Source organism: Triticum aestivum, chromosome 3B, assembly GCF_018294505.1.
Source record: "Triticum aestivum cultivar Chinese Spring chromosome 3B, IWGSC CS RefSeq v2.1, whole genome shotgun sequence".
Taxonomy (NCBI): domain Eukaryota; kingdom Viridiplantae; phylum Streptophyta; class Magnoliopsida; order Poales; family Poaceae; genus Triticum; species Triticum aestivum.
In genome coordinates, this window is record NC_057801.1 from 707,271,834 (window position 1) to 707,343,922 (window position 72,089).

The following is a 72,089-nucleotide window of genomic DNA, read 5'->3' on the forward strand; positions in this document are numbered from 1 at the left end:
AAAAACATGAGAGTTTGGAGCGCGACTCAAAGACTCGAGAGTCCGAGCTTGCATCGGCTCTTGAGAGTGCCAAAGCCGCTAAGGCCGAAGCCTACAAGACCCTCTAGGAAATCGAGGCGTTGAAGAAAATAGCGGCGGGTAAGGCATTTTTCATGCAGAGTAAGCATGTGAGTGTGAATTACCTGTCACTTACCCGAATTCGGAGCTCTCCAGGAGCGTTCGCAGATCTGCCCCGCAGCGTTTCCGATGCTGCCGCTTTTTATAGGGCCGAGGACGGGAGCTCGACGGAGAAGGTTTTCTGGTCTCAGTATGCTGAGGCCGGACATCCGGTGCCCCTTAGCGACCAGCTGAAGCAGCTGGTCGAGCTCCACAAGGTGGCCGAACAGGCCATGAAGGGCCTCATAGTTCGGGTGTGGCCTAAGGAGGCCATGCCTGGGAGCTACTTCGGCCTGGTGCGGCGGCTGGTGGATGCGTGTCCATGGGTTGAAGTCATCAAGCACTCCGCCTGCATTGAAGGTGCCCGTCGGGCCCTTGCCCGCGCTAAGGTGCACTGGGGCAAGATGGATGCTCAGAAGCTTGTGACGGACGCGCCACCGCTGGGCAAGGAGTATCGCACGCCTGAGATGTATTATAAGAGTGTCCTGAAGGGTTCCCGCATTATTGCGGGTGAGTGCTCCAAAGATGTAATATTTGAGTAGACTTGCATTTTGTTATCCTGTGCGCTGAAAACTTTGTTCATATGCACGAAGCAACGCTTGTTAATTTAAAATATTACCTTCTGTGTGGCTGTTTATCAAATCTGAGAGATGGCAAGTCGTCGGCTTCAGCCCCCATGCCACGAGTGCTGGGGTGTTCGGGATAAATTTGAGCACTCTTGTTCCCATTTTTGGGTCCATCTAGGGAGGCGCTCAACACAACGAACAAGGCAACCGGACTTATAATGCTTGAACACTCTCACTTAGCCATAGAATTCTATAATTTTAAATTTCGGCGAAGCCCCTAGTGTCCGGAAGGCCAAATTTGGGGCGCTGTCCACGCCTGGGCCGGACAAAGCCGGCTCCTCGCTCTAAGCGGCATAAGTCTTTAGGGACTCGCAAAAAACCTCTCAAACAGCGACCTGCTCTCGCCTCATCATGACAGTCAGTTTTAGCTTTCTCCACTGAGGCGCTCGCCCAGCTCAACTGGGGCGCAATCGCAGTGGTTCTCCCAGTGCTACCTTAGCCGATACAACGGAACATAAGGTACCAAAACATGGGAGCCGGGCAAACCCAACTATTGACCCAAGACATGATTCGGAGCCGATGCATATAATGCTATAAGTTCGGGGTGCCGCACTGGTGAAAGTGTTCGGACTTATCACACCATGATGCGGGAAACATAAGCCCCTGGTGTATTTAGCCGTACCAAAGTGTACGGATGCAACATGTCATAAATGAACATATGTATAATAAAGAAATGCAATTGTAAGCAAAAAGGTGCTGCATTGTTTATTCAAGAGATACTGCTGTGAATGCAGAACGATACAAATGGTGTGGTAAGCAAGGGATGGGTCTATTAAACATGTCCCCCTCCAGGGGTAGGCTGCGGAATGGTGTATAAAACAGATTTAATGCTCATAATGGAGAGCACCTGGATATTCGCCGTAGCCTTTCTCCTTCCCTGGCTGTTGCATCGTGAGTTCGGTAGGTCTGCTGCCGGACAGGGCCTCTGATGAACGGAGTCCTGTGGGTAAAAATAAGAAAAAAAGAAAAAAAGAACGACACACTTGAGAGCCCCTGGAGTGGTTAAGCCGCATTCTGGGCCTATCGTGGTCGTGCCCCTCCCCCCATGCCCATGGTATCTCCAGAGCATTATGATGTACGCGAAGGACCTGTCTTGAAATTTTGCAGGGGCTGGGGTTGGGGCCGCACTGCTACGCATGCTCGAAACGTGCCAGGTGGTCTTGTTGTAGGTTACTCTGGGCACGTTTAGCTGTGTCCGGCCGCTTAACGGCCGGACTCAAGAATTTCCTTAAGAGGCTGCACTGTACTTCTGCCGTGAGAGCCACTATATGTTCCTCCGTTCGGAGAGAGCGTTCCGTGTTTCCGTTGACCGTGATGACTCCTCGAGGGCCTGACATCTTGAGCTTGAGGTATGCGTAGTGCGGCACCGTGTTGAACTTTGCAAACGCGGTACGTCCGAGCAGAGCATGATAGCCGCTGCGGAATGGAACTATGTCGAAGATTAACTCCTCGCTTCAGAAGTTATCCGGGGATCTGAAGACCACTTCCAGTGTAACTGAGCCTGTACAATTGGCCTCTACACCTGGTATGACGCCTTTAAAGGTGGGTTTAATCCTTGAGGGGTCTATGCCCATTTTGCGCACTGTATCCTGATAGAGCAGGTTCAGGCTGCTGCCGCCGTCCATCAGGACTCTGGTGAGCTGAAATCCATCAACGATTGGGTCTAGCACCAATGCGGCGAATCCGCCGTGGCGGATGCTGGTGGGGTGGTCCCTTCGTTCAAAAGTGATCGGGCAAGAGGACCATGGGTTGAACTTCGGGGTGACTGGCTCCATCGCGTATACATCCCTAAGTGCACGCTTCCGCTCCCTCTTGGGTATGTGGGTTGCATATATCATGTTCACCGTCCGCACTTGTGGGGGGAAACCCTTTTGTCCTCTATTGTTCGGTGGTCGGGTCTCTTCCTTGTCATCGCTATGCAGCCCCTTGTCATTGTTTTCGGCAATTAACTTGCCTGCCTGCTTGAATACCCAACAGTCCCTGTTGGTGTGGTTAGCTGGCTTGTCGGGGGTGCCATGTATCTGGCACGAGCGATCGAGTATTCGGTCCAAATTGGACGGACCCGGAGTAGTTCTTTTGAATGGATTTTTCCGCTGACCGGATTTAGAGCCTCTGAATCCGGCATTGACTGCCGTATCCTCATTATTGTCGCTGTTAATGCGGCGTTTGTTCTTGTTGTGACGCGACCTGCCATTGTGGTCCTTGATATCCGGACTACCAGAATTTTTGATGAGGTTGTTGCTGCGGGCTAGCCAGCTGTCTTCTCCCGCGCAGAAGTGGGTCATGAGTGATGTGAGGGCTGCCATGGATTTTGGCTTTTCCTGCCCCAGGTGCCGGGCAAGCCACTCGTCACGGATGTTATGTTTGAAGGCCGCGAGGGCCTCTGCATCCGGACAGTCGACGATTTGATTTTTCTTAGTTAAGAACCGTGTCCAGAATTGTCTGGCCGATTCGTCTGGCTGCTGAATTATGTGGCTTAGGTCGTCAACGTCTGGTGGTCGCACATACGCGCCCTGGAAGTTATCAAGGAATGCGGCTTCCAGGTCCTCCCAACTCCCAATTGATTCTGCTGGTAAGCTGTTAAGCCAATGCCGAGCTGGTCCTTTAAGCTTGAGTGGGAGGTATTTGATGGCGTGGAGATCATCACCACGGGCCATGTGGATATGAAGGAGATAGTCTTCGATCCAAACCGTGGGGTCCGTTGTGCCATCATAAGATTCAATATTCACGGGTTTAAACCCTTCGGGGATTTGATGATCCATTACTTTATCTGTGAAGCATAATGGGTGTGCGACGCCTATGTATTGGGCTATATCACGACGAAGCTCAAAAGAGTTTTGTCTACTGTGTTCGGCCCGGCCGGACTTGCTATGTCCGGCGCGACGGTTGTCGTCACGTATCATGGGGCGCCCTCGCGATCCATAGATCGATCTTGATTGTCTTGCCTTATCCTCCAATATGTCTCGCAAGTCCGGAGCGTTCCCCTGTGGTCTTGTGCTTTTCGAGCGACGCCGGGGTACGGTTCTAATGGAGGGCCTAGAGGCCTCTCTGTCGCGGCCACGGGGTGGCCGGTCAGCCGTATCATGCTCTGGTGATGCGGGTTTATATGCCTCCTCCACTAATCGGGGTAGCAGCTTGCGTTTGGGGTAGCTTTTGGAGGGGCATTCGAGCTCATGCTCTTCAGCCGCAAGGACTTCAGTCCATCTGTCGGCTAGCAGATCTTGATCAGCTCTAAGCTGTTGCTGCTTTTTCTTGAGGCTGTTTGCCGTGGCCATAAGCCTGCGTTTAAAATGCTCTTGTTCGGCGGGATCCTCAGGCACGACAAATTCGTCATCGTCGAGGCTTTCCTCGTCTCCGGAGGGAGGCATGTAATTATCATCCTCTACCTCTTCGTCTACCGCTCTCTCGTGAGGGCTGGCGTCTCCGTCCTCCTGTGCTGAATCTTGCTGCAGGGGGTTGTCTTCGGCACTGTCTGGGGTGTTATTATCTCCGGTGCCGGAATCTCCATTCTTGCTTTGGCGGGATTTAGAGCGGCGCCGCTGACGCCGGCGTTTGGGCTATTTCTTGGAGGGGTCATCCTCCTCTGTTCCTCCGCCGTTCCCATCCTATGGGATATCCACCATGTATATGTCATATGATGAGGTGGCTTTCTAGTGCCCGGTAGGCGCTGGTTCTTGTTTGTCTCCGGCATCGTCGTCCATACCGTTGATGTCTTCGGAGTCGAAGTCTAGCATGTCGGTTAGATCGTCGACAGTGGCTACTAAGTGGGTGGTGGGTGGGCTTTGAATTTCTTCGTCGTACGCATCCCAACCGTCCTGACTGCAGTCCGGCCAGGGCTCTCCTGATAACGAGAGATACTTTAGCGAACTCAAGATGTCGCGAAAAGGTGAGTGTTGAAAGATGTCCGCAGCGGTGAACTCCATGATCGGCTCCCAATCGGATTCCATTGGAGGGGGCGCGGGAGGTTCGGAGTCCGGCGAGGAGTCCGGCACCTCAGAGTCACGAGCTTCATGAGGGACAAGGTCAGTGTTCGGCTCTATCGCCATAGAGGTTGCAGCCCCCGAGGCGGTGTCTAGCCACCCGTCCTCGATCTGCGCAGCCGGCTCTGAATTGAAGATCGGAGCGGACTCGTGTGCGGCCTCCAGGGTACTGTCCGGCTGCAGAGCTAAATCATGCCCGTCGTGACAGTGCGGCGCGCTCGGCTGTGGCTCGAATCCATCGAAGATCAAGTCCCCGCGGATGTCAGCCGTGAAGTTCAAACTTCCAAACCTGACCTGACGGCCAGGGGCGTAGCTTTCGATCTGGTCCAGATGGCCAAGCGAATTGGCCCGCAGTGCAAAGCCGCCAAATACAAAGATCTGTCCGGGGAGAAAGGTCTCACCCTGGACTGCGTCATTGTTGATGATCGAAGAAGCCATCGAGCCTATCGGTGACGACACAGAGGAACTCTCAATGAAAGCACCAATGTCGGTGTCAAAACCGGCGGATCTCGGGTAGGGGGTCCCGAACTATGCGTCTAGGCAGATGGTAATAGGAGACAAGGGACACAATGTTTTACCCAGGTTTGGGCCCTCTTTATGGAGGTAAAACCCTACGTCCTGCTTGATTGATATTGATGATGTGGGTATTACAAGAGTAGATCTACCACGAGATCAAGGAGGCTAAACCCTAGAAGCTAGCCTATGGTATGATTGTTGTTCGTCCTATGGACTAAAGCCATCCGGTTTATATAGACACCGGAGAGGGATAGGGTTACACAGAGTCGGTTACAATGGTAGGAGATTTACATATCCGTATCGCCAAGCTTGCCTTCCACGCCAAGGAAAGTCCCATCCGGACACGGGACGAAGTCTTCAATCTTGTATCTTCATAGTCTTGTTGTCCGGCCGACGATGATAGTTCGGCTGTCCGGACACCCCCTAGTCCGGGACTCCCTCAATGACTAAGAATGAAGTTTGCTAGTTTTTAAGAAAGTGTATGGTCTATGCATTGACATGTGAATAGCTTGTTACTTGATCTTAAGAAGTTTTATGAGATGAACTACTATTATGACATATAACCATGCTAGAAAAGGTGATTGAAATTATCTTTGATCATACATGTGCACCTTATAGCATTCACACTTCATAAATTCTTTCTTTATCATTTACCTACTCGAGGATGAGTAGGAATTAAGCTTGGGGATGCGGATACGTCTCCAATGTATCTATAATTTATGAAGCATTCATGCTATTATCCTATCTGTTTTGAATGATTATGGGCTTTATTTTACACTTTTATATTACTTTTGGGACTAACCTTTTAACCGGAGGCCCAGCCCATATTGCTGTTTTATTGCCTATTTCAGTATTTTGAAGAAAAGGAATATCAAACGGAGTCCAAACGGAATGAAACCTCCGGGAGCATGATTTTTAGGAAGAATATGATCTGGGAGACTTGGAGTTCACGTCAGAAGAGCGTCGAGGAGGCCAGGAGATAGGAGGGCGTGCCCCCCCTACTAGGCGCGCCCCTGTCTCCTGGGCCCCTCGAGCACCCCCCGACCGACTTCTTTCGCCTATATAAGTCCACGTACCCTAAAAACATCGATACAAAAGATAGATCGGGAGTTCCGCCACCGCAAGCCTCTGTAGCCACCAAAAACCCCTCAGGAGCCCGTTCCGGCACCCTGCCGGAGGGGGAACCCATCATCAATGGCCATCTTCATCATCCCGGCGCTCTCCCTGACGAGGAGGGAGTAGTTCACCCTCGGGGCCAAGGGTATGTACCAGTAGCTATGTGTTTGATCTCTCTCTCTCTCTCTCTCATGTTCTCTCTATGGCACGATCTTGATGTATCGCGAGCTTTGCTATTATAGTTGGATCTTATGATGCTTCTCCCCCTCTACTCTCTTGTGATGAATTGAGTTTTCCTCTTGAAGCTATCTTATCGGATTGAGTCTTTAAGGATTTGAGAACACTTGATGTATGTCTTGCCGTGTTTATCTGTGGTGACAATGGGATATCATGTGCCAGTTGATGTATGTTTTGGTGACCAACTTGCGGGTTCCGCCCATGAACCTATGCATAGGGGTTGGCACACGTTTTCGTCTTGACTCTCCGGTAGAAACTTTGGGGCACTCTTTGAAGTACTTTGTGTTGGTTGAATAGATGAATCCGAGATTGTGTGATGCATATCGTATAATCATGCCCACGGATACTTGAGGTGACAATGGAGTATCTAGGTGACATTAGGGTTTTGGTTGATTTGTGTCGTAAGGTGTTATTCTAGTACGAACTCTTGAATAGATTGATCCGAAAGAATAACTTTGAGGTGGTTTCATACCCTACCATAATCTCTTCATTTGTTCTCCGCAGTTAGTGGCTTTGGAGTGACTCTTTGTTGCATGTTAAGGGATTGTTATATGATCTATCTATGTTATTATTGTTGAGAGAACTTGCACTAGTGAAAGTATGAACCCTATGCCTTGTTTCCTATCATTGCAATACCATTTACACTTACTTTTATCATTAGTTACCTTGCTGTTTTTATTATTTCAGATTACAAATACCTTTATCTACCATCCATATTGCACTTGTATCACCATCTCTTCGCTGAACTAGTGCACCTATACAATTTACCATTGTATTGGGTGTGTTGGGGACACAATAGACTCTTTGTTATTTGGTTGCAGGGTTGTTTGAGAGAGACCATCTTCATCCTATGCCTCCCACGGATTGATAAACCTTAGGTCATCCACTTGAGGGAAATTTGCTACTGTCCTACAAACCTTTGCACTTGGAGGCCCAACAACGTCTACAAGAAGAAGGTTATGTAGTAGACATCAGTGCCCACCTTCTAATGAGAGTAACTCTTCAGCTCATACATTATTTGATTTCCCTTCATGCTTACCGAAGGGTGAGTGCTATGATGATTGTTATGATCCCGTTGATTCTCTTGAAATACCCCTTTTTGATGATGCTTGCTATGCCTGTGGCCATGATGCCAATATGAATGTTTCTTATAGAGATGAACTTGTTATAGTTCCTTATGTTAAAAATGAAATTGTTTCTATTGCACCCACGCATGATAGTCCTATTATCCTTTTGAATTCTCCAAACTACACTATATCAGAGAAGTTTGCCCTTATTAAGGATTATATTGTTGGGTTGCATTTTACCACTACACATGAAGATTTTGATGGATATAATATGCATGTGCTTGCTGCTCCTACTTGCAATTATTATGAGAGAGAAACTATATCTCCACCTCTCTATGTTTCCCACATGATGAAATTGCAAGAAACTGTTTATACTATGCATTGGTCTTTACTTGGTGTGCATGAATTGTTTCTTTTATGACATGCTGATGCATAGGAAGAGAGTTAGACTTTGTTGTTGCATGATATATGTTACTTTGTGCTCACTACTAAATTACAAATCATTGTTAATTAAAATTGGCTTTGATATACCTTGGGATCCGGGTGGATCCATTACTTGAGCACTATATGCCTAGCGTAATGGCTTTAAAGAAAGCGCTGCCAGGGAGACAACCCGAAAGTTTTAGAGAGTCATTTATTTTTGTTGTGTGCTTTCATAAAGTTTAAATATGAAAAAAATAAAGAGGGGAACCCAAATATTTTTCAAAAAGAAAAGCGAAAGTGAGAAAGACGAGCATTGTTAAAGGGGAGCTAGCCTTGAACTTTGTTCATGCTCATGGAAACTTTGTGAATCTTGATTACAGAAACTGTTCAACAAAATAATTATCCCCTTGTACAATTCCCTTGTATTATAAAAATAATGTGCCAAGGTTTGCCTTTAGGATGTTTACAATGCTTGTTGGTTTGTGCGGTGCAGGACAGAAACTTTGGCTATAGTGCACGATTTTACATTTTTTACTGAAACGTCAAACAGTTATGAAATTTTTGTACTGTCTTTCGATACAAATTGTTTATTTTTCCAAATTTTGGCAGAATTTTTGGGGTACCATAAGTATGGTGAATATTCAGATTACTACTGACTGTCCTATTTAAGACAGATTCTGTTTTTGATGCATAGTTTGCTTGTTTTGATGAAACTATCAATTTCTATCAGTGGATTAAGCCATGGAAAAGTTATATTACAGTATCTACAATGCAAAAACAAAATACGAATTGGTTTGCAACAGTACTTAGAGTAGTGATTTGCTTTATTATACTAACGGATCTTACCAAGTTTTCTGTTGAAGTTTTGTGTGGATGAAGTGTTCGAAGATCGAGGAGGTCTCGATATGAGGAAAGTGAGGAGAGGCAAGAGCTCAAGCTTGGGGATTCCCAAGGCACCCCAAGTAAATATTCAAGGAGACTCAAGCATCTAAGCTTGGGGATGCCCCAGAAGGCATCCCATCTTTCTTCAACAAGTATCAGTATGTTTTTGGATTCGTTTCATTCATGTGATATATGCAAATCTTGGAGCGTCTTTTGCATTTAGTTTTCACTTTTCTTTTATGCACCATGATGGTATGAGATAGTCCTTGGTTGATTTATAGAATGCTAATTGCACTTCACTTAAATCTTTTGAGTATGGCTTTATAGAATGCTTCATTTGCTTCACTTATATCTTTTGGAGTTTGGATTGCCAGTTTCTCGTCACATAGAAAACCACCATTTGTAGAATGATCTTTTGCTTCTTATATTTGTTAGAGCATGGGCATATCTTTTGTAGAAAGAATTAAACTCTCTTGCTTCACTTATATCCATTTAGAGAGATGACAGGAATTGGTCATTCACATGGTTAGTCATAAAATCCTACATAAAACTTGTAGATCACTGAATATGATATGTTTGATTCCTTGCAATAGTTTTGCGATATAGAGATGATAATATGTGGGAGGTTCTCGTGGATGGTTGTGTTTAGTAAGAATATTGGTGTTAAGGTTTGTGATTCCCGAAGCATGCACGTATGGTCTCCTAACTATGTAACCACATTGGCGCGGTATTTTGATTGTTTATCTTTGCGTGAAGGTCGGGGGCGCGTGATGGTTAACTCCTACCAACCTCCCCCCTAGGAACATGTGTAATAGTACTTTGCTTCGAGGGCTAATAAAGTTTTGCAATAAGTATATGAGCTCTTTATGACTAATGTGAGTCCATGGATTATACACACTCTCACCCTTCCATCATTGCTAGCCTCTTTGGTACCGTGCATTGCCCTTGGTGCAAACTTCGCCGGTGCATCCAAACCCCGTGATACGAAACGCTCTATCACACATAAGCCTCCTTATATCTTCCTCAAAACAGCCACCATACCTACCTATTATGGCACTTCCATAGCCATTCCGAGATATATTGCCATGCAACTTCCATCATCATCATATACATGACTTGAACATTCATTGTCATATTGCTTTGCATGATCGTAAGACAGCTAGCATGATATTTTCATGGCTTGTCTGTTTTTTGATATCTTTGTATGCTAGATCATTGCACATCCTGGTACACTACCAGAGGCATGCATATAGTCATCATGTATTAGTTTTATCGTTGTAAGTAAATAAAGTGTGTTGATCATCATTATTAGAGCATTGCCCCAGTGAGGAAAGGATGATGGAGACTATGATTCCCCCACAAGTCAGGATGAGTCTCCGGACTTTATGAAAAATAAAAGAGGCCAAAGAAGCCCAAATAAAAAAAGAGGCCAAAGAAGCCCAAATAAAAAAGAGGCCAAAGAAGCCCACCAAAAAAAGAGAAAATAAAAAAATGAGAGAAAAAGAGAGAAGGGGTAATGCTATTATCCTTTTACCACACTTGTTCTTCAAAATAGCACCATGTTCTTCATATAAAGAGTCTCTTGAGTTATCACTTTCATATACTAGTGGGAATTTTCATTATAGAACTTGGCTTGTATATTCTGATGATGGGCTTCCTCAAATGCCCAAGGTCTTCATGAGCAAGCAAGTTGGATGTACACCCACTTAGTTTCAGTTTGAGCTTTCATACACTTATAGCTCCAGTGCATCCGTTGCATGGCAATCCCTAATCCTCGCATTGACATCAATTGATGGGCATCTCCATAGCCCGTTGATTAGCCGCGTCAATGTGAGACCTTCTCCCTTTTTGTCTTCTACACACAATCCCTATCATCATATTCTATTCCACCCATAGTGCTATATCCATGGCTTACACTCATGTATTGCGAGGGTTGAAAAAGCTGAAGCGCGTTAAAAGTATGAACCAATTGCTTGGCTGAAACAGGGGTTGTGCATGATGGGAGTATTTTGTGTGATGAAAATGAAGCATAGCCTCACTATATGATTTTGTAGGTATAAGCTTTCTTTGGCTATGTTATTTTGATAAGACATAATTACTTGTAAGTATGCTTGAAGTATTACTATTTTTATGTCAATATTAAACTTTTATCTTGAATCATTTGGATCTGAACATTCATACCACAATAAAAAAATTACATTGAGAAATATGCTAGGTAGCATTCCACATCAAAAATTCCATTTTTATCATTTACCTACTCGAGGATGACCAGGAATTAAGCTTGGGGATGCTTGATACGTCTCCAACGTATCTATAAGTTTTTATTGTTCCATGCTATTATATTACCCGTTCTGGATGTTTATGGGCTTTACTAAGAACTTTTATATTATTTTTGGGACTAACCTATTAACCGGAGGCCTAGCCCAAATTGCTGTTTTTGCCTATTTCCGTGTTTCGCAGAAAAGGAATATCAAACGGAGTCCAAACGGAATGAGACCTTCGGGAGAGTTATTTTTGGAACAAACACAATCAAGGTGACTTTGAGTGGACGTCAAGAAGCAATCGAGGAAGCCACGAGGCAGGGAGGCGCACCCTAGGGGGGTGGGCGCGCCTCCCACCCTCGTGGCTCCCCTGACCGACTTCCTTCGCCTATATATATTCACATACCCTGTAAACATCCAGGAGCACCACGAAACCCTATTTCCACCGCCGCAACCTTCTGTACCCGTGAGATCCCATCTTGGGGCCTTTTCTGGCGCTCCGCCGGAGGGGGAATCGATCACGGAGGGCTTCTACATCAAGATCATAGCCTCTCCGATGAGTTATGAGTAGTTTACCACAGACCTTCGGGTCCATAGTTATTAGCTAGATGGCTTCTTCTCTCTCTCTCTCTTTGATTCTCAATACAAAGTTCTCCTTGATCTTCTTGGAGATCTGTTTGATGTAACTCTTTTTGCGGTGTGTTTGTCGATATCCGATGAATTGTGGGTTTATGATCAAGTTTATCTATGAGAAATATTTGAATCTCCTCTGAATTGTTTTATGTATGATTGGTTATCTTTGCAAGTCTCTTCGAATTATCAGTTTGGTTTGGCCTACTAGATTGATCTTTCTTGCAATGGGAGAAGTGCTTAGCTTTGGGTTCAATCTTGCGATGTCCTTTCCCAGTGACAGCAGGGGCAGCAAGGCACGTATTGTATTGTTGCCATCGAGGATAAAAAGATGGGGTTTATATCATATTGCTTGAGTTTATCCCTCTACATCATGTCATCTTGCCTAATGCGTTACTCTGTTCTTATGAACTTAATACTCTAGATGCATGCTGGATAGTGGTCGATGTGTGGAGTAATAGTAGTAGATGTAGAATCGTTCCGATCTACTTGTCACTGACATGATGCCTATATACATGATCATGTCTAGATATTCTCATAACTATGCACTTTTCTATCAATTGCTCGACAGTAATTTGTTCACCCACCGTAATACTTATGCTATCTTGAGAAAAGCCACTAGTGAAACCTATGGCCCTCGGGTCTATTTTCCACCATATATGTTTCCGATCTACTTTATTTTGCAATCTTTACTTTCCAATCTATATCACAAAAATACCAAAAATATTTATCTTATTATTATCTCTATCAGATCTCACTTTCGCAAGTGGCCGTGAAGGGATTGACAACCCCTTTATCGTGTTGGTTGCGAGGTTCTTGTTTGTTTGTGTAAATACGAGGGATTTGCGTGTAGTCTCCTACTGGATTGATACCTTGGTTCTCAAAACCGAGGGAAATACTTATGCTACTTTGCTGCATCACCCTTTCCTCTTCAAGGGAAAGCCAACACAGTGCTCAGGAGGTAGCAACAAGCTGGGGAGATCGCGGCTGGTAAGCCCTTCTTAGTACAAATTAAATTCGGCGATCCGAAGTATGCCCCGCTTAATCAAATGTGGAGTTCTCCATATGCATTTTTGGACTTGCCGAAGAGTGTCTCCGATGCGACGCAGTTTTACCAAGTGCAAGGAGGACATGCGACAGAAAAGCTTTTCTTGTCGCAATTGAGCATGCCAAAGCGTTCACTGTTGCTGAACGAACAGATGGCCCAGTGGGCCGAGCTCCACCAGATATCCGAATCTGCCATGAAGGACATCGTGGTCCGGCTGTGGCCGATTGAGCCAATTCCGAATAGTTATTTTGTTTTGGTGCAGCGACTTGTTAATGTGGCGTCGCGTATCGACGCTGCTAAGCGGTCAACATGCATAGAAGGTGCACGGATGGCCCTTGCCCGCGTCAAGACGTACTGGGCGAAGATGAAGGCCACCGATGTTGCAATAAAAAGTCCACCTGAGGGCAAGGATCATCACACGCGAGAGCATTATTTTGAGGATGTCCTAGAGGGTGCCCGCTTGATAGAGGGTCAGTGCTCGAAAGAAATTATGTCCGAGTGAAGTGTACCGAAATTGTAAAAACAATATTATGATATATTAGGGCTATGTTTTATACTTTTGCCTAAAAAGTTTTTGGTGCCTCCCGTTCGACCATTTTTTGTATAATCTGAAAGTTTACCAGTCGTCGGCTTCAGCCCTCTCGCATATAATGTGGGGGTGTTCGGAAAAGCAATTGATCACTCTTGACCCAACGTCTTGGTCCATTAAGGAGGTGTCAATGTGGCGAACCAGGCAATCGGAATATAGGGCTTTAAAACTTTCACTTAGCCATAGGAGTTTGACGGTGGGTCTACGATATAGCCCCTGGTATGTACGCGGTTATCCGAATATGGTGCATTTACATACGTGACCAGAAGAATGGTCCTTTGTATAATATGGAAGGAATCGTGAAGATTCCAGTGAGTCATCGAGTGGTTGACCAGCTCTTGCTGCATCATGACAGTCAGTTTTCGGCTTTCTCTACTGAGGTGCTCATCCGGACGAACTAGGACACAATCGCAGTAGTTCTCCCTTTACTACCCTAGCCGATAGAGCGGAACGTAAGGTAGTAAGCACATCAGCCGGGCAACCCAACTATTGACCAAAGACATGATTCGGAGCTAATGCATATAAGGCCAAACTCGTGACGCCGAAGTGTGCTATAAAGCTGTTCGGACTTGTTGGCAACTCATATGTTGCCATATCGAGCCCCTGGAAATATATGCTGGGGGTCAAAAGCTGAGAAAAAGGGGCACTTTACAAGTTTAAAATAAAAAGCGCGGTCTACAGAAACATTTGGACCTCCTGTCGCATGTCTGCGCTACCTTGCCTTGGTTAAAGAACTTCTCAGCAAATATAGTCACCTCTGGTAAAAGATAAAAAATGGTTAGAAAAAGAAAAAGACTATGAGAGTGCGGATAGTGTTATAGGTCTGTCCGCATTGTGCCTCCGCCGATGACCAGGGTATTTTAAGTGTATAATTATGTGCGTGAGACAGACTTCGCGGCTATATGGGGAGGATGGAGGAGGCCGAACTGCTAATCCAGCTGTGAGATTGATTGGTCCTGTCTAATGAAGACCGGCGCTTGATGGCCGACGAAATGTGCGGCTTGATAAGGCCACTTTGTACTTCGGCCGCAATAGCCATAGTATGCTTCTCTGTACGGAGAGGGCATTCCGTATTTCCGTTTATGATGATGGTGCCGCGTGGACCAGACATCTTAAGTTGGAGATAGGTGTAATGTGCGACCACATTAAAGTGAGCAAAAGCAGTACGTCCGAGTAGTGCATGGCAGCTACTACAGAGTGGGACAATATCGAAGGCCAAGCCTTCACTACAAAAGTTGTTCGGCGAGCCAAAAATGACTTCCAATGTAATTGAGCCCGTGCAGTGAGATTCTATGCCGGATATTGTTCCCTTGAAGGTAGCTATGGTGGGCCTGATTCTTGAAGGATCAATGCCCATTTTGTGGACAGTGTCTTGGTAGAGTAGATTAAGGCTACTGCCACTGTCCATAAGGACTTCCATGAGATGGAACCCATCGATAATTGGATCGAGGATGAGAGCTGCCGGACTTTCGTGAAGGATACTGGCTGGGTGGTACTTGTGATCAAAAGTGATCGAGCAGGTTGCCCATTGGCTTAATTTTGGGGCGGCTGACTCTATGGCGCCGGCATCCCATAGCGCTTGCTTGCTGTCCCCTTTAGGGATGTGCATCACGTATATCATGTTCAGTGTTTTTTGGGGGGGGGGGGGATTGCTTCTGACCCCAAGTGTTCGGCTGGCGAGTTTCTTCGTCATCGCTGTCACTGGGCGGCCCCTTCACCTTGTGTTCGGCCTTAAGCTTGCCGACTTGTTTAAAAACCCAACAACTCCTTTTGGTGTGATTGGCTGGTTTAATGGGGGTGCCATGAATCTGGCAGGGCCAATCCAGTATCTTGTCTAAATTGGATGGTCCGTCTCTGTTTGCCTTGAATGGCTTTTTTCGTTGACCGGGTTTGGAACCACTGAATCCAGTATTGACCTCCGTGTCTTGCGTTCCTTCATTGTTATTGTGACGCTTGTGTTTATTGTGTCGTGGCTAGCCGTTGCCATCTCGAACTTCGGAAGTATCTGGATCATCAGTGTTGTTGCTTCTACGAGCGAGCTAGCTGTCTTCTCCCACGCAAAAATGGGTCATGAGAGTGGTAAGGGCAGCCATGGATCTTGGTTTTTCTTGACCAAGGTGGCGGGTGAGCCACTCATCTCAGACGCTATGTTTAAAGGCCGCGAGGGCTTCGGCGTCCAGATAATCAAAAATTTAGTTCTTTTTGATTAAGAACCTAGTCCAGAGCTTCCTAGCCGACTCCCCGGGCTGCTGGGTGATGTGACTTAGGTCATTGGCGTCCGAAGGCCGAATATATGTACCTTGGAAGTTATTGTGAAAGGCATCTTCCAAGTCTTCCCAGCTGCCGATGGAGTTCTCAGGGAGGCTGTTCAGCCAGTGCCGCGCTGGTCCCTTTAGTTTTAGTGGGAGGTGTTTGATGGCGTGGATGTCATCACCACGGGCCAAGTGGATATGGAGGAGGGAATCTTCAATCCATACTGTGGGGTCTGTTGTTCCATCGTATGATTCGATATTCATGGGTTTAAACCCTTCCGGGAATTCGTGTTCCGTTACTTCATCAGTGAAGCAAAGGGGGTGTGCGGTGCCTCTATGTCGGGTCACGTCGCGAAATAGCTCGGATGGAGTTCGTCGGTGGTGCTCGGCCCAGGCGTGGTTGTGTTTGTCACGTCCGGTAGATGGCCGTTGTTGCACGTCCGGGCACATCCCCGTGATCTGTAGATCGATCTTGTCTGACCTGCTCTATTGTCTAGGTCCTGCCGCAGGTCATATGTATGACCCCGAGCTATTATGTTTCTGCCCTTATCGCGAGGTACGAGCTTGTCTTCGGCTTGAGTTGCCGCTTTGTCCCGGCCATGTAGTAGTCGGTGAGGGAGTCCTGGATTAAGGGGTCCTCGGCCTTCCGGCCTATGTGAGGTGGGCTGGACTGATGGGCTATGAAGATACAAGACAGAAGACTTTGTCCCGTGTCCGGATGGGACTCTCCTTGGTGTGGAAGGCAAGATTGGCGCCCGGATATGAAGATTCATTTCTCTGTAACCGACTTTGTACAGCCCTAGTCCCCTCCGGTGTCTATATAAACCAGAGGTCTTAGTCTGCAGAGGCAATCATAATCATACATGCTAGACTTCTAGGGTTTTAGCCATTACGATCTTGTGGTAGATCAACTTTGTAATACTCATATTCATCAAGATCAATCAAGCAGGAAGTAGGGTATTACCTCCATAGAGAGTGCTCGAATCTGGGTAAACGTCGTGTCCCCCGCCTCCTGTTACCATCAACCTTAGACGCACAGTTTGGGACCTCACTACCCGAGATCCACCGGTTTTTACACCGACATTGGTGCTTTCATTGAGAGTTCCACTGTGACTTCGAAGATAGGATTGATGGCTGCTACCTCTTTAGCATTGCGTTGGTTTTCCCTTGAAGACGAAAGGGTGATGCAGCAAAGTAGCGTAAGTATTTCCCTCAGTTTTTGAGAACCAAGGTATCAATCCAGTAGGAGGCTCCACGCAAGTCCCTCATACCTACACAAACAAACAAGAACCTCACAACCAACACGATAAAGGGTTGTCAATCCCTTCATGGTAACTTGCAGAAGTGAGATCTGATAGAGATAATAAGATAAGTTAAATACATTTGGTATTTTTCTGATATAGATTGAGAAGTAAACATTTCAAATAAAGTAGATCGGAAAATTATATGATAAAATATAGACCCGGGGGCCATAGGTTTCACTAGTGGCTTCTCTCAAGATAGCATAAGTATTACGGTGGGTGAACAAATTACTATCGAGCAATTGATAGAAAAGTGCATATATATGAGAATATCTAAGCATGATCATGTATATAGGCATCACGTCCGTGACAAGTAGACCAAAACAATTCTGCATCTACTACTATTACTCCACACATCGACCGACTCCTGCCTGCATCTAGAGTATTAAGTTCATGAAGAACAGAGAAACACATTAGGAAAGATGACATGATGTAGAGGGATAAACTCAAGCAATATGATATAAACCCCATCTTTTTATCCTCGATGACAACAATACAATATGTGCCTTGATGCCCCTGCTGTCACTGGGAAAGGACACCGCAAGATTGAACCCAAAGCTAAGCACTTCTCCCATTGCAAGAAAGATCAATCTAGTAGGCCAAACCAAACTGATAATTCGAAGAGACTTGCAAAGATAACCAATCATACATAAAAGAATTCAGAGGAGATTCAAATATTTCTCGTAGATAAACTTGATCATAAACCCACAATTCATCGGGTCTCGACAAACACACCACAAAAAGAGTTACATCGAATAGATCTCCCAGAAGATTGAGGAGAACTTTGTATTGAGATTCAAAGAGAGAGAATAAGCCATCTAGCTAATAACTATGGACCTGAAGGTCTATAGTAAACTACTCACAACTCATCGGAGAGGCTATGGTGTTGATGTAGAAGCCCTCCATGGCCGATTCCCCCTTCGGTGGAGCGCTGGCGAAGGCTCCGAGATGGGATCTCGCGGATACAGAAGGTTGTGGCAGTGGAAATAGTTTTTCGTGGTGCTCCTGGATGTTTTCGGGGTACGTAGATATATATAGGCAAAGGAGGTAGGTCAGGGGAGCCACGAGGGGCCCACGAGGGTGGGGGCGCGCCCTCCTACCTCGTGGCCGCCTCGGCTGCTTCTTCACATCCACTCCAAGTGTCCTGGATTGCGTTTGTTCCAAAAAGATCGCTGCCGAAGGTTTCATTCCGTTTGGACTCCGTTTGATATTCCTTTTCTTTGAAACACTGAAATAGGCAAAAAACAGTAATTTGGGCTGGGCCTCCGGTTAGTAGGCTAGTCCCAAAAATGATATAAAAGTGTAAAGTAAAGCCCATAAACATCCAAAACGGGTAATATAATAGCATGGCACAATAAAAAATTATAGATACGTTGGAGACGTATCAAGCATCCCCAAGCTTAATTCATGCTCGTCCTCGAGTAGGTAAATGATAAAAATAGAATTTTTGATGTGGAATGCTACCTATCATATTTCTCAATGTAATTTTCTTTATTGTGGCATGAATGTTCAGATCCAAATGATTCAAGACAAAAGTTCATATTGACATAAGAAATAGTAATACTTCAAGCATACTAACAAGGCAATCATGTCTTCTCAAAATAACATGGCTAAAGAAAGTTTATCCCTACAAAATCATATAGTTAGGCTATGTTTCATCTTCATCACACAAAATACTCCCATCATGCACAACCCCGGTTTCAGCCAAGCAATTGGTTCATACTTTTTAACGCGCTTCATCTTTTTTCAACTCTCACGCAATACATGAGCGTGAGCCATGGATATACCACTATGGGTGGAATAGAATATGATGATGGAGGTTGTGTGGAGAAGACAAAAAAGGAGAAAGTCTCACATTGACGTGGCTAATAAACGGGCTATGGAGATGCCCATCAATTGATGTCAACATGAGGAGTACAGATTACCATGCAACAGATGCACTAGAGCTATAAATGTATGAAAGCTCAACAAAAGAAACTAAGTGGGTGTGCATCCAACTTGCTTTCTCACGAAGACCTAGGGCATTTGGACGAAGACCTAGGGCATTTGGAGGAAGCCCATCATTGGAATATACAAGCCAAGTTCTATAATGAAAAATTCCCACTAGTATATGAGAATGACAACATAAGAGACTATCTATCATGGAGATCATGGTGCTACTTTGAAGCACAAGTGTGGAAAAAGATAGTAACAATGTCCCCCTTTTTCTGGGCCTTTTTGTGGCCTTTATCTTTTTTTATTGGCCTTTATTTTTTTATTTGGCCTTTGTTTTTCTTTTTTTTATAAGGGACAATGCTCTAATAATGATGATCATCACACTTCTATTTATTTACAACTCAAGAATTACAACTCGATACTAGAACAAGATATGACTATATATGAATGCCTCCGGTGGTGTACCGGGATGGGCAATGAATCAAGAGCGACATGTATGAAAAATTATGCATGGTGGCTTTGCCACAAATACGATGTCAACTACATGATCATGCAAGGCAATATGACAATGATGATGCGTGTCATGATAAACGGAATGGTGGAAAGTTGCATGGCAATATATCTCGGAATGGCTATGGAAATGCTATAATAGGTAGGTATGGTGGCTGTTTTGAGGAAGATATAAGGAGGTTTATGTGTGATAGAGCGTATCTTATCATGGGGTTTGGATGCATCGGCGAAGTTTGCACCAAATCTCAAGGTGAGAAAGGGCAATGCACGGTACCGAAGAGGCTAGCAATAATGGAAGGGTAAGAGTGCGTATAATCCATGGAATAACATTAGTCATAAAGAACTCATATACTAATTGCAAAAGTTTTATTATCCCTCAAAGCAAAGTACTACTACCCATGCTCCTAGGGGGGAGGTTGGTAGGAGTTAACCATCGCGCACCCCCGACCTCCACACATATGGAAGACAATCAAAAGAGCACCCCATGCAATAAATTTGTTACACAACTTTTACCATACGTGCATGCTACGGGACTTGCCAACTTCAACACAAGTATTCCTCAATTTCATAATTACCCAACTAGCATGACTCTAATATTACCACCTTTATATCTCAAAACAATTATCAAGTATCAAATTGATCATAGCATCCAATTCACTTCCTATGATAGTTTTTATTATACCCAACTTGGATGCCCATCATTCTAGGACCAATTTTATAACCATAGCAAATACCTTGTTGTTCTAAAGGACTCTCAAAATAATATAAGTGAAGCACGAGAGATCAATAATTTCTAAAAAATAAAACCACCGCCGTGCTCTAAAAAGATATAAGTGAAGCACTAGAGCAAAATTGTCTAGCTCAAAAGATATAAGTGAAGCACATAGAGTATTCTAATAAATTCCAAATCATGTGTGTCTCTCCCAAAAGGTGTGTACAGCAAGAATGATTGTGGTAAACTAAAAATCAAAGACTCATATCATTCAAGACGCTCCAAGCAAAACACATATCATGTGGTGAATAAAAATATAGCTCCAAGTGAAGTTACCGATAGACGAAGACGAAAGAGGGGATGCCTTCTGGGGCATCCCCAAGCTTAGGATTTTGGGTGTCCTTGTATTATCTTGGGGTGCCATGGGCATCACCAAGCTTAGGATTTTGCCACTTCTTATTCCATAGTCCATCAAATCTTTACCCAAAACTTGAAAACTTCACAACACAAAACTCAACAGGAAATCTCATGCGCTCCGTTAGTGCAAGAAAGAAAAACCACCACTTAAGGTACTATAATGAACTCATTCTTATTTATATTGGTGTTAAACCTACTATATTCCAAATTCTCTATGGTTCATACCCCCCGATACTAGCCATAGATGCATCAAAATAAGGAAACAACACACGAAAAACAGAGTCTGTCAAAAACAGAACAGTCTGTAGTAATCTGTAACTTTCAAATACTTTTGGAACTCTAAAAATCCTACCAAAATGCGAAGTCCTAGGACATTTGTCCATTGATCTACTGAAAAAATAATCAACTAAAAATCACGTTTCTGTGATTTATTAAAATTATTCTCGTGCGTGCAAAAGTTTCTGTTTTTCAGCAAGATCAAATTAACTTTCACCCAAGATGATCCTATAGGTTCTACTTGGCAGAAACACTAATTAAATCATAGAACCACATCTAAATAGAGGCTAGATGAATTATTTATTACTAAACAGGAACAAAAAATCAAGGAAAAAAAATAAAATTGGGTTGCCTCCCAACAAGCGCTATCGTTTAACGCCCCTAGCTAGGCATAAAAGCGAGAATAGATCTAAGTATTGCCATCTTTGGTATTCAACTCATAAGTGGCTCTCATAATAGATTCATAAGGTAATTTGATTTTATTTCTAGGAAAGTTTTCCATGCCTTTCCTTAATGGAAATTGGAATCGAATATTTCCTTCCTTCATATCAATAATTGCACCAATCATTCTAAGGAAAGGTCTACCAAGAATAATAGGACATGAAAGATTGCAATCTATATCAACAACAATGAAATCTACAGGCACATAATTCCTATTTGCAACAATAAGAACATCATTAATCCTTCCCATAGGTTTCTCAATAGTGGAATTCGCAAGGTGCAAGTTTAAAGAGCAATCATCAAATTCACGGAAACCTAGCACATCACATAAAGTTTTTGGAATCGTGGAAACACTAGCACCCAGATCACACAAAGCATAGCATTCATGATCTGTAATTTTAATTTTAGTAGTAGGTTCCCACTCATCATAAAGTTTTCTAGGGACAGAAACTTCCAATTCAAGTTTTTCCTCATAAGATTGCATCAAAGCATCAACGATATGTTTAGTAAAAGCTTTATTTTGACTATAAGCATGAGGAGAATTTAGCATGGATTGCAACAAGGAAATACAATCTATTAAAGAACAATTATCGTAGTTAAATTCCTTGAAATCCATAATAGTGGGTTCATTGCTATGTAAAGTTTTGACTTCTCCAATCCCACTTTTACCAAATTTTGCATCAAGATCTAAAAACTCCGAATCATTGGGACTCCTTTTAACTAAAGTTGACTCATCTCCAGTCCCATCATTATCAAGATTCATATTGCAAAACAAATATTTAATAGGAGACATATCAATCACTTTTAGATCTTCATCATTATTTTCAGGGAAACTAGAAGAACACGCTTTTACAAAGCAATCTTTCTTAGCACGCATTCTAGCGGTTCTTTCTTTGCACTCATCAATGGAAATTCTCATGGCTTTGAGAGACTCATTGGTATCATGCTTAGGTGGAATAGATCTAAGTTTCAAAGAATCAACATCAAGAGAAATTCTATCCACGTTCCTAGCCAATTCATCAACTTTAAGCAATTTTTCTTCAAGCAAAGCATTGAAATTCTTTTGAGAGATCATAAATTCTTTAACACTATTCTCAAAATCAGAGGGCATTTTATTAAGATTCCCATAAGGGTTGTTGCAGGAATTACCATAATCATTAGAGGAATTACTAGGAAATGGCCTAGAATTAAAGTTTCCTTTATAAGCATTGTTACCAAAATTATTCCTACCGACAAAATTCACATCCATAGATTCATTATTGTTCTCAATCAAAGTAGACAAAGGCATATCATTAGGATCAATAGGAGCACTCTTAGTAGCAAATATCATAAGTCCATCCATCTTTCCACTCAAAACATTAATCTCTTCTATCACATGAACTTTTTTACTAGTAGATCTTTTGGTGTGCCTGTCGGTGTCAAAACCGGCGGATCTCGGGTAGGGGGTCCTGAACTATGCGTCTAAGGCTAATGGTAGTAGGAGGCGGGGGACATAATGTTTACCCAGGTTTGGGTCCTCTCGATGGAGGTAATACCCTACTTCCTGCTTGATTGATCTTGATGATATGAGTATTACAAGAGTTGATCTACCACGAGATCGTAGAGGCTAAACCCTAGAAGCTAGCCTATGATTATGATTGTTGTTGTCCTACAGACTAAACCCTCCGGTTTATATAGACATCGGAGGGGGCTAGGGTTACACAGAGTCAATTACAAAGAAGGAGATCTACATATCCGAATTGCCAAGCTTGCCTTACACGCAAAGGAGAGTCCCACCCGGACACGAGACGAAGTCTTCAATCTTGTATCTTCATAGTCCAACAGTCCGACCAAAGTATACAGTCCGGCTGTTCGAGGACCCCCTAATCTAGGACTACCTCAATAGCCCCTGAACCAGGCTTCAATGACGATGAGTCCGGCGCGCAGATTGTCTTCGGCATTGCATGGCGGGTTCCTTCTCCGAATACTCCATAGAAGATTTTGAACACAAGGATCGTGTCCGGCTCTGCAAAACAAATTCCACATACCATCGTAGAGAGCACAATATTCCACAAATCTAATCCGCTGACAACTTTTCATAGCGTGACATCACGCCGCCGTCCGGTCATTACACGAACCGTTTTTCCCAGCCTGCTACCGCACGTATTGAGAGGCGGTTTCATTGGCACGTCTTGTCGAAGCAGAGATCGTGCTCCCCTTATCACGAGATTCTCATCAATACGGGTGCGGGTAACCCAACCGTGCTTGTTAGTATGACTCCTCGATTTTAGGCAAGTTCCAAACGGCCACGCGGAGGACGATTGATATTCACCCTCTTTATAAAGGGGCCAATACCTGTCCTTTTCTTTCCACGCTCGATCCTTCCCTTCTCCTACCTCGAGTTCCAACACCCAAGGTTCAGGCTAAGCACTTCGGACCTTCAACCATGTCCGGATCCAACCTTCAAGGCCGGTGGATGGCCTCCTCTGTCACAGAGGAGGGCATCAAGAAGCTTAGGGAGGCTAGGTATCTGACCGCCAAAATCCCCCACAGGCTACCTTTGCAAGGCAGGTTATCCCCACTCCCAAACCCAACGAGAGTGTTGTATTTGTTTCCCACTTCCTCCGAGGGCTAGGCTTTAGTCTTGATCCCTTCGTAAGAGGGCTCATGTTCTATTACGGGCTAGGTTTCCATGATCTAGCTCCAGATTCCATCCTTCACATCTTGTCGTTTATCGTTATGTGTGAGGCCTTCCTCCGCATTACCCCACACTTCGGCTTATGGCTCAAGACCTTCAATGTGAAGCCAAAGATGATCGATGGGCGACACGCAAAGTGCGGAGGCACTATAATAAGCAAAGGTGCCGACGCCCTATGGCCAAAGGGCTCCTTCCCGGAGGTATCCGACTTATGGCAACGGGAGTGGTTCTACATCACAGTACCCCGAGGTACAAAGTGGCCGGCCACCCCAGCCTTTCGCCCGGGCCCTCCGCCCCAACTAGCATCATGGGTCAACAAAGGGATGGACTAGGGGCTAATGAATGACGTGCTGACATTGCAAAGCCGCATCCGAGATCTCCTTAAGAGGGATGTCAGCCTCATCAAAGTAATTCTTGTAATGCTAGTTCGTCGGGTCATGCCATGCCAACTTCGATCTCTCCGGATGTGGGAGTTCAACCTGGAAGGACCGCGGACTATTCAGCACTTCTTCGGCGTGACGCTCGATGGGATGCATCGATTATTCTTCGGATCACGAATAAAGTGCCCGGACACCACCGAGGATGCGGACCTGAACTGCCATCGTACAGATACCCAAGTAAGTAACTCCGCGACCGAACATGCTATCTTTATATTTGTCGCAACATTATTCTGAAAAACTACCCTCAACCATGACTGGATAAGAAAGGCGGAGAGGATCAGGTGTTCGGCCCCTCTTCCTGAAGGCTCGCCGGACCCTGTACTAACCAGGATGCTTGAGCGCGCACCTTATCAAGTGCCATCAGGAGAATATGAAGGGAGGCATAGAGAAGCCGAGAGCGGGCTTCACACATTACACATCCAAACTAGGGGAATTAGTGCCTCCGCAAAGGAGGGTGATCAGGGAGGCAAATCTAAAATCCCCTCTCCCCACGGGAAGAAAAGGGGTGCCCCTGATGATTTGGAAGCGGAGGCTTCCAAACGAGGGAAGAAACCTTTGCCAGGGGGCCCTGGTGTAGGATCGAAAGTATGTCTAGAGGGGGGGGGGGTGATTAGACTACTTGACCAAATAAAAATCTAGCCTTTTCCCAATTTTAGTTCTTGGCAGATTTTAGCAACTTAGCACAAGTCAAGCAATCATAACATGATTCAAGCAAGCATGCAAAGAGTATATGAGCAGCGGAAAGTAAAGCATGCAACTTGCAAGAATGTAAAGGGAAGGGTTTGGAAAGTGCAAACGCAATAGGGGACACGGATGTTTTTGTCGTGGTTCCGATAGGTGGTGCTATCGTACATCCACGTTGATGGAGACTTCAACCCATGAATGGTAATGGCCGCGCGAGTCCACGGAGGGCTCCACCCATGAAGGGTCCATGAAGAAGCAACCTTGTCTATCCCACCATGGCCGTAGCCCACAAAGGAATTGCCTCACTAGGGTAGATCATCACGTAGTAGGCGATCTTCTTGCCCTTACAAACTCCTTGGTTCAACTCCACAATCTTGTCGGAGGGTCCCAAGTGACACCTAGCCAATCTAGGAGACACCACTCTCCAAGAAGTAACAAATGGTGTGTTGATGATGAACTCCTTGCTCTTGTGCTTCAAATGATAGTCTCCCCAACACTCAACTCTCTCTCACAGGATTTGGATTTGGTGGAAAGAAGATTTGAGTGGAAAGCAACTTGGGGAAGGCTAGAGATAAAGATTCATATGGTAGGAATGGAATATCCTGGCCTCAACACAAGTGTAGGTGGTTCTCTCTCAGAAAATGTATGCTGGAAGTGTAGGCACGTTCTGATGGCTCTCTCCATGAATGAAGAGTGGGTGGAGGGGTATATATAGCGTCCACACAAAATCTAACCATTACACATAACTTGCCAATCTCGGTGGGACCGGATCGTCAAACTCAGTCGGACCGATTTAGCAAATAATGTGACCGTTAGGATTTTCGGTGGGACCGACATGCAACTCGGTAGGACCGATATGGTCAGGGTTAGGGCATAACTAATCTCGGTGAGACCGATTACACAAACTCGGTGAGACCGATTTTGGTAATAAGCTAACCAGAGAGTTGGTCAGGCAAACTCGGTGGGACCGATTCGCTCATCTCGGTGAGACCAAAATGTTACGAAAGGGAAACAGAGAGTTTGCATTGCAGTCTCGGTGGGACCGATCGCTCATTTCGGTTGGACCGAAATGTTATGAAGGAAACAGAGAGATTACAATCCTATCTCGGTGAGACTGAGATCCCTATCGGTGAGACCGATCTGCCTAGGGTTTGTGGCAGTGGCTATGACATCTGAACTCAATGGCGCCGGATAGAAAGAATCGGTGGGGCCGTGTTGAACTTTTGGTTTAGGTCATATGTGGATGTGAGAAAGTAGTTGAGGGTTTTGGAGCATATCACTAAGCATTTTGAGCAAGAGCCTCATTAAGCAACAGCTCATCCCCTCTTGATAGTATTGGCTTTTCCTATAGACTCAATGTGATCTTGGATCACTAAAATAGGAAATGTAGAGTCTTGTGCTTTGAGCTTGAGCCAATCCTTTTGTCCTTAGCATTTTTAGTGATCCACTTTTCTCATCCATGCCATGCCAATCATTGTGCTTTCCTGAAATATTTATCTTGAAATAGCATTAGCTCAATGAGCTTTATGTTGTTAGGAATTACCAAAACCACCCAGGGATAGTTGCACTTTCAATCTCCCCTTTTTGGTAATTGATGACAACATATAGATCAAAGCTTTGAAAAATGATAATATGATTGAAAAACATTGTCGCTTTGAGAAGTATGTGATAGTAAGAGCTCCCCCTAAATTTGTGCATTATTTAAAATTTGCTTTGGACTGCAAATGCACAATGAGTTAGGATCATGGGTTACTCTTCCATGTCACATACATCTTGGTGGAGCGCTCCAAATGATAATAATTAAACACATGCACTCATCACCAAGCAAAGTGAATGATCATATGAGGAAATAATAGATAATATCATCCAACAAGCATAAATGTAGCATGGCATATGATCAAACACATGATCATCCAAGTATGTGACAAAAGGTATAAAGTATCAAGCACACAAAAAACGAAGTTCAACCACCAAAAGAAACAAAGAGAGATCAAAAGCAACACTCTCTCTCGAAGCCTATGATCTATACATTTTTCTCCCCCTTTGGCAACAAGTTACCAAAAAGTTCATGAAAAAAAGCATAGTGCTAAACGACTCTCAGGCTTGGTCTTCATGTGTTGGTGTAGAGATACTCCAAGGACGAAGGCTTCTGTTGATGTAGTTGGAGCTAGTGGAGTGGGTGCTGGAGCTAGAGGCACTGAAGCTGTAGCTAGTGCAGATGATGTAGCTCTGGTGTCTGGAACAGGCACTACAGCAGATCTCTGTCCTCTGCGCACTCTAGCAAATGCATCTGTGGTAGACTTCCCCTTCTTCTCCTCCACATCCTCCTGAAGTTGCTCAACTGCAGTTTGGATCTCAGTCACTTTGACATCAAGAGCATAAAACTTCTTCTCTATGATTCTCTCCAAACTCTCCTAGTTTTGAGTCAGGGTGGCCAAGCCCTTCTCAATCCTCAAGGTGGAGGCAATCAAGTAGCCAAGCTGATCTTGCTTGCTCTTTAAGAAAATCTGAGATGCCTCTTCAGCAGTTGGCATCTTTGCAGCCTTCTCAGCCCTTGCCTTCTCCTTCTTCTCTTGTGCTTGCACATATGATGGTTCATTTTCATCCATCACAATGGTGTTGTCCTCGAAATCAGGGTAGATGGGCAGGTGCTCCTTGTCCAAAAGATATGTGCCAGTGCCCATCTTGGAGTTTATAAGCTCCTGAATGTGTGGGGCATACCCACAACTCCTCTTCTGATCAGCAACAGTCCTTTTGATAGTTTCCACAATCAGGCTCATGACTTTGAATTTCTAAGGCACATCAAATAAATGTAGCAAGTTGATTGCATGGCCTCTAATCATCTTGTGATCACTTGACTTGGGCAGCAGAGTGTGCCTTAAGATCCAGTTGATAGTAGGCAATCCTGACAACAGATAATGTACAGATACAAACTTATGTGTCTCTAGTGCAGCATCTGGGATCTCTCTGTACATGTGAGCCACAGAGTTGTGGTATTTCTTCTTCTTGGCATAGACATCCAAGTCATCCTCATTCTCTTTTGGAACATTTATCAATTCAGACCATTCTTCAACCGTTGATTGGTACCTAGTACCCTCAGACATCCAGACTATCTTCCCATCAGGGTAGAAGTGAGCTGTGGAGTAAAACTGCATGATGAGATCATCATTCCACTTAGTGAGCTTCTGGCCAACAAGTTCATCTACTCCACAAGCATTGAGACTGTCATAAACTCCTGGATAGTGCTCTTCATTCTTCTTGATATAATCCCAGTCAACCCATCTCATGTCACATACTATGGGCTTCTTGTCAAGCAACACTGTCTCATAGAAATCTTGTTGTTCCTTAGTGTGGAACCCGTAGTCCACTACAGTTCTTCTTCTGACAGCATAGGGATCAGTCTGTCTCCAGAGTCTCAGACCTACATCCTTCCTGAGCTTCATGTCCTCTGCAACTGGATGAGCATCAGTATGATCTGGGATCTTGGGCTTCAACTTTCTCAAGACTAGTGAATATTCATCTTCTTCTTCAGCAACTTCAGGCACTGGGGCCTTGTTCTTCTCTTCAGCTGGAATGCTCCTCGTGTTCCTCTTAGGTGCAGACTTGGTTTTAGGAGCAGCAGCCTTGGGAGCATCTTTGTGCTTAGATGGAGCAGCCCCTGATCTTATAGCATCTCCCATCAGCTTCTGGCCTTTAGGAGCTGGTGCAACAACCTCTTCCTCTTCTTCTTCCATCATTGAAGGCTTTCCAACAACTCCAGCCATTGTCTTTTTGACCCTCTCTTTCCTTTTCTTTTCAGCCACAACTAGTTCTTTGGGTTCATATCCCAAAGGTACTTGAGTGGATGCTCTGGCCTTTGACATTGGAACTCTCTTGGCAGGAACCTTTGTTTCCATTCCTGGCTTTGTGGTAGCAGCTGTTCCATATTCCTTCTTCATCACCTTCTTCTTAGAAGTGGCCTCATCCTCAACAGCCACATAGTACTCATCTTCAGAATCTGAGGTTCTCTTCTTCCTGGTCCTGGTGGCTGCCTTTGGCAAATTGTTGGGTGTGCTCCTGCTACCATCATCTGAGGTACCGGAGGGACTAGTGCCCTCACTCGTATGAACTTGCTCCTCGGACTTGTTCTGACTGTCACTCTGATCTGACATGATGCAAAATCTGATAGCAGACCCTATGAATAGATGTAGATGAGGTAGAGTAGATGAGCATCACAAAGCACAGAGGTTTTTGCAAAAATGAGTCAAAAACTTAGTTTTAGTTTTCCACAGAAAGCATTTCGGAGCTACCGATTTATAAACTTGGTGATACCGAAGCAACTTTTGGAACCTAAACTAGTGAACTCGGTCAGACTGAGTCATAGTTTGATGGCACCGAGACTGCTAGGGTTTCACAAAGAATTGAACTCGGTCACACCGATTTGCAATTCTCGGTTAGACCGAGAATCACGTGTGCATTGGCCTGAGCCAAATTAGTGAGACCGACTTCTACAACTCGGTCGGTCCGAGATGAGTCCTGCGGAAACCTAACCCTAAATTTTCAATCCAAAACTAATCTATGAAGTGATTTCAAACGTGGCAAGATTCATGGCAATGCAATGTGCAAGGAAACGGAGTTAGGAATAGCACAAAGTTCAAATCCATACCCTAATGCCGCGGTGGATTTGCTACGGCGACAACGGCGGAGCAGAATCCCGTTGACGGCGGCGGAGACCAACGGCAGGAGGTCGCTGGCGACGAGGAGGATGATCCGGAGACCCGAAAAGGCAGAGCAGGCTGTGCGCGGGCGAAGGGTTTCAGAAGATTTTCCAAAATTTGACCCATGAGTATATATAGCCTGACCCTGTCAGTGTGACCGAGTGGAACAACTCGGTGGCACCGAGATGCATAACTGCAAGCAGTTACTGCAACTCAATGTGACCGAAAAGTTCAAATCGGTTGCACCGAGATTGAAAAACTAGATCAGTTTAGTGATCTCGGTGTGACCGAAAAGGTTGAATCGGTTAGACCGAAATGCACAAAGAGGTTTTGGAAGTTTAAGTCTATGATGAATCGGGGACTCCGAGTGCTCCTCACACAGAGTGGTTCGAATCTGACTTGATCAAACTTTGTGATATAACATGAATAGAGTTTAAGACAAGAAGAGCATAGATAGCTAGAGAAGGTTCTTAGGCATTCTTGTCCATCCACTTGGCAAAAGAAAAAGAAACCATACAATCAAAGCTACAAGTGGATGCCCTCGAATGAGTAAATTATGCAACCAACATGCTCACACAATAAAATGGCAAATGAAATATGTGGCAAAGCATGCACAACCATTTCTAGCATCTATCAAGCAATTGGCGATGACTAGGTCATCTATATATGAGTATATTGACTTAGGAGTCAAATGAGAACATTTGATCATAGGTCATACTCATCGTTTAAGCACAAGTGGGGTTACCACTTTTACATAAAGCATTGTTGTGTTCACACCATTAGAGTTGCTTTGGCTCAATTCTTTGAGTAAAGCTCCCCCTAGATGTGAGATCCCTCCTAAGAGGGATGAACTAACCTTGGGTTTTGTCAATGATGACTTCATGTAGATGTTGAAGATGTGGATGCTCAATGTTGATGTAGATCATTTGGAGTAATCCCTTGGAGTGAGTTGCACTTTCAATACCTACACGAGTTAGTCCCACAAGGAACAAACAAGGATATCCATAGACATAGAGTGATGCACACACACAAGATGATGTCTATGAAAGCATTGGGTTACCTTGTCCTTGTCTTACCAACAAGAGGGTTTGTGACTCCTTGAACTAGTGCAAGATGTGGAAGTTGATTGCACTTGTACTTGCCGAAATGATAAGAGTGAAATATGTTGGCGGAGTCACCCTCAAGAACTCTCTAGTTCTTCTTCTTCGGGATCCACATCATTTTGATGGGAATCCTTGGAGTTGTAGTTGTACTCGATGAAGTAGAACTTGATGTAGTCTTGGGAACCCACTTGACCAAGGCCTTAGGAGCTTCTTCAAATGCATCAAACTCCTCTTGAAGCTTATCCTTGCCTTTTTGCTTGTGGTCTTGTGGTGGAAGATCATCTTGAGCTTGTGTTCCTTTGAAAGAAGTAGGATCATACTTCTCTTGTTGAGGAACAAACTTCATCTTGGGGTATTGATCTTCTTCCCACTCAACTCCATTGGCATTAAACTTTTGTTCAAAACCAACACCTTGGTTCTTCCGGTGCCTTCCTTGCTTGCGTACAATTTCCTCGAATTGCTTACTCCCGGTAAGGCTCTTGTAAACACCTTTCTCTATAATTCCCTTCAATAAGCTATTTTCTTGCTCAAGTGTAACTTGGCTAAAAGAATCATTAGTGGAATCAAGAGAACTGCTAGAAGCAACAACATTGGATTTATCATGATTATTGTTACTACTAGAGGAAGAATATTTCTTGTTATTGTTACTAGACTTGACTTGAGGCATGTAAGTAGATAAGAGTAAACGCTTGGCAATGTAAGAAGAACTTTTCTTGCGAATATCATCATTGGTTGCCTTTAAAAACTCATGTTCTTGCTCAAGGTTGAGCTTTTCAAAGCGTAACTTCTCATGAGTCCTTAAAAGTTCTCGATGATCTCCTAAGATAGTTTCACGAGCTAACTTAAGAGTGTTTAGTTCTTTAGTTAGGAGCTCAATCTTCTCCGTATCATTGTCATTCGTTTTATCTTGATTAGCATGATTATTTGACGTTTCATCATAGTATTCATCACTAGAGTTGTCAACAAGTAAATCATCATCACCTAACAAGTCATCTTCATCACTATTGAAATCAACATACTCGTGGTGTGATACCTTTGGGCCTTTAGCCATGAAGCATCTTCCAAGTCCTTCATTTGGTGAATCAAATATGTCTTAGGAGTTGGTTGACACAAGTGCTAGACCGGCAACACCTTCATGTTGAGTATATTCGGAGTCGGAGTGATAGCTTCTCTCGGAGTGATTGTCGGAGTCGGAGCCGGATACCCATTCACCAACATGAGCTTGATGTCTTCGTTTTGTGTAGCTCCTTGATGACTTGTCCTTCCTTTCCGAATCCTTGCTTCTCTGGGATGTTCTTCATTCATAACGATCATCTCGACTCCTTCTCTCTATTGATGGTGATTCTTCTCTTGTACTTCTTCTTTTTGGAGAATCTTCTCTTCTCTTGTAGGGTGTCGTACACTCATTGGAATAGTGTCCGGGTCTTCCACAATTGTAGCAATTACGCTCATGACTAGAAGATCTTTTGTCATTGTAGGACCTTGACTTGGAACTTCTTTCCTTGCTTCTACTCTTGTAGAACTTGTTGAAGTTCTTCACCATTAGGCTTGATTTTTCATTGAAGATTTGTTTCTCACTTGATGACGTGGGAGCTTCACATGAGGCTTTGTAAGCACCACTTGACTTGTTGTGGAGCTCCTCCTTATCCTTGAGTGACATCTCATGAGCAACAATTCTTCCAGTGACTTCCGTTGGCTTGAGATCTTTGTAATTGGGCATCATTTGGATCAATGTGCACATGGTATCATATTTTCCATCCAAAGCTCTTAGGATCTTCTTGATGATGAATTTGTCGGTCATCTCCTCACTTCCTAAGCCGGCAATCTCATTTGTGATAAGAGCAAGCCTAGAGTACATTTCAACGACACCTTCACCATCCTTGATCTTGAACTTGTCAAGCTGACTTTGAAGCACATCCAACTTGGATTCCTTGATGGAGTCGGTACCTTCGTGCATATTAATCAAAGTATCCCAAATTTCCTTTGCATTCTCAAGACGGCTGATTTTGTTGAATTCTTCGGGGCACAATCCATTGAAGAGGATATCACAAGCTTGACCATTGTATTGCAGCATCCTCAACTCTTCCGCGGTAGCTTCACGGTTCGGTTCCCTCCCATCAAAGAATTCACCTTGCAAGCCAATACACACAATAGCCCAAACGGCGGGGTTATGTCCAAGAATATGCATTTTCATCAAATGCTTCCAACTAGCAAAATTAGTAACATCAAAGTAAGGATCTCTACGGTGGTAATTTCCCTTGCTAGACGCCATACTCTCCTAGGTTGTGAAACCAAGGCTATGACTACCAAAAGCTATGGAAATCAAAGCAAATGGAGATCAAAGCTCGGATATCACTTGTAGGATCGAAAGTATGTCTAGAGGGGGGGGGTGATTAGACTACTTGACCAAATAGAAATATAGCCTTTTCCCAATTTTAGTTCTTGGCAGATTTTAGCAACTTAGCACAAGTCAAGCAATCTTAACATGATTCAGGCAAGCATGCAAAGAGTATATGAGTAGCGGAAAGTAAAGCATGCAACTTGCAAGAATGTAAAGGGAAGGGTTTGGAAAGTGCAAACGCAATAGCAGACACGGATGTTTTTGTCGTGGTTCCGATAGGTGGTGCTAGCGTACATCCACGTTGATGGAGACTTCAACCCACGAAGGGTAACGGCTGCGTGAGTCCACGGAGGGCTCCACCCACGAAGGGTCCACAAAGAAGCAACCTTGTCTATCCCACCATGGTTGTCGCCCACAAAGGACTTGCCTCACTAGGGTAGATCTTCATGAAGTAGGCGATCTCCTTGCCCTTACAAAACTCCTTGGTTCAACTCCAGAATCTTGTCGGAGGCTCCCAAGTGACACCTAGCCATTATAGGAGACACCACTCTCCAAGAAGTAACAAATTGTGTGTTGATGATGAACTCCTTGCTCTTGTGCTTCAAATGATAGTCTCCCCAACACTCAACTCTCTCTCTCAGGATTTGGATTTGGTGGAAAGAAGATTTGAGTGGAAAGCAACATGGGGAAGGCTAGAGATCAAGATTCATATGGTAGGAATGGAATATCTTGGCCTCAACACAAGTGTAGGTGGTTCTCTCTCAGAAAATGTATGCTGTAAGTGTAGGCACGTTCTGATGGCTCTCTCCACGAATGAAGAGTGGGTGGAGGGGTATATATGGCCTCCACACAAAATCTAACCGTTACACACAACTTGCCAATCTCGGTGGGACCGAATCGTCAAACTCGGTCGGACCGATTTAGCAAATAATGTGACCGTTAGGATTTTCGGTGGGACCGACATGCAACTCAGTAGCACCGATATGGTTAGGGGTTAGGGCATAACGTAATCTCGGTGAGACCGATTACATAAACTCGATGAGACCGATTTTGGTAATAAGCTAACCAGAGAGTTGGTCAGGCAAACTCGGTGGGACCGATTCGCTCATCTCGGTGAGACCGAAATGTTACAAAAGGGAAACAGAGACTTTGCATTGCAGTCTCGATGGGACCGGTCGCTCATTTCGGTTGGACCGAAACATTACAAAGGGAAACAGAGAGATTACAATCCCATCTCGGTGAGACCGAGATCCCTATCTGTGAGACCGATTTGCCTAGGGTTTGTGGCAGTGGCTATGCCATCTGAACTCGGTGGCGCCGGATAGAAAGAATCGGTGGGGCCGAGTTGAACTTTTGGTTTAGGTCATATGTGGATTTGAGAAAGTAGTTGAGGGCTTTGGAGCATATCACTAAGCATTTTGAGCAAGAGCCTCATTAAGCAACACCTCATCCCCTATTGATAGTATTGGCTTTTCCTATAGACTCAATGTGATCTTGGATCACTAAAATAGAAAATGTAGAGTCTTGTGGTTTGAGATTGAGCCAATCCTTTTGTCCTTAGCATTTTGAGGGCTCCAGTTTTCTCATCCATGCCATGCCAATCATTGTGCTTTCCTGAAATATTTATCTTGAAATAACATTAGCTCAATGAGCTATATGTTGTTAGGAATTACCAGAACCACCCAGGGATAGTTGCACTTTCACCTGGCCCGGAGGGCATCCTTTCCGCACAACACCCACAAGGGGGCCAGCCATCAACCGAGCCGTAAGTGAACAAAGGCACTTTCATAAATATATCTTGCTATTTCTCTGAGAATCATGACCAAAACATATGTTTTCCAGTCTGACTCATAGCCATTGTCAACGAAGTTCGTCTACGGGGGATCTTCTTCCCGAGATGATGGATAGCAAAACGCCTCCCCCTGCTTCCCCGCCTCGCGAGACGGACAACCCTGAGGTGTCGTCATGGTGGATTTCTCCTGATCCGCAAAGGCCAGCAGGTAATTTTTCGTCCACCCGAAGTTTGGGGACCTTGGCTCCCGAGGAGACCAACAGAAAAAGCCCAAGACTATCCGGTGTACAACCAGACACATTGATAGGTCTTTTGGAGCAAGCGGCTATCTCAGAGGCACATCGTACCTTGATGGGTATGGTGGTCGAGAGGATTTCATCCGCGAAAAGCAGGTTAAATGAAGCTTTTATGAGCCTACTGAGAGGCTTTGAGGTACACATCCGATATATATTTTTGGCTGTACCACACACGCTCGGTGTGCTTCATATAGATAGTAGCCCCTGAGACTCTGGTTGCCGTCCAGAGGCGGCAAACAGAGGATCATAGTCCCAGGTAATGATCGTGCTGCTTTTATGTGCAGGCGGCTGAAGGTCTGGCGGCTGACCGGATTGCTGATTTTGCCGAATTGAGGCGACAACTTGAAGTGGTGGATGCCGACATCATGCTTGTGAACAAGCGGCTTGACGAGGCATGGGGTATGTATATTTTGATGGTTAGCAAATATTAAGAGGAGCATGATGCTAGTATCTATAATATGCTTTGACTGCAGGTGGAGCTGCCACTGTGGAGACCCTTCGGGCGGAACTTGCCCGAGCCAAGGAACATGCTAGGAGAAGTGATGCGGCCGCCCTGAAGGCGACCGAAGAGTTAAAAGCCGAACAGGCCGCTCATCGCCAGAGCGAAGGTAAATAGCCAGCATGGCTCTTGAGCTGCAAAATGCCGCCAGCCGCTATGAGCTCCTCGAAAGGGAAAGCCAAACAAAAGCGGCTGACTTGAAGATGGCTTTGGAAGCAGCCAAGGAAACGCGCTCTGAAATCAGAGCTGCACGGGAGGAGCTTCGTCAAGCCGGAGATATCACGGCTGGGAGGCCCTTTTTATTGCGGACGAATTTCGGCGATCCGAAGTATGCCCCTCTTGATCAATTATGGAGTTCTGCAGACGCGTACTTGGATTTAGCAAAGAGTGCTGCTGATGCAACTGAGTATTTCAAAGATCAAAAAGATCATGAGGTGGAAAAATTGTTCTGGTCGCAGTTCAGCCCTCCAAAGCGTCCGCTGCTGTTGAATGAGCAAATGGCCGAGTTGGCCGAGCTCCATAGGTTGTCCGGGCTTTCCATGAAGTCTTTCATGGATCATCTTTGGCCGAAGGAACCAAGTCCGGATAGTTATTTTGGTTTAGTGCAACGATTTCTTCATGCTATGCCACATATCGACGCTGTAAAGAGGTCGGCGTGCATAGAGGGTGCGTGGATGGCTCTTCCCCGTGTTAAGACATACTGGGCAGGGATGGAGGCCACTGAGGGAGTCCTGGATTAGGGGGTATCCGGACAGCCGGACTATATACTTTGGCTGGACTGTTGGACTATGAAGATACAAGATTGAAGACTTCGTCCCGTGTCCAGATGGGACTCTCCTTTGCGTGGAAGGCAAGCTTGGCGATTCGGATGTGTAGATCTCCTTCTCTGTAACCGACTCTGTGTAACCCTAGCCCCCTCCGGTGTCTATATAAACCGGAGGGTTTAGTCCGTAGGATAACAACAATCATAATCATAGGCTAGCTTCTAGGGTTTAGCCTCTACGATCTCGTGGTAGATCAACTCTTGTAATACTCATATCATCAAGATCAATCAAGCAGGAAGTAGGGTATTACCTCCATCGAGAGGGCCCGAACCTGGGTAAACATTTTGTCCCCAGCCTCCTGTTACCATTAGCCTTAGACGCACAGTTCGGGACCCCTACCCGAGATCCGTCGGTTTTGACACCGACATTGGTGCTTTCATTGAGAGTTACACTGTGTCATCGCGATAAGGCTCGATGGCTCCTTCAATCATCTTCAACGACGCGGTCCAAGCGGAGGTTTTCCCTCCCGGATAGATCTTCGTATTCGGTGGCTTCGCACTGCGGGCCAATTCGCTTGGGCATCTGGAGCAGATCGACAGCTGTGTCCCTGGCCACCAGGTCAGGTTTGGAAACCTAAACTACACTGCCGACGTCCGCCGAGACTTGATCTTCAGCAGATTCGAGCCCGCGTCAGGTGTGCCGGACAGTCCCAACGAGCATGACCTAGATCTACCATCGGACAGTACTTGGGTGATCGCACCTGCTGCTGCCCCAGAAAACAATCCGGAGCAGAAGGTGCCATCCGAGGATGGGTGGATGGACCCCGCCACGGAGGTAGCACACTCATCAGCCTTGGAGCTGAACACACCTCCCACCTCCTATGTGGTCGGTACTATTGGACCCCCGGACTCGTTTCTGGCAGCAGGATCCGGACTGCGTACGTCCGTGCCTATCGAATCTGATTGGGCACCGGTCATGGAGTTCACCTCCGCGGATATCTTTCAGCACTCGCCCTTGGGCGATGTGCTAAACTCATTAAGGTCTCTCTCTTTGTCAGGAGACTCTTGGACGAACTATGTCCGGCTCGAGTGGCGAGCGGACAACGAAGAAATTCGTTCCCCACCCACCACCCACTTAATAGCCACTGTCGATGACCTAACTGACACGTTGGATTTTGACTCCGAAGACATCGACGGTACTTATGGAGATGCGGGAGAAGAACAGGAACCACCGCCGACCGGGCGCTGGACTGCCACCTCATCATATGATATATACATGGTGGACACGCCAAAAGAAGGCGATGGTGAGGACACAACAAAGGATAAACCCCTCGATAAGCCACCAAAGCGACGCTGTAGGCGCCGCTCTAAATCCAACCAGAGTAAAAACAATGCAGCAAATAATAACACCCCGATCAACTCCAATGGAAACTACGACCCCATGGACCCAGCGATGGAGCAGGATGAGCCGGGGGACGATGAACATAGTCTGGAGCCGACTTGTGTGCGACATCATTAGCCGCCCTATCACGGCCACGGGGTGGTCGGTCCGGTGGATCGGCCGTATTATTTTTCAGCGGAATGGGCTCTATAGCCTCGTCGTCGAATTCGGGCAGCAGCTTGCGCTTTGGGTAGCTCTTTGTGTGGCGATCGCCACCGTATTTTTCTTCAGTGTCGAGCACTTTATTCCATCTGCGGTTGAGCGTATCCTGCGTGTCCTTGATCCTTTGCTTCTGCTTCTTCAAGCTCCTCACGGTGGCGATAAGCCTTCTATGGAGGTTCTCTTGTTCCGAGTGCCTTTCTGGGATGATGAGTGCATCATTGTCCGGACTGTTCTCCTCTCTGGAGACAGGTTTATAAGTTTTATCTCTGTCATCTCTATGATCGGACAGCGGCCCCGGACTATGTTCACCGTCCCCTGGCTCATCCTGCTCCATCGCTGGGTTCATGGGGTCGTCGTTACCTTTGAAGTCAACTAGGGTGTTATTCTTTCTTGCGCTGTTATCGCTGTTTTTACTGTGGCGGGATTTGGAGCGGCGCCGTCGTCGATGCTTTGGTTGCTTCTCAAGAGGATTATCCCCCGTTGCGTCCTTCCGTTCCTCGCTGTTGTTTGCTTTGGGTGTGTCCACCATGTATATATCATATGATGAGGTGGCTGTCCAGCTCCCTGTGGGCGGTGGTTCCTGTTCTTCTCCTACATCGTCGTTCGTACCGTCGATGTCTTTGGAGTCAAAGTCAAGCATGTCGGTTAAGTCATCGACAGTGGCTATTAAGTGGGTGGTGGGTGGGGAATGAATTTCTTCGTCGTCCGCTTCCCACTCAAGCCGGACATAGTTCGGCCGGGAGTCTCCTTACAAGGAGAGAGACTTTAATGAATTTAGCACGTCGCCCAGGGGCGAGTGCTGGAAGATATCCACGGAGGTAAACTCTATGATCGGTGCCCAATCATATTCAATAGGCGCGAATACACGTGGTTCAGAGCCTATGGCCAGAGACGAGTCTGAGGGTCCGATGACACAGATCTCATTGGAGGCGAAGTCTGTGTTTGGCTCTAACGCTGCTGAGTGTGCGGCCTCCGTGGCGGGGTCCATCCACCCGTCCTCGGATGGCAGGATCTGCTCCGGATTAAGAGCCGGGGCAGCCGCAGGTGTGATCTTCCGAGCACCGTCCAATGGTAGATCTAAGTCACGCTCGTCATGACTATTCGGCGCACCTGACATGGGCTCGAATCCGTCAAAGATCAAGTCTCTGCGGATGTCGGCGGTGTAGTTCAAGATTCCAAACCTGACCTGATGGCCAGGGGTGTAGTTATCGATCTGCTCCAGATGGCCAAGCGAGTTGGCCCGCAGTATGAAGCCACCGAATACGAATATCTATCCGGGGAGGAAAACCTCGCCCTGGATCGCATTGTTGCAGATGATTGAAGGAGCCATCAAGCCTTATCGTGACGGCATAGTGGAACTCTCAATGAAAGCACCAATGTCAGTGTCAAAACCGACAGATCTCGGGTAGGGGGTCCCGAACTGTGTGTCTAAGGCTAATGGTAACAGGAGGTGGGGGACACAATGTTTACCCAGGTTCGGGCCCTCTCGATGGAGGTAATACCCTACTTCCTACTTGATTGATCTTGATGATATGAGTATTACAAGAGTTGATCTACCACGAGATCATAGAGGCTAAACCCTAGAAGCTAGCCTATGATTATGATTGTTGTTGTCCTACGGACTAAACCCTTCAGTTTATAAAGACACCGGAGGGGGCTAGGGTTACACAGAGTCGGTTAGAGAGAAGGAGATCTACATATCCAAATTGCCAAGCTTGCCTTCCACGCAAAGGAGAGTCCCACCCGGACACGAGACGAAGTCTTTAATCTTGTATCTTCATAGTCCAACAGTCCGGCCAAAGTATACAGTCCAGCTGTCCGAGGACCCCCTAATCCAGGACTCCCTCAGTGCCATTGAGAATAATTAACCATAATATTATCTAGGAGTTTAGCAGCCTCTCCTAAAGTGATTTCCATATAAGTGCCTCCCGCGGCCGAATCTAAAAGATTTCTAGAAGCAAAATTCAAATCGGCATATATTTTTTGTATGATCATCCATAAATTCAAACCATGTGTAGGGCAATTACGAATCATTAATTTCATTCTCTCCCAAGATTGGGCAACATGCTCATGATCAAGTTGTTTAAAATTCATAATATCGTTTCTAAGAGAGATGATCTTAGCGGAGGAAAATACTTAGAGATAAAAGCATCTTTGCACTTATTCCATGAATCAATACTATTTTTAGGCAAAGACGAAAGCCAATTTTTAGCACGATCTCTAAGTGAAAATGGAAATAACTTGAATTTAACAATATCATTATCCATGTCTTTCTTCTTTTGCATATCACACAAATCAACAAAGTTGTTTAGATGAGCAGCGGCATCTTCACTAGGAAGGCCGGAGAATTGATCTTTCATGTCAAGATTCAACAAAGCAGCATTGATTTCACAAGATTCATCATCATTAAGAGGAGCAATCGAAGTGCTAAGGAAATCATTATTATTGGTATTGGAAAAGTCACACAATTTAGTATTATCTTGAGCCATCGTGACAAGCAATCCAACATACAAGCACACAAGAGGCAAGCGAAAAAGAGAGGCGAACGGGAAAGAGAGGGCGAATAAAATGGCTAGGTGGAGGGATATGAAATATGACATGATTTGGAAATATGACATGATGTGGAGGGATAAACTCAAGCAATATGATATAAACCCCATCTTTTTATCCTCGATGGCAATAATACAATACGTGCCTTGCTGCCCCTGCTGTCACTGGGAAAGGACACCGTAAGATTGAACCCAAAGCTAAGCACTTCTCCCATTGCAAGAAAGATCAATCTAGTAGGCCAAACCAAACTGATAATTCGAAGAGACTTGCAAAGATAACCAATCATACATAAAAGAATTCAGAGAAGATTCAAATATTTCTCATAGATAAACTTGATCATAAACCCACAATTCATCGGATCTCGATAAACACACCGCAAAAAGAGTTACATCGAATAGATCTCCAAGAAGATTGAGGAGAACTTTGTATTGAGAGTCAAAGAGAGAGAAGAAGCCATCTAGCTAATAACTATGGACCCGAAGGTCTGTGGTAAACTACTCACAACTCATCGGAGAGGCTATGGTGTTGATGTAGAAGCCCTCCGTGGTCGATCCCCCCTCCGGCGGAGCGCCGGCGAAGGAAATATTGGCAAAGGAGGTAGGTCAGGGGAAATAGTTTTTCGTGGAAATAGTTTTTCGTGGTGCTCATGGATGTTTTCGGGGTACATTGATATATATTGGCGAAGGAGGTAGGTCAGGGGAGCCACGAGGGGCCCACGAGGGTGGGGGGCGTGCCCTCCTGCCTCGTGGCCGCCTTGGCTGCTTCTTGACGTCCACTCCAAGTCTCCTAGATTGCGTTTGTTCCAAAAAGATCGCTCCCAAAGGTTTCATTCCATTTGGACTCCGTTTGATATTCCTTTTCTTCGAAACACTGAAATAGGCAAAAAAAAACAATAATTCGGGCTGGGCCTCTGGTTAGTAGGTTAGTCCCAAAAATGATATAAAAGTGTGAAGTAAAGCCCATAAACATCCAAAACGGGTAATATAATAGCATGGAACAATAAAAAATTATAGATACGTTGGAGATGTATCAATGGCTCGCCTTGTTATCAAGGACAATATCACCTCTGGAGGAGCCCTGGCCTCAGGCCAAATCCTCCCGCTGGGCGGCTTTACGGTGACCGCCCGTTCGACCGTTGGGCCGATGATGACTTCTTGGGTCATCGAAAATCGCCTCCGTGTCGACTCCTAATACTCCAAACGGATGGATCCAACGGAGTTGTCGTCTTTAAACGAACTTCTGGATCACATCGCCGCCTTGGGGGTTGCTATAGACTATGATCAGATTGGGCTTAAACCCGATCAGAGAGAAATCAAATATCCGCCGATCACCCATCAGATAGCGGTAGTGGAGGAGCAATACAACAACTCTTCCTCTATATTGAGGATGAACTATATTTGGATCTCCAAGCTCAAAGAACCGGATACCCGTCCACAGAAAGATGTGCCCCGTACTCCGAACCTAGAGTCGGACGGTGGACCTGAAAAATTAGTTGATATCCCGGAGCCTGAACTGTTAAGCTCGGAAGTTTCTCAAATTCCGGATCCCAAATTGGGTCAGGGTTTGGACTTAAATACACCCACCCACCCAGATACACGTGATCTTATGCACATATGACAGCAGTCTCAAGAAACGGTCCGTCACTTTTGGGCCAGATTCCTCCTTGTCAAAGACAAGATCAAAGACTGCCGCGATGAAGACGCGATCTCATTATTCCGCAACAAATGCACGGACGAGGGAATCCTCAATGCCATTAACCGCCGTCACGTATTACACTTCCCTCACTTGGCAACCATAGTACAAAAGTACTACGCAATGGAAAGCGCGTGAAAAACTCAGGCAGCTCCTTGGGAGCCACCGGTTTCCACCCAACCCCTTGTCCGGGCAAAAAGGATGCACCCTCATCGGTCGCCCGATCCAATAGTAAAGAAATCGAAGCCCATTACGGGGCGCGGAACCGTTCTAGAGGGATGGCTCAATAGGCCATGCAAAATACACACAACACCGGATACCATACCAACCCACAGCCTTAGAGCATGTTGGATACTCCAGCAAGTGGCCAAGAGCGGTGAGGATCTCCTCACCGAAAATACCACAGAGCAACGCCCCATGAAAGACGACGACCTTAGAGTATTGACAGTCTTTGAGACTTTCGCCTCAAACAATAGGCGCAAAAGGGCACTGCACGGCCTCGCCGAAGTCTGCCAAGTCGTAGCAATAAACCCCTGGAATGACACGGCCATAACTTTCAATGCCAATGACGAACCAAAATTCAGGATAGTTCGGGCACCAGCCGCATTGGTCCTGAGTCCAATCCTGGACGGCTTTCGGCTTACCAAAGTGATCATGGACGATGGCATCAGACTAAGCCTCATTTACGAGGAAACTCTCAACAAAATGGAAATAGACAGGAGTCGCATTGAGCAAAGTAGCACGACCTTCCGAGGAATCATTCCCAGTCAGGAGGCGCGATGCGCAGGAAAAATCACACTCGATGTGGTATTCAGCACACCGGAGAGATAACCTTTCAAGTGGCCCCTTTGAACAGTGGATATCACACCTTATTAGGGTGAGATGCATTTGCAAGCTTCCAAGCTATACCCCATTATGGGTAAATGAAGCTCAAGATGCCCGGGCCCAATGGTATTATCACTCTTGCTAGTGGTCCGGACATAGCTCTCCGCGCCGAAAACAAAACCACAGCCCTGGCCCTCGAGGCATTGTCTGAAGCCCTCGCGGCCAAAGAGTTAACCGCATTACGGTCCATGGTGGCTAGGGACGACGTGATCCTAGACAAGTGACCCAAATCCACCTCCTTTAAACCAGTAGACAAAATAGTCAAGTTCCAAGTCCACCCCACGAACCGCAAGAAGACAACATCCATCGGGCACAACTGGACCAACGGTTGACGCCGCACTGGCGTTCCTATGCGAAAACTGGGACATATTCGCCTGGCACCCTTCTGATATGCCAGGGATCCCATGTAGGCTGGCCGAACATAGCCTCAATATATTGAAGGGATATAAACCAGTCAAGCAAACACTGTGGCGCTTTTCTGAACCCAAACGACAAGCTATGGGGGAGGAGCTAGCCAAGTTAATCGAGGCCAGATTCATCAGAGAAATAAAACACCTGTACTGGCTGGCAAACCTGGTGATGGTACCAAAGAAGGATAAATCCTGGCGCCTATGCGCAGATTTCAAAGACCTCAACAAGGCTTTCCCTAAGGATCCATTTCCCCTTCCCCGCATCGATTAGATTATCGATGCTACAGCCGGACATGACTCACTGTGTTTCCTCGATGCATACTCTGGATACCATCAAATCAAAATGAAGCAGTTCGACCAAGCCGCAACAACATTCATTACCCCATATGGGCCATTCTGCTTCAACACTATGCCCTTCAGACTTTAAAACACCGGCGCCACCTACCAACGCATGATTCAATGAATGGACAGAGGCCGAACTCCCAAAAGAGTACGGCACATATTCCAACTGGGTCATGCACTTCGACGGCTCCAAAATGCTGGCGGGCTTAGGAGCGGGCGTTGTCCTAACATCCCCCACTGGAGATACAGTTAAGTATGTACTCCAAATATTATACACGGACTCCAACAATGCAGCCGAATACGAGGCCTTATTGCATGGACTTCGGATGGCTGTCTCCATGGGAATACAATGCCTGGAGGTGCACGGGGATTCAAACCTCGCAATATCTCAAATAAATGGAGATTTTGATGCCAAAGATCCGAAGATGGCGGCTAACCGTAACGCCGTTCTCAAAATGTCAGCTCAGTTTGAGGGGCTCGAGTGTAAGGGCATATCTATCCCTTAGTAGTTTTGGTGATTGATGACAATGCTTTTGCAGACTAATCGTGTGCTTTGAGCTTTTCAGGTATATCATGACTGAACACAAGACGATTTGTTCCCCTCGAAGATTATTGAAGACGGTGTTTCTCTATGTTTCTTTTTGGTGTATTTGAGTCATAGGAAAGCCGTACTATTAAGAGGGGGTCCGCGTTGGAAAGGTTTGGGTGCAATCTCATGTACACATGTTCATTTTGCACCGCCTTTCCTTTGGCTCTTTGGAGTTTTCTCCGTCTCAACGTGTCTCTGCAGAATGAAGGACTCCTAGTGTTGCTGTTCAAAGGCTGGCGGTAGTACTGCTCCCCAGACCGGTACTACCGCAGGCACCAGCGGTAGTACAAGGCTCTGGCACGGTAGTACCATGGGTGCCGATGGTAGTTCTGCTCCTCCTGAGCGGTAGTACCGTGAGTTCTGGCCTGGCGCTGCTGTGCAAGCGGTAGTAGGGGCGGATGTAATTTTTTACATCTGCGCCCAATGCGGTAGTACAGTGCTCTGGCGCGGTAGTACCATGCTCTGGCGCGGTAGTATCATGCTCTGGCGTGGTAGTACCGTGCCGCCTGGCCAGGCATAGCGGCATGAGCGTAAGTAGGGGAGGATGTAATTTTTTACATTCGCACCCTACATGGTAGTACCGCACCTGGTTTGCGGTAGTACCATGTTAGACTTTTGCATAGACAAAATCTCAACAGATGTAGTCACAGATGTAATTTTTTATATCCATGCCTACCGTGCCTGGACGGTGGTTCCCATGCAGTAGTACCGCACACGGTCGCGGTAGTACCACGCTAGCGGTTCTACCGCACCCTGTCGGTACTCATCTGGTCGGGTCCAGGCTCTGCTGTGCCCACGGTAGTACCGCGGACCCCCCCCCCCCCCCCCCGCGGTAGTACCACAGGCCCGTGCGGTAGTACCGCTCCAGAGGTGCGGTAGCACCACGGGTCGCAGGCTGAGTGGTGGGTGTCAGTGTCAAAACCGGCGGGTCTCGGGTAGGGGGTCCCGAACTATGTGTCTAAGGCTAATGGTAACAGGAGGCGGGGGACATGATGTTTACCGAGGTTCGGGCCCTCTCTATGGAGGTAATACCCTACTTCCTGTTTGATTGATCTTGATGATATGAGTATTACCAGAGTTGATCTACCACGAGATCATAGAGGTTAAACCCTAGAGGCTAGCCTATGATTATGATTGTTGTTGTCCTACGGACTAAACCCTCTGGTTTATATAGACATCAGAGGGGGCTAGGGTTACACAGAGTCGGTTGCAGAGAAGGAGATCTACATATCCGAATCGCCAAGCTTGCCTTCCACGCAAAGGAGAGTCCCATCCGGACACGGGACGAAGTCTTCAATCTCGTATCTTCATAGTCCAACAGTCCGGCCAAAGTATATAGTCCGGCTGTCCGGATACCCCCTAATCCAGGACTCCCTCAGTAGCCCCTGAACCAGGCTTCAATGACGATGAGTCCGGCGTGCAGATTGTCTTCGGCATTGCAAGGCGGGTTCCTCCTCCGAATACTCCATAGAAGATTTTGAACACGAGAATTGTGTCCGGCTCTGCAAAACAATTTCCACATACCATCGTAGAGAGAATAGTATTTGACAAATCAGATCTACTGACAATTTGTAGAGTTACATCATGCCATGGCCCGGTCATTTTTCGAAATGTTTCTCATAACCAGCCACTACACACATTGTGAGGCTGTTTTATTGGCACGTCTTGTCGAAGCAGAGATCGTGTCCCCCTTATTACGAGATTCTCATCAATACAGGTGTGGGTAACCCAACCGTGTTTGTTTAATATGAGTCCTTGCCTTTAGGGGAGTCCCAAACGGTCACGCGGGGGACGCTTGATATTCGTCCTCTTTATAAGGGGGCCAAGGCCAGTCCTTTTCTTTCCACGCTCGATCCTCCCCCTCCCGCGCCTCGAGTTCCAATACCCAAGGTTTAAGCTCAAGCACTTCGGACCCTCGACCATGTACGGATCCAACCTTCAAGGCCGGTGGATGGCCTCCTCCGTTACAGAGGAGGACATCAAGAAGCTTAGGGAGGCAAGGTTCCTGACCGCCGACATCCTGCATAGGCTGCCTGCCCAAGGGCAGGTTATCCCCACTCCCAAACCCAACGAGAGCGTCATATTTGTTTCCCACTTCCTCAGAGGGCTAGGTTTTAGTCTGGATCCCTTTGTTAGAGGGCTCATGTTCTATTACGGGATATATTTCCATGATCTGGTTCCGGATTCCATCCTTCACATCTCGCCGTTTATCGTCACGTGTGAAGCCTTCCTCCACGTCACCCCAAACTTTGGCCTGTGGCTTAAGACCTTCAATTTGAAGCCAAAGATGATTGACGGGCGACACACGGAGTGCGGAGGTGCTACAATAAGCAAAGGCATTGACGCCCCATGGCCCAAAGGTTCCTTCCCGGAGGTATCCGATTTATGGCAACGTGAGTGGTTCTACATCACAGCTCCTCGTGGCACAAAGTGGATGGCCGCCCCTACCTTCCGCTCGGGCCCTCCGCCTCAATTGGTGTTGTGGGTCAACAAGGGACTGGACTGGGGGCCTGCTAATGACGTACCGACATTGCAAAGCCGCATTCGGGATCTTCTCGAAAGGGATGTCAGCCTCGTTAAAATAATTCAGGTAATGCTGATCTGTCGGGTCCTGCCGTGCAAGCGACGACCTCTCCGGATGTGGGAATTCAATCTAGAAGGACCATAGACCATTCAACTCTTCCTCTACATAAAGCTCGAGGGATGTATCGGTTATTTTTTGGATCACGAATAAAGTGTCCGGACACCACCAAAGACGGGGGTCTCAACTGCAACCGTCCGGATGCCCAAGTAAGTAGTTTCGATGCCGAACACACTATCATTTATGTTTATTATAACATCATTCTAAAAACTACCTCCTGCAAGGAGTGGCTGAGGAATGCGGAGAGGATCAGGTGTCCGGCCCCTCTTCCCGAAGGTTCGCCAAATCCCTTGTTGACCAGGATGCTTCAGCGTGCACCGTACCAGGTGCCATTAGGAGAAGATGAGGGGAGGAATAGAGAAGCCACGGATGGGCCTCATGTCTTACATATCCAGATTGGGGGAGTAAATGCCTCCACGAAGGAGGATAATCGGGGAGGGGAACCTAAAATTCCCTCTCCTCAAGGTAAGAAAAGGGCCGCCTCTGAAGATTTGGAAACGGAGGCTTCCAAATGAGGGAAGAAACCCTCGCCAAGGGGCCCTGCTACCGAGGGTGTTCTTACCGCACAGCGCCCGCAAGGGGGCCAGTCCTCCACCGAGCCGTAAGTAAAAGAGTACCTTAGTAAATGTATCCTGTTTTGTCTCTAAGGATAATAACTGAAACATATTTGTTGCAGTCCGGTTCTTAGCCCTTCTCCACAGAGTTCATCCTCAGGGGATCTTCCTCCGGAGATGATGGAGAGAGAAACGCCTCCCCCCCGCTTCCCCGTTACACGGGGCGGACGACCCCGAGGTGTCGTCACGGAGGATTTCTCCTGATCTGCTAGGGCCAGGAGCTGATACTTCGGCAGCCCAGAGATGGAATCTCTGGCTCCCAAGGAGAGCTTCACGAAGAGTCCGGAATTGTCCGGCACACAGCCGGACACTCTGATGGGCCTGCTGGAGCGATCATCCATCTCAGAGACACATCATGCTTTAATGGGCACGGTGATTGAGAGGATTTCATCCACGAAAAGCGGTTTGAATGAAGCTTTTACGAGTTTGCTGAGAGGCTTTGAGGTACGCAAAAATGTATTTTTGATGGTACCGCACACGCTAGGTGTGCTTTGTATAGATAGTAGTCCCTGAGACTCTAGTTGCCATCAACGTGGCAAATGGAGGATCATAAACTTTGGTAATAATCGCACTGCTTTATTGGCAGGTGGCTGAGGGTCCGACGGCTGACCAATATGCTGGTTTCGCCGAACTAAAGCGGCAGCTTGACATGGCCGATGTCAACATCGTGCTAGTTAACAAGCGGCTTGACGAGGCCCATGGTATGTATATTCGGCTTGTCAGCAAATGTTTAAGAGGAGCATGATGCTAGTGTCTATAACATGCTGTGACTACAGATGGAGCTGCTGCCGTGGAGACCCTTCGGGCAGAGCTTGCTCGAGCCAAGGAGCAAGCCCAAATAAGTGATGTGGCCGCTCTGAAGGCGGTCGAAGAGTAAAGAGCCGAACAAGCTACTCACTGCCGAAGCGAAGAAAAGATAGCCCAGATGGCTACCGAGCTAAAAGATGCCACCAACCTTTGAGAGCTCCTTGAAAAGGAAAATCAAGAAAAAGCGGCTGACCTGAATAAGGCCCTAGAGGCGGCCAAGGGAACCCGCTCTGAGATGAGAGGGATAAGGGAGGAGCTTCATGAAGACGGAGATATCATGGCTGGGAAGCCCTATTTGTTGCGAATGAAATTCGGAAATCCGAAGTATGCCCCTCTGAATCAGCTGTGGAGTGCTGCGGATGCGTATGCAGACCTGACAAAGAGTGCTGCTGATGGACCGAGTTTTTGAAAGATCGGAAAGATTATAAGGCAGAAAGGTTATTTGGGTCGCAGTTCAATGCTCCAACATGTCCGCAGCCATTGAATGAAAAGATGGCCGCCTGGGCCGAACTCCACCGGTTGTCCGGGCTTGCTATGAGGTCTGTTGTTGATCATCTTTGGCTGCGTGGACCAAGGCCGGACAACTATTTTGGATTGGTGCAACAATTCTTGGTGCCATGTCGCATATCGATGCTGTGAAGAGGTCGGCGTGCATAGAGGGTGCAAGGATGGCTCTTGACCATGTTAAAACATACTGGGCTGGGATGGAGACCACCACTATTGCAACTCAGGGTGTGGCGGAAGGCCAGAACCGGACAGAGCACTATTTTGAAGAAGTCTTAGAAGGCGCTCATTTAATAGAGGCCCAATGCTCGAAGAGTACGATGTTCGAGTGACATGTATCTCTACTGTGAAAAAACAAGTCGAGTTTGATTGTAAAGGCTATATTTATACTTTTGAGCGAAAGTGTTATGGTGCCTCCTGTGCAGCTGTTTATGTATATTTATGTATATCCTGAAAGTTATCAGTCGTCGGCTTCCGCCCCCACGCGTATAATGCGGGGGTGTTCGAGAAATTGCATAGTCACACTTGACCCAACGTCTTAGTCCGTTAAGGAGGTGATAGCATAGCGAACCAAGTAATCAGACTATATAGCTTTAACACTTTCACTTAGCCATAGGAGTTTGACGGTGGGGCTACTATATGGCCCCTGGTACATTCGCGCTCATCCGAATACGGTGCACGTACGTACATGACCTTGAAACCGGTCCTTCGTTAATGCGGAGGAATCGTGAAGATTCCGATGAGTCCTCGAGTGGTTGACCAATCTCTCGCTTTATCATGACAGTTAGTTTTCGGCTTTCTCTAGTGAGGTTCTCACCCAGATGAACCAGGGCACAATCGCAGTATTTCTCCCGGTGCCACCTTAGCCGATAGAGCGGAACGTAAGGTAGCAAAACACAGGAGCCGGGCAAACCCAACATTGGACCAAAGACATGATTCGGAGCTGGTGCATATAAGGCCAAACTCGTGACGCCGAACACTCCCTAAGGTATTCGATCTTTATGACATATACTGGGTTGAGTAACGCCCTCGATAATGAGCCCTGTGTTTTCCAGATACATGCATTAGTCTGGCGTGATAAAATGTCGAGAACGCCAGTGTCCCTCTTAGTTATGTTGAGTGTTCGGAGGGTATGAAGCAACAAAAGGTAGTAAAAAAGGTTTACGCAAGGTCTTATTCTAAAAAGAAACCTTTGAGCGGGGCCCTATTGCACGTCTGCGCCTTTATCTCTGTTGTGCCGTATTCTGGAAGGGTGTAGCACGATGATGATCTGTAAAGAGGAAAAAAACCAAGTGAAAGGCTTCGCACGAAGAGTTGGTTAATTCTGAACGAACCATGAAAATGTGATATGTTATTGTATTGATAAGGGCAAGCCGAACTATGGGCTTCTTTAATTTTGTGAGCAGCCCCTAGCACCATCTTTGGTAGTATATCAATCAATCCTAAGCTCAGGTTCATCTGAGCTTGTTACATCTGGTGTGGCGCCGGACTCGTCTAACCGTGTCCGTGGTCCTGACGACCGACCATTTATTCTGGTTGGAGAGGCTGCTCAGTGTTCAACTGCTAGAGCCGCCACATATGCTTCCGCTCTTAAGGAACGCTCTGTATTTCCACTGATTGTAATGACGCCGCATGGACCGGGCATCTTCAGTTTAAGGTAGGCGTAGTGCGGTACAACATTAAAACGAGCAAAGGCCATTCTTCCGAGTAGTGCGTGATAGCCGCTTCAGAATGGAGCGATGTCGAAGGTTAGTTCCTCGCTTCTGAAGTTATCGGGTGAGCCGAATACAACCTCTAGTACTAGAGAGCCCGTGCAGTGGGCCTCGACGCCTGGTATCACTCCTGTAAAGGTAGTGTTACTTAGGCTAATTCTCGATGGTTCTATCCCCATTTTGCAGACAGTGTCCTGATATATCAGGTTTAGACTATTGCCACCGTCCATAAGGACTCGAGTGAGATGGTATCCCTTAATTATTGGGTCGAGCACCAAGGCAGCCGAGCCTTCGTGCCGGATACTAGTCGGATGGTCCCTGCGATCGAAGGTGATCAGACAGGCCGATCAGGGATTGAATTTGGGGCGGCGGACTCCATAGCATATACGTCTCGGAGTGCGCATTTGCGCGTTCTCTTTGGAATGTGAGTTGCGTAGATCATATTCACTATTTTGACTTCTGGTGGGAATTGTTTCTGTCCCCCAGTGTTCGGCTGGCAAGGCTCATCCTCATCTTCACTTGGCATCTCCCTCCCCTTGTGTTCGGCATTTCGTTTGCCGGCCTGCTTGAAAACCCAACACTCTCTGTGGTTGTGATTTGCAGGTTTTTCGGGGGTGCCTTGTGACATAATTTGTCTAGAATCTTGTTTAGGTTGGATGGTCCATCTCTGTTGCCTTTAAATTGCTTCTTCCGTTGACCGGGTCGAGAGCCCCTGAATCCAGCATTGACCATCGTGTTTTCTGGGCTGTCAATGTGCCTGGGTCACTGGTGCCTCTACGGGCCAGCCAACTGTCCTCGCCTATGCAAAAGCGGGTCATGAGGCTTGTTTTGTTGCGTCGCGGCTTCTCATTGCCATCGCTGACTTCGGATGTGCCTGGGTCGCTGGTGCCGCTACGGGCCAGCCATTGTCCTTAGCTTTTCCTGGCCAAGGTGTCTGGCAAGCCATTCGTCTCGGATACTATGTTTGAAGGGCGCTAAGGCTTCGGCTTCCGGGCAATCAACGATTTGATTCTTCTTAGTAAGGAATCTGTTCCAGAGTTTTCGGGCTGACTCTCTGGGCTGTTGAATTATGTGACTCGGGTCGTCTACGTCCGGAGGTCGGACATAGGTCCCTTGAAAATTGGTCCTGAAAGCGTCCTCAAGTTCTTCCGAACTTCCAATTGAGTTTTCAAGAAGGCTTTTCAACCAGTGCCGAGCTGGTCCTTTCAATTTGAGGGGTAGGTATTTTATGGCGTGGAGATCATCTCCGCGAGCCATGTGGATATGAAGGATAAAATCCTCAATCCATACCCCAGGGTCTGTCATTCCGTCATATGCCTCTATATTCATGGGTTTAAATCCTTCCGAAAATTCATGGTCCAGCACCTCATCAGTGAAGCACAGGGGGTGTGTGGCACCCCTGTATTTGGATGTGTCGTGGCATGCTGTCGACGGTTGTTGTACTCGGTGCTGATTCCTAGCTGGTATTTGATTAATGTGATCGTTTTGGTAGCTCTGATCCTATGCCGGAGCGCGCTTCCTAGATCCATAGATGGACCTAGCCATACCAGAATTTTTGTCCAGGAGCTTGCATAAATCATGTGCTGTCTCGTGTGCGGCATTATTAGCTGTCTTGTCGCGGCCACGGGGTGGTCGGTCCGGCTGATCGATCGTTTTTGGCTGAATGGGCTCTATGGCCTCATCGGCGAATTCGACAGCAGCTTGCGCTTAGGATAGCTCTTTTTGTGACGGCCGCCGCCGTATTTTTCTTCTGTGTCAAGCACTTTGTTCCACCTGTGGTTGAGCATATCGTGTGCGGCCTTAAGCCTTTGCTGCTACTTCTTTAGGCTCGTCGCGGTGGCAATAAGCCTTCTGTGGAGGTTCTCTTGCTTCAAGGTTTTTTTTGGGATGATGAGTGCATCTTCGTTCGGGTTGTTTTCCTCTCCGAAGACAGGTTGGTGAACTTTTCCCTCGGGATCAGCGTCGTCTGACGTCGGCTCCGGACTATGTTTGCCGTCCCCTGGCTCATCCTGCTCCATCGCTGGGTCCATGGGGTCTTCGTTTCCTTTGGAGTCAACCGGGGTATTATTCTTTCTTGCGCTGTTATGGCTGTTTTTACTTTGGCTGGATTTGGAGCGGCGCCTACGGTGCCGCTTTAGTGGCTTATCAAGGGGTTTATCCTTCATAGCATCAGTGCCATCGCCTTGTTTTGGTGTGTCCACCATATATATATCATATGATGAGGTGGCATTCCAGCGCCCAGTGGGCGGTGGTTCCTGCTCTTCTCCCGCGTCGTCGTCCATATCGTCGACGTCTTCGGAGTTGTAGTCAATCAAGTCGGTTAAATCATCGACATTGGCTATTAAGTGGGTGGTGGGTGGGTAGCGAATTTCTTCGTCGTCCGCTTCCCACTTGGGACGGACATAGTTCGGCCAAGAATCTCCCGATAAGGAAAGATATCTTAATGAGTTTAGCACATCACCGAAGGGCGAGTGCTGAAAAATATCCGCGGTGGGGAACTCCATGACCGGTGCCCAATCAGATTCGATAGGCCCGGTCATACGCGGTTCGGATCCTGTAGCCGGAGACGAGTCCGAGGGTCCGATGACACCACCCTCACAAGAGGTGGGGTCACTGTTCGGCTCCAACGCCAATGAGTGCGCGCCTTCCGGGGCGGTGTCCATCCACCCGTCCTCGGAAGGCACGATCTGCTCCGGATTGATTCCCGGTACCAATGCAGGTGCAATCTCCTGAACACTGTCCGATGGCAGATCTAGGTCATGTTCATCGAGACCGTTCGGCGTACCTGACATGGGCTCGAATCCGTCGAAGATCAAGTCTCCATGGATATCGTTAGTATAGTTTAAGCTTCCGAACCTAACCTGACGGCCAGGGGCGTAGCTGTCGATCTGCTCCAGATGGCCAAGCGAGTTGGCCCGCAGTGTGAAGCCGCTGAATATGAAGATCTGTCTGGGAAGGAAAACCTCCCTCTGGGCCGCATCATTGAAGACGATTGAAGGAGACATCAAGCCTTATCGTGGCGGCACAGTGGAACTCTCAATGAAAGCACCAATGTCGGTGTCAAAACCGGCGGATCTCGGGTAGGGGGTCCCGAACTGTGCGTCTAAGGCTAATGGTAACAGGAGGCGGGGGACACGATGTTTACCCAGGTTCGGTCCCTCTCTATGGAGGTAATACCCTACTTCCTGTTTGATTGATCTTGATGATATGAGTATTACAAGAGTTGATCTACCATGAGATCGTAGAGGCTAAACCCTAGAGGCTAGCCTATGATTATGATTGTTGTTGTCCTACGGACTAAACCCTCCGGTTTATATAGACACCGGAGGGGGCTAGGGTTACACGGAGTTGGTTACAGAGAAGGAGATCTACATATCCGAATCGCCAAGCTTGCCTTCCACGCAAAGGAGAGTCCCATCCGGACACGGGACGGAGTTTTTCAATCTCGTATCTTCATAGTCTAGTAGTCCGGCCAAAGTATATAGTCCAGCTGTCCGGATACCCCCTAATCCAGGACTCCCTCAGTGGGTAACGGTTGGAATTGTCCCCCCCCACTATATAAAGGGGTCTTCTTCTCCAAGAAGACTCACCTCTTCCATCCCTAAGCTCAATTGTTGCTCCAAGTTCCATTTTCGCCCGATCTCTCTCCCTAGCCAATCAAACTTGTTGATTTGCTAGGGATTGGTTGAGAAGGCCCCAATCTACACTTCCACCAAGAGAAATTTGATTCCCCCCACTAATCCCTTGTGGATCTTGTTACTCTAGTGTGTTTGAGCACCTTAGACGGTTGTGGTCACTATGGAGCCATAGTCCATTGTGGTTAAGCTTCGTGGTGTCGTTGGGAGCCTCCAACTAAGTTGTGGAGATTGCCCCAACCTTGTTTGTAAAGGTTCGGTCGCCGCCTCCAAGGGCACAGATAGTGGAATCACGGCATCTCGCATTGTGTGAGGGCGTGAGGAGAATACGGTGGCCCTAGTGGCTTCTTGGGGATCATTGTGCCTCCACAACGCTCCAACGGAGACGTACTTCCCCTCAAAGGGAAGGAACTTTGGTAACACATCCTCGTCTTCATCGGTTCCACTCTTAGTTATCTCTTACCTTTACTTGTGCAAGTTATATTGTGATCTATCCCTTGCTTGCTTGTGTGCTTATTGTTGTTGCATCATATAGGTTGCTCACCTAGTTGCATATCTAGACAACCTACCATGATGCAAAGTTTAATTTGGTAAAGAAAAGCTAAAAATTGTTAGTTGCCTATTCACCCCCTCTAGTAAACTATATCGATCCTTTCAATTGGAATCAGAGCCTCGTCTCTTCATTAAGGACTTTGCCGTCCGAAGAGTATGGTTACCGTAGACGGTGGGGAGGAGCACTCCGGTGTGAATCTGATCTCGTCTACGACTGATGGGGGAACCGCGGTCTCTCGTGAGGAATTCAATGTGGCTTTGGACACATTGAAAACCTCCATGAGGACCGAGGTTGAAAGCATGTTTAATAAATTCCTAGAAGGGCTTAAACTATCTACCGCACCGATGAAAGTGGGTGTCGGTGTCAAAACCGGCGGATCTCGGGTAGGGGGTCCTGAACTGTGCGTCTAGGCGGATGGTAAGAGGAGACGAGGGACACGATGTTTTTACCCAGGTTCGGGCCCTCTTGATGGAGGTAAAACCCTACGTCCTGCTTGATTAATATTGATGATGTGGGTTACAAGAGTAGATCTACCACGAGATCAAGGAGGCTAAACCCTAGAAGCTATCCTATGGTATGATTGTTGTTTGTCCTATGGACTAAGGCCATCCGGTTTATATAGACACCGGAGAGGGCTAGGGTTACACAGAGTCGGTTACAATGGTAGGAGATCTACATATCCGTATCGCCAAGCTTGCCTTCCACGCCAAGGAAAGTCCCATCCGGACACGAGATGAAGTCTTCAATCTTGTATCTTCATAGTCCTGGAGTCCGGCCGATGATGATAGTTCGGCTATCCGGACACCCCCTAGTCCGGAACTCCCTCAGTAGCCCCTGAACCAGGCTTCAATGATGACGAATCCGACACGCATATTGTCTTCGGCATTGCAAGGCGGGTTCCTCCTCCGAATAATTTATAGAAGATTGTGAACACCAGGATAGTGTCCGTCTCTGCAAAATAATTTCCACATACCACCGTAGAGAGAATAATATTACACAAGTTCAATCTGCTGACGTATTTTGTGGCGTAACGTCACACCACTACCAAGCCTTCAAATTGTTTTTATTGTTCCATCTCAGCACGTTTAGCGAGGCGGTTTCCTTGGCACGTCTTGTCGAAGCAGAGATCGTGTTCCCCTTATTCCGGGATTCCCATCAATACGGACGTGGGTAACCCAACCGCGCCATCAATCGTGACGCTTGGGGGATAAGCGAGTTTTACCAGGCCGGTGGGGACGCGTGTTTCTGTCCGCCCATATAAGGGGATAAAGATCCAACCTTTTTACCTGCGCCTTCTTCCTCCTTGGCTTATCCATCTCTGCGAACTCGAGCTCTAGCGCCCAAGCCCGCACATCTCACCTCAACCTTCTCCAAATATGTCCGGAGCGGGAGGCAAGTGGATGGCCTCCTCCGTCACGGAGGGGCATATCCAGAAGCTGCGCAGCGCCGGATACTTGTCCAGCGACATCGCGCATCGGCTCCCCGACGAGGGAGAGCTCATCCCCACCCCTAGGCCCCATGAGAGGGTAGTATTCCTTCCCCATTTCCTCCGCGGACTGGGCTTCCCACTTCATCCCTTTGTCCGGGGGCTCATGTTCTACTACGGCCTAGATTTCCATGATCTGGCCCCGAATTTTATTCTCAACATCTCGGCGTTTATCGTCGTGTGCGAGGCCTTCCTCTGCATCCAGCCCCACTTCGGCTTGTGGCTCAAGACCTTCAGTGTCAAGCCGAAGGTTGTGAAGGGCAGCCAAGCGGAGTGCGGAGGCGCCATGGTGGGCAGGATGTCCCACGTTACGTGGCTGGAGGGCACCTTTGTGGAAACCATCAAGGGGTGGCAATCGGGGTGGTTCTACATCACCGAGCCGCGTGATCCCGAATGGGCAGCGGCCCCCGAATTCAGATCCGGCATCCCCACACGGCTCACCTCCTGGAAAGAGAGCGGCCGGATTTGGGGCGATTCGGAGGAGCTGACCGGACTCCAAGCCTGCGTCCAAAAGCTGGTGGACAAGAAGCTCAAGCTTGTCAACGTAGTCCAGGTCATGCTCATCCGCCAGATTCTCCCGTGCCAACGACGGGGCTTCAATATGTGGGAGTTCGATCCGGCGCAGCACCAGACTTTGAATGGGCTCTTCGACACTACGTACGAAGAGGTCTGGAAGGTGCTGTTCAAGGGCGCCGAGGCTCCCGCATCCGCTACCGAAGATCGCGGATTCAGCTCGCAGCGTCCAGCTGACGAGGTAAGTGATATTGTCCTTTACGGGACGCTTGTTATTCATAGTTTGACTCTATGCGGGATCTAAACTCCCTTTCCTTTGACAGGACTGGCTGAAGAAGGCCGCACAGGCTATCTGTCCGGCCCCATTGCCAGAGGACCCAGCTGACGCCCGCCTAACGGGGCTGCTGGCTCCGGCACCCCACGTGGTGCCGGAGAAGAAGGCCAAGAAGAAGGCCACGGGGACTCGGAAGAGTTCCCGTTTTCAGGTGCTATCGGACGATGAATCCGAGGCCGACTCCTCCCACCAAGGCGAGGAGGAGAAGAAGAAAGCCTCTCCCCCAGCGGGGGGAGGGAAGAAAAGGAAGGCCTCCCCAACAAGGGAGGCCGAAGGGTCCAAGAGGGGAAAAACTCTTCCCCCGGACTATTCTGCCAACGCCAGTGACGACGACGAGGACTGGCCTCCAAGGGCCAAGCCTCTGGCGAGATCGTAAGTATCCGAACTCCCGAATAACTTCAAGGTTTTCGTTTTCCGTCACATTATGTCTTTCTAATGCCGCATACAACCCTGCAGTCCGCCTAAGGATGATCTCCCCACTTCGTCGAGCGGGTCCTTAAGGGCGTCAGATATCGATTCTCTTCCGACTGCCTCCACCCCCCGTGATGCGGACGATGCCGAGGTGGGATCCCAGGAAGGGACCCACCAGGAGGAGAGGGCCCCGGAGGTGTCGCAGGACAACCTCCCGGACTTTGCACCGGACTCAGCCCCGGAACCCATAGTGGCTCCGGAGTCCGGCGGGCGACCCCTTCGTAAGAAGGGCAAGACCGCGACGCCGGCTGCCTCCGTCCAACCGGAGGTGCCGGATAATTTGCTGGAGGCGCTCAACGGCGCCTCCATCAAAGAGGAACACCGCACTGTTATGAGTGCGGTGATTCAGAAGGTTCAGCTCGCCAAGAGCGGGCTGACCGAAGCCTGCAGCAGCCTTCTAACAGGCTTTGAGGTAAGAATTTCAATATATGTAAAATGGTACCGCATAGACAGTAGCCCCTGATGCTCGGTTCGGTGTTCGGAAAGAAAAGCCGGACTGAGGATCTTTAGAAAGATAAACGCAGGAGTCATGAAAATATGTCAATATGGGATTGCAGGCTGTGCTGCTGACCTCTGCCGCACTGACTGCGGAGGTCGAAACTTTGAAGGAAAACCTCGAGCGGTCCGAGAACGAGCTCGGCCATGCCAAGAAGCAGCTCGAGGAAAAAGAAGGTGAGTAATACCTTATGAAAATTGTACCTTACAGAAAAGGATTTGGTTGCAAGAAAAATGACAAGGATAACTGGGGTATTGCAGGGGCCACTAACGAGGTGGCGACCCTGAAGGAGGCGGTGGCCGCGGCCGAACGCAATGCGGCTGCGGAGCGCACCGAGCGAGAGAAACAGGAGGCGCGGGTGGCGGAGGTACAGCAAGAGCTCCAGGATCTCGTGAAGAAACACGAGAGCCTGGAGCGTGACTCGAAGACTCGAGAGTCTGAGCTTGCAACGGCTCTTGAGAGTGCCAAAGCCGCTAAGGCCGAAGCCTACAAGGCCCTCCAGGAGATAGAGGCGGTGAAGAAAATAGCAGCGGGTAAGGCATTTTTCATGCAAAGTAAGCATGTGAGTGTTAATTACCTGTTGCTTACCCGAATTCGGAGCTCTCCAGGAGCGTTCGCAGATCTTCCCCGCAGCGTGTCCGATGCTGCCGCATTCTACCGGGCCGAGGAGGGGAGCTCAACGGAGAAGGTCTTCTGGTCTCAGTATGCTGAGGCCGGACATCCGGTGCCCCTTAGCGACCAGCTGAAGCAGCTGGTCGAGCTCCACAAGGCGGCCGAACAGGCCATGAAGGGCCTCATAGTTCGGCTGTGGCCTAAGGAGGCTATGCCTGGGAGCTACTTCGGCCTGGTGCGGCGGCTGGTGGACGCGTGCCCGTGGGTTGAAGTTATCAAGCACTCCGCCTGTATCGAGGGTGCGCGTCGGGCCCTTGCCCGCGCAAAGGTGCACTGGGGCAAGATGGATGCCCAGAAGCTTGTGACGGACCCCCCACCAGAGGGCAAGGAGCATCGCACGCCCGAGATGTATTATAGGAGTGTGCTGAAGGGCGCCCGCACTATTGCGGGTGAGTGCTCCAAAGATGTAATATTTGAGTAGACTCGCATTTTGTTATCCTGTGCGCTGAAAACTTGGTTCATATGCGCTAAGCAACGCTTGTTAATTTAAAATATTACCTTCTGTGCGGCTGTTTATCAAATCTGAGAGATGGCAAGTCGTCGGCTTCAGCCCCCATGCCACGAGTGCTGGGGTGTTCGGGATAAACTCGAGCGCTCTTGTTCCCATTTTTGGGTCCATCTAGGGAGGCGCTCAACACAACGAACAAGGCAACCGGACTTATAATGCTTGAACACTCTCACTTAGCCATAGAATTCTATAATTTTAAATTTCGGCGAAGCCCCTAGTTTTCGGAAGGCCGAATTTGGGGCGCTATCCACGCCTTGACCGGACAGAATCCGGCTCCTCGCTCGAAGCGGCATAAGTCTTTAGGGACTCGCAAAGAACCTCTCGAACAGCGACCAGCTCTCGCCTCATCATGACGGTCAGTTTTAGCTTTCTCCACTGAGGCGTTAACCCAGCTCAACTGGGGCGCAATCGCAGTGGTTCTCCCAGTGCTACCTTAGCCGATAAAACGGAACGTAAGGTACCAAAACATGGGAGCCGGGCAAACCCAACTATTGACCCAAGAACATGATTCGGAGCCGATGCATATAATGCTATAAGTTCGGGGTGCCGCACTTGTGAAAGTGTTCGGACTTATCACACCATAACGCGGGAAACATAAGCCCCTGGTGTATTTAGCCGTACCAAAACGTACGGATGCAACATGTCATAGATGAACATATGTGTAAGAAAGAAATGCAATTAGAAGCAAAAATGTGCTGCATTGCTTTATTCAAATAAAAACTGCTGTAAGTGCAGGACGATACAAGTGGTGCTGTAAGCAAGGGATGGGACTGTTTAACATGTCCCCCTCCAGGGGTAGGCTACGGAATAATGCATAAAACAGATTTAATGCTCATAATGGAGACCACCTGGATTTTCGTTGTAGCCTTTCTCCTTCCCTGGCTGTTGTATCGTGGGTTCGGCATGTCTGCTGCCGGACAGGGCCTCTGACGAACGGAGTCCTGTGGGTAAAAAATAAAAGGAAAAGAAAAAGAAACGACGCACTTAAGAGCCCCTGGTGCGGTTGAGCCGCAGTTTGGGCTTATCGTGGTCGAGCCCCTTGCCCCATGCCCATGGTATCTTCAGAGCGTAATGGAGTACGCGAAGGGTCTGTCTTAATGTTTTACAGGGGCTGGGGTTGGGGCCGCACTGCTATGCGTGCTCGGAACATGCCAGGTGGTCGTGTTGTAGGTTACTCCGGGCACGCTTAGCTGTGTCCGGCCGCTTAGCAGCCGGACTCGAGAATTGCCTTAAAAGGCTGCTTTGTACTTCTGCCGCGAGAGCCGCTGTATGTTCCTCCATTCGGAGGGAGCGTTCGGTGTTTCCGTTGACCGTGATGACTCCTCTAGGGCCTGGCATCTTGAGCTTGAGGTATGCGTAGTGCGGCACCGCATTGAACTTTGCGAACGCGGTACGTCCGAGCAAGGCATGATAGCCGCTGCGGAACGGGACTATGTCAAAGATTAACTCCTCGCTTCAGAAGTTATCCGGGGATCCGAAGACCACTTCCAGTGTAACTGAGCCTGTACAATTGGCTTCTACACCTGGTACGACGCCTTTAAAGGTTGTCTTGGTGGGTTTAATCCTTGAGGGGTCTATGCCCATTTTGCGCACCGTGTCCTGATAAACCAGGTTTAGGCTGCTACCGCCGTCCATTAGGACTCTGGTGAGATGAAATCCATCGACGATTGGGTCTAGAACCAATGCGGCAAACCCACCATGGCGAATGCTGGTGGGGTGGTCCCTTCGGTCAAAGGTGATCGGGCAAGAGGACCATGGATTGAACTTCGGGGCAACTGGCTCCATCGCGTATACATCCCTGAGTGCACGCTTCCGCTCCCTTTTAGGTATGTGCGTGGCATATATCATGTTTACCGTCCGCACCTGTGGGGGGAAACCCTTCTGTCCTCTATTGTTTGGCGGTCGGGTCTCTTTCTCGTCGTCGCTATGTAGCCCCTTATCGCTGTTTTCGGCAAATAACTTGCCTGCCTGCTTGAACACCCAACAGTCCCTATTGGTGTGGTTAGCTGGCTTTTCAGGGGTGTCAGGACCCCGACTCAATGCCACATCGATCTAGCATGTAACACCTCATATCACTTTGCGGCCTCACGCACGGTATTCCCACGGGTGTCGCCTTACCTTTGCTCGGGACCGTTTGCGCCTTTTGGCACACGTATATGACAGTGTCGCTAGCATCCATATGATAAGGAGCCCGGGCTGACATGGCTAGTCGTAAACCCAAAGTGGCACAGACTTACAGGGACAGGCATCCATGACCCAGCTTCGAACGTGTCGGTCATCAGCGAGTGAATCCAGGCTGTAGCACTGGGCTAGCAGGATTCCGGTGAACCGGGCTGTAGTGGGCTAACAGGATTCCGGTATTCATCGCGTGACATTTCCCCGAAGGGACAGACACAGGAACGAAGAAGGACACATGCCGGCCAGCCTAAGTGTTCCGGAGTAGTAGCAAGCTACCATGGCTCGGTGGAAACACTAGGAGACATTTCCCGGTAAGAGAGGCTAATAAAGATAAACAACTAGATGGTCAGATCCCACACATACCAAGCATTTCAATAACATACACACAATATGCTCGATATGTGCAAATACAACATGGCATCACAACATGACTCTACGACTCAAGTAATTTATTCAATAGGCTCCGAGGAGCGAGATATTACAAACATGGGTCTCATGACCCAACAATCAGAGCATACAAGTCAAAGCACATGCGGAAGCTTATCATGTTTGGGTACAGACATCTATAAATGAAAAAGGCTGAGAAGCCTGACTATCTACCAGATCCTGCTGAGGGCACAAGATCGTAGCTGAGGTAACAAGCTAAACGTCGAAGTCCAAGCGGAACTACTAGTGAGACTGAAGTCTCTCTGCAAAAACATAAAATAAGCAACGTGAGTACAAATGTACCCAGCAAGACTTACATCAGAACTAACTACATATGCATCATTATCAACAAAGGGGATGGTGGGGTTTAACTGCAGCAAGCCAGCTTTGACTCGGTGGCTATCCTGAACTACGACTGCAAGTAACTCTTTTGGGGTGGCGCACACGAGTCCACATATTCACCATATCAATACACCACTATGGATCCGCTCCCGTCTCCCTACGAGAACGCCATCCATAGCACTCACGCTTATCTTGCGTATTTTAGAGTATCCACTTTCACTTGTCTATGAACTGATATAAGCAACCCAGAAGTCCTTTACCGCGGACACGGCTATTCGAATAGATGATGTTAACCCTGCAGGGGTGTACTTCTTCACACACGCTCTCACCACTTACCGCCGTTTACACGACATGTACTCGGCAACCTTCAAGCAGAAGCCCAACGTGGGTGTCGGCCACGACCTACCTAAACACTCGAGTCTCTAGTCCAGGTTTATCGCCTATTCGGATTCCATCCATGAGGAGATCCGGCCGGAGTTTCGCTCACAGCCCCAAACGATGTGAACAGGGTTCCGTGACACCAAACGGGCGCCCGGTATACCCGGCCACGTGCCTACCGCATCACAGCCCACCCCTCTGGTCAGCAATGCCCACGGCCTCCAGCATACTACAAACACCAGAAACTACTTGCAACTCCTGGACAGAGGACAAGGGTGATTAAGAAGCCGAGAGGGTCCATTGGTTTCGGGCCCAATGCGTGGTAGTAGCTGAATCATGGATCACAAACACAGAACTCACTTCCTGAGGACGGCTTCAATGAGACAACCCACCATGTACTCCTACATGGCCTCTCACCGCTACCTTTACCAAATCGTGTTCACACACTTAGCTCACACACAGTAGGACATGTTCACACACCTCCGATTCATTCCCGATGAATCAGACCTGACACAACTCTAAGCAGTAGCAGGCATGACAAACAAGCAAGAATGAGTAGGCACAACAGGGCTCAAACAACTCCTACTCATGCTAGTGGGTTTCATCTATTTACTGTGGAATGACAGGTCATGCAGAGGATAAAGGGGTTCAGCTACCGCGGCAAGTAACAGATGAATTGTTGTTGTCCTAATGCAGTAAAAGAGAGCAGGAGCGAGAGAGTGGGATTATATCGGAATGAACAAGGGTGTTTTTCTTGCCTGGCACTTCTGAAGATAATATAGCTCTTCATCGGTGTCATCGGTCACATCGCCGGTACAACGTCTATCGAGGGGAAACAACACCGGCAAACACAGAAGAAACACGATCAATGCAATGCACAATATGATGCATGCTATGACATGGCAATATGGATGTGTTTTGGGCTAATGCACCTAGCTATGATTTAAATGAAGTTGGTTTGAATACATGATTCAAACTCCAACTCCATATATGATTATTTAAATGCCCTTTATTTGTTTTGTCCAAAACAGAGGACAAACTTGTTCAAACATGCATGAAAATTGTAGAGATGGATTCCTTGAATTTTTCTGATAATTTTTCATATATAATTTATTTAATTTGGAGTTACGGTTGAATTTCTATGAATTTTAGAAGTTTATACAATTTTCTGGAATTTCCTGAATTTATTTTAAATCCAGAAAATGATTTATGGCGTCAGCACCACGTCACTGTGACGTCAGCAGAGTCAACTGGGCGCCCCAGGTCAAACCTGACCAGCGGGGTCCACTGGTCAGTGACACAACTAATTAACCAAGTTAATTAGCCTTAAGTTAATTCTAACTAAACTGTTTGTGGGGCCGGGGCCCACTGGTCAGCGACTAATCAGCTAACTAACCTAGGTTAATTAGTGTTAAACTAATACTAACTAAAATGTCAGGGGGTGGCCCACACGTCAGTGACACACGGGGAAGGTCAAACCTGGGTCAACTCACCGGAGTTGACCCGCGGCTCGTCGCCGGCGGAGCCAGAGACGGCGGACGGGTGCGGTTTCCCTCCTCCGGCGACCAAATGGCCGGCGGAGGGCGTCTACGTGACGCAGGCACTCGTCCGCGTCGAGTAGTGGCAGCGGCTGGGCCTAAGATGGCCGGAGTCGTCACCGGCATCGACCGTGGCGGTCGCCGGAGCTCGGGCGAGCTCGGGGTCGACGCTACGGTGGTCGGGGAGGCTCGTGCGAGGCACCTACGTGCTCTAGGCAGCGCGGGGAGGAAGCTGAGCACGATAGCCGGGCCACTAGGTGGCCGGAGGCACGTCGGCGGCGATCACAGGCGGTGGCGGGTTTCGGTCATCAAGGGGGCGACGGCTACGGCAATCAAACGAAGAGGGGAAGAGGGGGAAACGGTGGCGGAGCTCACAGCGGTGCCGTAGGGATGGTTAGCCGGCTCGGGGACGTCCTGCGTGCGGCGGATCGACGACGATGGTGGCCGGAGCCCGAGGTGGAAGACGACGGCGATGGCGACGTTGCTGGCCTCCCGGGGTCGCGTGCGTCGTGTGTGTAGCTCCACGGGGTCGGGACAGAGCTCAGGGATGCGGAGAGGGAGCGAGGGGGTGGCTGTGGCCGTGGGGGAGCTCGTCGGCGGCGACGGCTGCGTTCGGGCGAGTGAGAGAGAGGAAGCAGAGGAGAGAAACAAGGGAGAGGGAGAGAGCGAGGTGGTCCAGGGGGTCAGGGCGGCGCCGAGGAGATGACACGCGGCGTCGCGGTGCCCAGGCGACGCAGGCAGGCAGCCTGGTGGCGTGGCGAGCTCGGGCGCGTGCGCCGTGTCCTTCTGGCGAGGGAGGAAGACGACAGGGGGAAAACGGCGGTGGGCTGGGCCGTGCTGGGCCGGTTGGTGGCGCCAGGTAAGTGGCTGGGCTGCTGGTGGGCTACCAGGTAAGTCTTCTGCTCTTTTTTAATTTTTCTTCTGTTTTGTTTTCTATTTAATTGCCACTGAATTTAAATTCAAACAAATTTGAAAACAGTGCCAAAACTCCCCTGGATAATTTTATGTCACTTAAGGTCTACTCCTCATAAACATAAAATATCTCAGGGCATTTGAAAATATATTCATTATATATTATGAATATAACTCCAAATTCAAATAAAATATTGATTTAAAATCAGATCCCAAATAATTCCTTAGAAATGTCCCAAAATTTTGGTTTGATTTATAACTCTTGCCAAAATTGTCAGAGCTATTTCTAGGGCATTTTGGATTTACTGGTTGCAATTTTAGGGTTTCTTGCCCCTTTATTAAAATGATTTCCGAGGCTTTCAATATCCTCATTTCAACTTTCGGAATATAAACATGAAGCACACATGAGGGTCTAGCCTAGTGCATAACAGGACCAGGGATGTGACAACTCACCCCCACTAAACAAAATCTTGTCCCGAGATTCAAGCGTAGGATAAGGTGAAGGGGGGAACGCAAACTAGTATAATCTTCACGATCCAGGGTGCACTTCATCAAAGCGTTGATTCGATCACCATCTTTGTCCCGTCGTCTTGCTCTGAGAACTCCAACTAGCATGACAAGAAGAGGAAAGGAAAACTCTAGAAGAATCTATCTTCTCGAAGATCAATCAACCTAGGATCAGCTCACAAAGTGAGTCGTAGCAACATCTCTTGAGCTGAGACACGAAGCATGCATCTGAAGAGATGGAGTGAGACAGATGACGAGGGCTCGCTAAGTAGACAACAATTCCACACCTAAGAAGGTGGTAAACGATTGTCAACGTAGCGAGGAGTTGAGTTGCCATGATACCACGACGAAACATCTTGGAGGAGGGTGATTCGTAGATTATCCCCTTAAGTGGCAAAAAGAATTACCTTTGATTCAGAGATCATTGAAACTCTTTAAACCAGCCTAAGGCAATTCTCGAGCGATCGTTTGGAGGGGGTCGGTAGAATGGCATACTCATACTTGGATGATGTGGATTACCTTGTTGAAGACAACGCAATGGATGATTTTTGCTTATCACCAGAAATGGAAGAGACCCATGGTAGAATGGCACAATGGCGGTGCAAGCTGGGAACAGAATGCAAATGCTGGGAATGATTCTGGTAACTGGGGAAGAACCCAACAATAGAGAGTGAATTCACTGTTTGAAAGGTCATAGCATTGCCGAGGAAACTGAGAGGAATCCCAGTTAGAGCCGATGATAACACGTAGCGCTTGTGCGTGCTCTCAAGAACTTGAGCATTTCCACAATCATCAAGGTTTTATCAACATCCGTGTCAAGGGTGCTGACAACACAACATACTACCATGATGAATAGCGATGGATGATGCAGATGCAAAGGAGGATAACACTTTCTCAGATTTCACCTTAGCGAGGCCAAGGGAACGAAATATGGATGATCGACCGAGAGACATTTAGCACTCGGCTTCTAATGTTCTCCTTGACATGCTAGTGTATCCCATTCGTAGATATGGTTTGATAACTAGAATATCAAGTAAAAGGTCGGACTTCGGGAGCAATAGAATCCATAAGGAACAGTTATGGAGGTAAATCCTACGAAATCCTTATGGGGAGGTGGCCAACTTCTCCAATCAAGATACTACAATATTAGGTCTCCCGGCGGGGTGTGCTGGCCACGACATTCACTTTACCGGTTATCGCGAGACCAATATTATAATTCTTTGGGAAATGTTCCAACCATCATATCTGCCTGAGATTCAGATCTGGTCGGTGTCAGAATATTCCAGACTCATCTAGTCTAGAAAGAAAAATGAAAGTTTACAACACAAATCGACGAGACGGTGTTGTGAGATTCTCGGGGAATGAACTACGATAGTAAGCTCCAAAACATGAGTTGGTTCTGCTACAAACATGTGAACACGTTGTCCCAGACAAGCATGGCCACGTAGTAGTCTTATAATTAAACACTACCGAGTTCAGGTGGAGAACCATCATCGAGGATATCGAAGTCTTTACACAAGTCCATGGATTAGATCCCCAAGCATAGACTTCTTTTCCTTGACCAAGTCAATCAGTGGCTTAGTGTGCTAGGGACACATATAGAATGAAGGTTGCAAGCCTCCAGACTACAGAATACTTCGCACGTGTGCATGACTGATTTGGGATGATTCCAAAGGAAGCAAAACAATCTTCCTCGAATCCACAGCGGCAACTTGCATCAAATGCACATGAACTAGAGGAAGTCACTTCTTACATCCGAACATATGCTTCATGAGCTAGCATGAACAAATGCTTTCAAAAGTTTTCCAACACTAGCTTAATGTTCAGCAAAATTATGGAGAAGACAAGGATGTTGTCAATGGGCTCAACAACAATTCATCTGGGTTTCCTTTCAAAAGGAATTCCATAGTTAAGTGAACAAGTGATAGCATTGGTCAGACCCAAAAGATATAATGGTGTATGCTCGAGGGATCAACCACGAGTAAGACAACATTACGAGCATCGTTGGTACTGATTTGATTTGACGATAGCCCACACTCAAATCAAAGGATTGATAAGACAATAGGTCCAGCAACTGATCACAGGGACCAATCGATGAAGATATCATCTTTCTTCAACACACTCTACACAAGAATATCCCTTTGGAACGAACTAAGTTAGGCAAGCTTTTATCTTCCAATTCTCCAAGTTGTTGTCTAGCTTAACCAACTAGCTCAGGGATATCCAACACAGATTCTTGGAGAAAGGGTGGTTCACAAGAAACCAACTTGATCACGAGTTCAACATAACAGTCAGGAAACAACCCGGTAACACTTCCAAGAAGATATTTGGAAAGTCACGAACCACCGGTATGTTACTAAGCTCGAGAATAATCTTGCTTTTGAGGGCAAGACGACATGATCAAATGAGTGAGGACTTGAAATAATTCCTAACTCATTGGGTGAGGAGTGCACCAGAATAGGGACTAGGTAGCACAATCAGTCTTAGGGTGACGATTTAATAATCAACACGCTAAGAATGAGGTTATCGTCCATTTAACTACCAAGAAACAGAGTTGCCAGCAGTATTGATTTCACACACCACAATTCACTTGTCGGCATTCCGGTTACAATAACACAGGAACCGAGGAATGAACAATGATGGCAAGAAGTATCACTGTACCAAGAGTTCATAGGATGGTGTGCAATTCCTATAACAATCCCGATATAAAAGATGGTAATACTCCAATGTAGAACAGAGCAAAAGCTGGATTGGCATTTTGATCTGCGGAGTACAATTGTTTTGACCCAATCCTAGATATGGAAGAGGTACTGGAGTTTGTTTCTCCTAGTCATTCCGCGATAGAATGGCTTGACGGACCACAAGAGTAATAGGCATCAATAAACGAATGCATGCATACTCTTGACTATCAATTGATAGACGAAGGTCAGTAGACAACTAAAGAGGGACAACTCAAAGGAACATATAACTTTCTGAGTTGTGGATGCGTAGATTAGTATGTCGAACCAGGGTCAACATAATTCTTCCGGATAACCCATGCAGAAAGGTTGAGCTGGCAGAGTCACAATATAGCATGGAGAACTCATCGAGAGCACTCTTGTTGTCATCTTTTGGTTTAGAAGAACTCCTGCCAAGAATGGTTCATGGTAATTGGAAGAAGGATGTACCATGAACCTCGAGGACTATCGCAAAGGTTACTAATAACCTAAAGGAACTAGCAAACACTATCAACATGAAGTAAGTAGGGTGAATCTCGGGTTCAAAACCCAAGGAGTAGAATACCTACTCCTAAGTAGCACCATGAGATGCTTTCGAGAATGATGGCCAGAATCTTCACACTGGGAACACAAAACATTGCTAGATTACTAGGTGACTCCCTAAAACACCTAGGGTCATAATAGTAGCTCCAACATATATGTCAAGGCAATAAATTACCTCAATGCACCGGTTAGTGTGCTTATTCTGACCATAAGGGACATCGGGAACGGAAAGAAAGGATTTGCAAATGCATCAGACTATTTAGAAACCCGGGATGACTCGGACAGCATAACGGCTATAAATGCTCAAAAAGATTTGAGACATGCTACAAAAATGGTGGCATAGCCACTCAGAAGCACAATATCAAGGTTTCGAGATCATCAGTTAACATACAGAAGTAGTAGGAACTGGACTCAGGCTTAAATCGAACAATCTTATATGTCTACGGACTAGTAACACGTGATCCTGATGGAAAGAAGAGATAGCCTAGTTCTTAATCCCCGTAGAAGAGAAGATGATGACTCAGATCAGAAGGCCATGAGGTATAAGGAGTAAAAAGAGCCTTACGTTCCATCCCACAATCAATTCCCTTATATAACTAAAGAATTTCTAGACTCAACTTCGACCAGTTTGGCTTGGTAATCCTACAGGCAGTCAAGCTCTGATACCAACGCTGTCAGGACCCCGACTCAATGCCACATCGATCTAGCATGTAACACCTCATATCACTTTGCGGCCTCACGCACGGTATTCCCACGGGTGTCGCCTTACCTTTTCCCGGGACCGTTTGCGCCTTTTGGTACACGTATATGACAGTGTCGCTAGCATCCATATGATAAGGAGCCCGGGTTGACATGGCTAGTCGTAAACCCAAAGTGGCACAGACTTACAGGGACAGGCATCCATGACCCAGCATCGAACGTGTCGGTCATCAGCGAGTGAATCCAGGCTGTAGCACTGGGCTAGCAGGACTCCGATGAACCGGGCTGTAGCGGGCTAACAGGACTCCGGTATTCATCGCGTGACATTTCCCCGAAGGGATAGACACAGGAACGAAGAAGGACACATGCCGGCCAGCCTAAGTGTTCCGGAGTAGTAGCAAGCTACCATGGCTCGGTGGAAACACTAGGAGACATTTCCCGATAAGAGAGGCTAATAAAGATAAACAACTAGATGGTCAGATCCCACACATACCAAGCATTTCAATAACATACACACAATATGCTCGATATGTGCAAATACAACATGGCATCACAACATGACTCTACGACTCAAGTAATTTATTCAATAGGCTCCGAGGAGCGAGATATTACAAACATGGGTCTCATGACCCAACAATCAGAGCATACAAGTCAAAGCACATGCGGAAGCTTATCATGTCTGGGTACAGACATCTATAAATGAAAAAGGCTGAGAAGCCTGACTATCTACCAGATCCTGCCGAGGGCACAAGATCGTAGCTGAGGTAACAAGCTAAACGTCGAAGTCCAAGCGGAACTACTAGTGAGACTGAAGTCTCTCTGCAAAAACATAAAATAAGCAACGTGAGTACAAATGTACCCAGCAAGACTTACATCAGAACTAACTACATATGCATCATTATCAACAAAGGGGATGGTGGGGTTTAACTGCAGCAAGCCAGCTTTGACTCGGTGGCTATCCTGAACTACGACTGCAAGTAACTCTTTTGGGGTGGCGCACACGAGTCCACATATTCACCATATCAATACACCACTATGGATCCGCTCCCGTCTCCCTACGAGAACGCCATCCATAGCACTCACGCTTATCTTGCGTATTTTAGAGTATCCACTTTCACTTGTCTATGAACTGATATAAGCAACCCAGAAGTCCTTTACCGCGGACACGGCTATTCGAATAGATGATGTTAACCCTGCAGGGGTGTACTTCTTCACACACGCTCTCACCACTTACCGCCGTTTACACGACATGTACTCGGCAACCTTCAAGCGGAAACCCAACGTGGGTGTCGGCCACGGCCTACCTAAACACTCGAGTCTCTAGTCCAGGTTTATCGCCTATTCGGGTTCCATCCATGAGGAGATCCGGCCGGAGTTTCGCTCACAGCCCCAAACGATGTGAACAGGGTTCCGTGACACCAAACGGGCGCCCGGTATACCCGGCCACGTGCCTACCGCATCACTGCCCACCCCTCCGGTCAGTGCTGCCCACGGCCTCCAGCATACTACAAACACCAGAAACTACTTGCAACTCCTGGACAGAGGACAAGGGTGATTAAGCAGCCGAGAGGGTCCATTGGTTTTGGGCCCAATGCGTGGTAGTAGCTGAATCATGGATCACAAACACAGAACTCAGTTCCTGAGGACGGCTTCAATGAGACAACCCACCATGTACTCCTACATGGCCTCTCACCGCTACCTTTACCAAATCGTGTTCACACACTTAGCTCACACACAGTAGGACATGTTCACACACCTCTGATTCATTCCCGATGAATCAGACCTGACACAACTCTAAGCAGTAGCAGGCATGACAAACAAGCAAGAATGAGTAGGCACAACAGGGCTCAAACAACTCCTACTCATGCTAGTGGGTTTCATCTATTTACTGTGGAATGACAGGTCATGCAGAGGATAAAGGGGTTCAGCTACCGCAGCAAGTAACAGATGAATCGTTGTTGTCCTAATGCAGTAAAGAGAGCAGGAGCGAGAGAGTAGGATTATATCGGAATGAACAAGGGGTTTTGCTTGCCTGGCACTTCTGAAGATAATATGAGCTCTTCATCAGTGTCATCGATCACATCGCCGGTGCAACGTCTATCGAGGGGAACAACACCGGCAAACACAGAAGAAACACGATCAATGCAATGCACAATATGATGCAT